This window comes from Erigeron canadensis, chromosome 8 (genome assembly GCF_010389155.1).
Source record: "Erigeron canadensis isolate Cc75 chromosome 8, C_canadensis_v1, whole genome shotgun sequence".
NCBI classification, from domain to species: domain Eukaryota; kingdom Viridiplantae; phylum Streptophyta; class Magnoliopsida; order Asterales; family Asteraceae; genus Erigeron; species Erigeron canadensis.
The window spans coordinates 34786540-34858628 of NC_057768.1; the positions used below are offsets into that span (position 1 = coordinate 34786540).

At 32.6% G+C, this 72089-nt stretch overlaps 7 protein-coding genes and 1 pseudogene across 8 annotated transcripts in view; 2 read left to right on the forward strand and 6 right to left on the reverse strand.

Moving 5' to 3' along the window:
* Nucleotides 1-3075: 3075 nt before the first annotated feature.
* On the forward strand, nucleotides 3076-4407 carry LOC122610698 (peroxidase 7-like). Its single transcript, XM_043783665.1, has 3 exons — nucleotides 3076-3372; nucleotides 3490-3832; nucleotides 4004-4407. The coding sequence occupies exons 1-3, from the start codon at nucleotides 3076-3078 to the stop codon at nucleotides 4405-4407; spliced, it is 1044 nt and encodes a 347-aa protein (XP_043639600.1).
* A 2035-nt stretch (nucleotides 4408-6442) lies between these two features.
* LOC122578995 lies at nucleotides 6443-14378 on the forward strand (the record flags this gene model as incomplete). Its single annotated transcript, XM_043751072.1, has 12 exons — nucleotides 6443-7464; nucleotides 7797-7931; nucleotides 8030-8174; nucleotides 8763-9065; nucleotides 9434-9695; nucleotides 10240-10406; nucleotides 10514-10624; nucleotides 11245-11296; nucleotides 11463-11569; nucleotides 11658-11786; nucleotides 13114-13203; nucleotides 13628-14378. Coding segments are annotated over 12 exons (3027 nt in total), but the record flags the coding sequence as incomplete, so codon positions are not given.
* A 1724-nt stretch (nucleotides 14379-16102) lies between these two features.
* Nucleotides 16103-22626, reverse strand: LOC122578507 (U2 small nuclear ribonucleoprotein A'). The gene is made up of 8 exons (XM_043750481.1): nucleotides 22479-22626; nucleotides 22303-22343; nucleotides 22063-22192; nucleotides 21456-21661; nucleotides 19158-19325; nucleotides 17489-17539; nucleotides 17224-17316; nucleotides 16103-16410 (listed from the first exon to the last, which is right to left on the reverse strand). The coding sequence occupies exons 1-8, from the start codon at nucleotides 22558-22560 to the stop codon at nucleotides 16405-16407; spliced, it is 777 nt and encodes a 258-aa protein (XP_043606416.1). The 5' UTR covers nucleotides 22561-22626; the 3' UTR covers nucleotides 16103-16404.
* Nucleotides 22627-28154: 5528 nt separating this feature from the next.
* Nucleotides 28155-34660, reverse strand: LOC122609846. The gene is made up of 4 exons (XM_043782793.1): nucleotides 34280-34660; nucleotides 32097-34106; nucleotides 30583-30740; nucleotides 28155-29014 (listed from the first exon to the last, which is right to left on the reverse strand). The coding sequence occupies exons 1-4, from the start codon at nucleotides 34569-34571 to the stop codon at nucleotides 28355-28357; spliced, it is 3120 nt and encodes a 1039-aa protein (XP_043638728.1). The 5' UTR covers nucleotides 34572-34660; the 3' UTR covers nucleotides 28155-28354.
* Nucleotides 34661-37082: 2422 nt separating this feature from the next.
* Nucleotides 37083-39752, reverse strand: LOC122579906 (cytochrome c oxidase assembly factor 5). The gene is made up of 3 exons (XM_043752166.1): nucleotides 39598-39752; nucleotides 37969-38073; nucleotides 37083-37531 (listed from the first exon to the last, which is right to left on the reverse strand). Exons 1-3 carry the CDS (start codon nucleotides 39664-39666, stop codon nucleotides 37490-37492), a joined length of 216 nt encoding a protein of 71 aa, XP_043608101.1. The 5' UTR covers nucleotides 39667-39752; the 3' UTR covers nucleotides 37083-37489.
* Nucleotides 39753-48444: 8692 nt separating this feature from the next.
* Nucleotides 48445-56384, reverse strand: LOC122579184. 2 transcript variants are annotated; one of them, XM_043751298.1, is made up of 6 exons: nucleotides 55965-56384; nucleotides 54232-55839; nucleotides 53239-53396; nucleotides 51601-52492; nucleotides 50076-50233; nucleotides 48445-49319 (listed from the first exon to the last, which is right to left on the reverse strand). In XM_043751298.1, exons 1-6 carry the CDS (start codon nucleotides 56194-56196, stop codon nucleotides 48612-48614), a joined length of 3756 nt encoding a protein of 1251 aa, XP_043607233.1. In that variant the 5' UTR covers nucleotides 56197-56384; the 3' UTR covers nucleotides 48445-48611. The 2 variants fall into 2 exon arrangements, with proteins under 2 accessions (XP_043607233.1, XP_043607234.1); XM_043751299.1 differs by lacking the exon at nucleotides 48445-49319 and adding an exon at nucleotides 49356-49415.
* A 9998-nt stretch (nucleotides 56385-66382) lies between these two features.
* Nucleotides 66383-67992, reverse strand: LOC122610699 (annotated as a pseudogene).
* Nucleotides 67900-72089, reverse strand: part of LOC122578927 — a 7729-nt gene continuing 3539 nt past the window's right edge. Inside the window, exons 4-7 of the mRNA XM_043750979.1 lie at nucleotides 71193-71943; nucleotides 69624-69781; nucleotides 68310-68971; nucleotides 67900-68194 (exon numbers count right to left, since the gene is read on the reverse strand). Of these exons, the coding sequence (XP_043606914.1) occupies nucleotides 67996-68194; nucleotides 68310-68971; nucleotides 69624-69781; nucleotides 71193-71943 (1770 nt within the window). The 3' untranslated portion in view covers nucleotides 67900-67995. The remainder of the gene's footprint in view (nucleotides 68195-68309; nucleotides 68972-69623; nucleotides 69782-71192; nucleotides 71944-72089) is intronic.

Here is a 72089-nt window from a genome sequence, read left to right on the forward strand (position 1 = left end):
ACTTTTAGTATCGAATCAATAAAATATTTAATAAGAAACGTTTAGATAAAAAAAAATTATATAAAATAATTAAAAATATTTAAAAATCAAATATTCAAAATTTTCTTAATAGTCAAATCCACTGCATATATGAGTGGACAAACAAAATATTAGAATACATTTAAACAATTAGCAACAACAATTTTGTGTATTGATATAGACGCTTTTATATGTTAGTAATTAACAAACTTATATATTGAAAAAAAGGTGCTAGCAATTATTTATTTGGAAACAAATTAAAAATTGATTATTTTATTCATAATATGTTGTGATTTTATTTTATTGATATTGTAACAAAAAAGGAATGTAGTACATATTAAATGGGAAAAATGTATAAAGATGACACATAGGAAATATCTTATGTGGCAAAATCTAAAGATAACTTTAAGTTAAGTTGGATGACTTTAAAAAGTTAGGATAACTATTGTTTTATTAGATATATAGATAGATATAGATATAGATATAGATATATTAGTATTTATGAATGTTATACATTTTAATTTATATTAAAAGAATTATATATTATAAAACTTAAATAAATATTTTATTTTATAGTTATTATAAATAAAAACGAGTAGGATACATATTTGCTTAAAAATGTAAACTATGTTATATTTATTATTATATTTGTTTTGAATGTGGTAAGCATTTATCGTCTTAGTATCATGCTATATATTATATGATTGGCTTAGTTTTTTAGGGGTTCATACTTTATTTTTGTGTTGGGCCTTGAAATTTTTTTAAGTTTTTAGAGACGACGGTGTATAATATGCCTCTATGTCACTATGAGCATGCGACTCTCCGTCTCATTACTCCAATTCCCCCCTTTCACTAGCAATTAAATACGTGTACTTCACTATTTAATCGTCAATGGAGGTGGACAGTTTGTGTTTGGTATTGTTGTTAGATACTGATTCCCCCTACTTTTAAATATTTGGGCTTGTTTATTTCAAACTTTATTGGGCTTTTTTTTCCAAGGGGGTTCACACAAAACTTGAAAGGAGGTTCCATCAGATTCTTTATAAAGGCTCGGTGAAAATGAAAATTTGGTAGGGAGGGTCCGTTGAACCCCTAGTATCGATGTGCACCCGCCAGTGGGTGGGAGCGACTGTTGTGGTAGAAACAACGTCGTGTTGATAACTAATATAAAAGTAATTGATAGTGTAATTTAATCAATTACTTTTACATCAATTATAATTACTTTTACATTAATTATCTACACCACTCGACGCCGCCTCTACCACCAATAGTCGTTCCTTACCACCACTCCGTCGCCTACACGAATACTGTCGCATTGCGTGGATACCGTGCTAATAGCAATAAAGAATTCCTTTTGCATGTCGACATAAATTTTCATTAAGACTTTGCCCCATTGCCCTGCCACAAGAAGTATATTTTTCATGAAACTAAAGTTATGTCTGCACGATGCGGCATTGCAATGGCCATGGTGACTGGAGGTAGCGGCGGAGGTGGTGGCCCGACCGAGTCAATAAAGTTAGCATTTTATGACCTAGGTTAGATCAAAATTCTTTAGTTGTGTTATAAATGACGTATGAACTATTACTTGTAACAAGAGGTTAGACGAGTTTGCACACTTAACCAGTGTACAAATCAACATTTAGGGGACTTATATATGAATTGGGTATGTAATTCAGATTATGAGATGATGGGGCTGGTTATTTGGGTTTAGTTCAACTTCATTGAGATTTAGGTAAATCTTTGTATGTCGGGTGCATAAAATACAGATGGATTGAAGGCAAAAATAAAATAAAATGGAGAGAACATGAATTATTTTACTTGCACCATCATTAACCATTCGCTACTTTCACGTACACTTTTTCGCAACATCACGTTCTGATCACCATCATTTTTCTCCTTTTTACCATGTAGTAGAATAATTAGGGACGTCAAATTGTGTAAATAATCAACATGTCATGTCAGTTTATATAGGCCAGTCTATTAACATATATATATATATATATAATAATTTGAGACAAACTAAAAAAAGTCCAAAAAAGGACCATTGATTTTCGTAACTTACACACCACCATCATCATCTACTACGATATACAAGACTTTTTTGTAAAAACACTAAGACTTTCCAGCGACGGGCCCACAGAAAAATCATGTGTAAATTAACTTACACATGTGTAAGTTACACATGTGTAAGTTAATTTACACATGATTTTTCTGTGGGTCCGTCGCTGGAAAGTCTTAGTGTTTTTACAAAAAAGTCTTGTATATCGTAGTAAATGATGATGGTGTACAAAAATCAATGGTCCTAAAATAAGAGATGGTCTCAAAATATCTCACCCCTATATATATATATATATATATATATTTGTCTTTCTTTCCTTTTTGAAGTTTTATAAATTACTAGCTAGTCTATATTTATAATCCTTTATAAAACAAACCTGCTATCTTTAAATTAATAACTTAGAAAGACTATATTACCTTTTTTTCTTTTACATCATCTATATATCACATACATAATTAGACTAAAATATCTTTGAAAAATTTCAACCCCTAAAACTATGATGACACACACAACGAAACTCTATTATAAATAGCCTTTGAATTGAACGCTAAGCGTATAACATGTTGTAATTTGTTGGTACCGCCGTAACACACCTACACCCATCTAGTAATATATAAGCGAGATTGATTGATAAAACAGAATTCTCATAGCATATACGAGTATTATTTTATCTTTGTTAAGCTTTTACATATAACTAACCCAAGAAATATATATAATATACTCCTAATATAATACACTAACTTTGAAAGACGCTTGATTCCAACTTTGAGACAAAGGCTATATACCCATTTCTTTCTTTATTAGGTAGGATTTTTCATGCTGGCACGTTGGAGAGAAGAGTAGAAATGGTGCTCTTCACGAATTAGAACCAAATACTTTCAACATATATTCACATATTTGTAAATGTATATGTATATATATAACAGTATAATCAACACAATACTACATATTGCAACTCATAATCTAGCTACTGCATTTTGATTAGAGAGTAAGTAACAATGAAGATGGGTGGTAGCATTCTGATCTTGGTTGTCCTCTCACTATTGTCCATTTTAAATCTTATGTCGGTTTCAGCCTCATCACTAGGCGGCAATCCTTCATTGTTACATTCTCTAAAAGTACCAAGCTTGTCGGACGCTGAGCGCCTTGAGGACGAACTTTCATACTCTTTGTATCATAAAAGTTGTGGTCAAGCCGAAGGTATCATTTACAAGAAAGTACAGGAATGGGTTAAAAAGGACCCGACTCTTGCTCCTAGTCTCATAAGGCTACATTTCCATGATTGTTCCGTTAGGGTAATTATCTAATTAATCTCATTACTACTTAACTTGAATTAATTTCCTCAGTAATAAATTAGATGTATATATAGAGAGAGAGTATTTTGTTGAAATATTAAAAAAATATATTTGCAGGGATGTGATGCGTCCATACTTTTAGACCACAGTGGAAGTGAAAGGAGTGCCAATGTAAGCAAGTCATTAAGAGGGTTTGAATTGATCAATGCAATCAAGGCAGAGCTTGAGAAGAAATGCCCTAAAACCGTCTCTTGTGCTGATATTTTAGCAACTGTGGCTAGAGATGCCACTGTATTAGCCGGAGGACCTTTTTGGATGATCCCTTTTGGAAGAAAAGACGGCCGCGTTTCTCTAGCAAAGGAAGCTTCAAGCGTCCCCATGGGCCGTGAAAGCATTACCCATCTTATTGAGTTCTTCCAGTCTAAGGGATTGAATGTTCTCGACTTGGTAGTCCTTTCAGGTACAAGTTTTTTTTTTTTTTTGAATGACAGAAATTATCATTAATTAAAAGACCACCAGCAAGATGCTAAAGGCTAAAAGTTTTTACAAATAGTATCTTATATATATGTTTAGTATATAACTTCTACGAATAACATCTTTTTTCCTTCTAAAATGCGTTGTTAATCTGTAGGCGCGCATACGATAGGAAGGAGTACATGTGAGTCGGTACAGCATAGGCTATACGATTACAAAGGAACAAAGAAACCTGACCCATCTATCGATCCACAATACTTGAACTACTTAAGAAGAAAATGTCGATGGGCTACTGAAAATGTCTATCTTGATGCTACCACCCCAAATACGTTCGACGTGCAATACTATCATAATCTCAAAAAGAAGATGGGACTCTTGTCGACGGACCAATTGCTCTACTCGGATTCAAGAACCAAACCAATCACGGAGGCTTTAACTTTCCAATCTTCTCTCTTTTCCAACCAATTCTCTGTCTCAATGGTGAAGCTTGCAAATATCCTTGATGCTAAATCACAAGATAATGGTGAAATCCGCACACATTGCAATCGTGTCAATTATTAATATGCATGGAAGAATATTTTGATATGACTCGCTATATATGTGTGGAAAAAAAAAATGAGAGGATGTGTTTTTTTTAATCATTTTTGTGTATTTTTCTCTATGGTACGTGCCATGCTTCAAAGGCGTCGATAAATGTTAACTTCTAATGTACGAGTAATATGCAATATTTTGCTCTATGCTTAAATTTATGTTCTTTTGTTTTTTCCTAATGGAAAATTAATTCATGTAAACTTTGATATCACATCATAAGCATTACAATTACTGGACTGTGGAAGACCGCATAATGACCTAGCCAACAAGACTAAGTGCATACACATCACAAACCATGAGTACGTACGATCTCCGTTTAATTTATCCAATACAATAATTTAAACCAAGATTTGAAACACTGCAATCTCGTAAGTAAAAGCAATTGGTTGGTTTGTCCAATTTATATATTTCAAGTACGGTTACAATCATAAATAAAGCGAAACCACATTTAAAGGTAGATGCGTTTAGTGTTACAATCACAATAACAACACCCAATCCGGCCTATCGCAAACAAAGCATTGAATGAAAAAGTAAAATGTAGACATTATCTCCCCAACCAAGACTTGAAACATCCTTGCCTCTGGAGACAGAAGTCATGGGTTCTATCCTCATCCCTTGCAAGGCCGGAGGTCTTTTTCTATATTTAGATAGAACCTGGAAGCAGTCTATCTACACCGTCGTGGTAGGGGTAAGGTTATATACATCTTAACCTCTCCCATACACCGTCGAGGTATTGGGACCCAAAACCCGTGGAAGACGGCATTAGGCGTTACTTACTTACTTATTATGTACTTTGAAAATTGTGACTAAAAAATTGTCAAAATCATGAATATATTTTTCTCCAAATATATCAAAAAGATAAGAGCGCCGAACCCAAACGTATACTACACAATGTTGTAAAAATCGGCCGTATCGGCTCGTATATCGGCCCTCTGGCGAGTCAAGTTTGTGAGACTCGGTCTGAAAATCGGCCCAGGTGTAAGACTCGGGTCAATTTGGTTAAGACTCGAATGGATCGGTCAAGACTTAGAATAAAGATGAAATAGAGGATGAAAAACTTGAATATGAATCGATAAAGTTCAAATCGTTGAACAATATGGGCCATATGATGATGAAGAATGATTTTATATTTGTATTAACTAATATTAGACTATTAGTTTTAATATTTAAGCTTTGAGGATCTATGTTATGTTGTTATTATTTCTAAACAATCATGTTTAAATTTTAACCTATAGAATTATCTTATATTTAAGTTAAAATATTATGTCATGTTCTTATATATAATATGAGAAATGATATTTGTACAACACATTTTTATCATCTACAACAATAACTGCATCATACACTTGTATTTTGTGAATAAAAATCTATACAACATGACAAAATTCTGTTGTAGAAATACCACTTTCAATATAATATATATAATTTTTTATTATATATAATTTAAAAAACTATTAATTTATATGTAAAATTCCAATCCAATTTTTGGGCCGATCCAATCCGATTTTTCAAAAATCCCTACTCCCCCATCGTCGATCTGCTCCGGATTCTCGAATTCTGCCACCTTGATACTACCTAATGCAAAGCCCATTAATTTCATTTTTATTAATTTAAAAATATCACAAATTCGATAAAATCTTCATAAAAACCCTTTAATTGGAGGGAAACAAAACCATCATTCATAATTTTTTGGCGGTTTTCATTGAAACACTCCAATTACCCCCCAGTTTTTTCTTTGGGCGGTTTTCATTGCAGAACTCCAATTTCCCCCAGTTTTAATCAATCTTAATTTTTAATTTTTTTTTCTTTATTAAAAGATAATAATTTCTACACATAATCCTCTTATTTTACTTTAATTCTTTTTATAAAATTAGTGTTTATAATTCATTTATTTTTTCGATTTAGTATGAAAAACAACTTCAAAAGATTAAAATCAGATCAAAATTTGTCAAATTTCCCAAACAAAAAACCTAAAAAAAATATCTCAATTACATCATCTATACATATAAAAACTTATAATGATACAAAATTAATTTCCAAAACCCTAGGTTTTCCGGCCAGTTCGATCAATCTCCGGCCGCGTGATCCCTGCCTGATAGGCAGGGATCGTGGCCGGTGCGATTACGTAATCGATCACCGGCAAGTTAGTAAGCTACACTGTGAACTTTACTTTGATGAAAATGTTAAGAAAGTGTATGTTAGTGATAATTTATCGTTAAACGGCTTGTTTGTTGATGGTTTTAGGGTTAGAAATGATGAAAGGGAAGAACTGTGTGCAGGTAGTGAGGTTTTGTTTGTTTGTGAAAATGAATCGGGGTGTCGGGTTGGGTTTGTAGTTGAGAGGATTGTGTTTGTTGAGGAAGTTGTTGATAAAACGATAGATTGTTTGGTTTCGGAAAATGTTAGTAATGCCGGTTTGCTTTTGAGTAAGTGCAGACGAATATTGTGTAGTGAAGATCCAGTTTTGTGTATTAGAGAATGTGTTGGGTTTCCTGATAGTTTTAAGTTGAGGGCTAATTGTGCTAGTAGAAATAGAGTTAGACACAATTCTTGTTTTAGTTCGGATGAGTTTTTGTTACATCCTGAGTGTAGCACTCGTGACGTTCATTCTCGTGAGGGCTTAGCCGTTGAGAATGGCGAGCATAACAATAAGAGTACTTGGTTGTCTAATGTGGAACACGTGAATGTAGATACGTCTTTTGGACTTAATTGTATAGCTTTAGAGTCCAATTGTAATAATAATATCGGGCATTTACCAAGTGCTAGAGTCCCTTTAGGGGAGTGTTTTACTAAAGATAAAGTTATTGATACGTATACTTGTGAAGAGAAATTTTTTGAGTCGAATCAGGTTCCGAAGAAGAGGGGTGTCAGTGTTCCCCCTCCTGGAAATGGATTTTATCTGAACCGTCTTCATTTTATGGATGATGGTCAATCGGATGAGGTTAATGTCACACTGCCAGAGCTTCTTTATCCAGTTGAAACCCTTGAATGGGTTTTCATTGCAACGTTCACGAGTGATTTATCATGGTAAGTCCTACAAGTGTATGTAATTTTTATTATAATTATGTTATGGTGGTGTTTCTTATGTCTTGATGTATGTAAGTATAGGCCTACAAACATTTTGTTGATTTAATGGTTTGAAGTGTATCTGCTTGCCTTTGTATAAACACATGTCTTGTATGCATCCCTTGGTATACTTGCTCTGAGTACTTTGTTAGGGTCACTCTATTCACGAAAGGCTTGTAGTTTGATAATTTATGTTGGCCTTATAAATCAGTGTTTTCTTTTTTGATTAGCAGAACTTATCAATCAGTTTTGCATTATGAACGTTTCATTTTAGATAGCTTTTATCTTTGTAGGTTTCTATCTTACTGTGAGATTCCTGCCCATTTAGCAATATCAATTGCTTGCCATAATACCGATAGATGTTGGAGTTCTAGCCCTGAGAAAAGAACTCTAAGGCCTTACTCAGATTTTCCGAACTTAGTTGTTATGTAAGTTGAATGAATTTGGTGGCTATGCCCTGCTGTTAAATGTTTGTTTGCCAACTGTTCTGTAACATTATTGATTATTCCTTTTCTCATTATATCAGATACCCTCAATTTCCTGAGGTTATATCTTTTGGTAAGGAGCGGAAGAAATTTGGCATTGCTTGTCATCATCCTAAATTGTTTGTCCTGCAAAGAAATGATTATATCCGTGTAATCATTACTTCTGCCAATCTTGTGGCCAAACAGGTGACTTTAATCTACCTGATTATCCTTATAAAATGCCTAGAATGTTACTTATTGGTGCGTTTCAAAATCAGTAAAAGTAATTAATATTGGGTGCCCACCTGCAAACAGTCTTCTGTTTTAATACTAAGGTGAGATCAAGAGTCAAAATATAAGAAACATGAAGTGTATAACCAGAAAAGTTGGATTTAAAGGTTCAAACAAAGCCATACCTATGATGTTCAAATTATGGGTAGCTGTGTCTAAGTTTTTCGGGAAGGAAAAGTGTTTATTGTTATTATTTTGTTTTTTAATTTTTAACATTGGAAAGGAAGAGTGTTAACATTGGAAATAAGGTGAAACTTTTGTTGGCGGTCTAAATGATTTCTGTATTATTCTCAAAATTTCTAGCACCAAGACAACATGCATGCACCTTAGATACATGAGAAAGGCAACACAATTATATGGCTTACAAGCCACACAAATTTTAATTATTTCTTTAAAAATGATCAGTTGCACCTAAAGGCATAGACACAAAATATCGTCTACCAGTTATTTGATATAAATTTGATGCCAATGTGTTGCTTAACACCTATCTTCCTAACAACACAGTGGCTACGCGTGACGAATACTGTTTGGTGGCAAGATTTTCCTCGTGGGAGCGAGCCTGATTACATGTCTCTTTTTGCCCAATTTTCTGCGGAAGAAGTAAATCTAGATTCAAAATCTGATTTTGCTTCTCAACTTGCGGGTTTCATGGCCACTTTATTAGTTGGTGCTCCTGATCAGGCTCAATGGATACTCGAGTTGGCAAATTTTGACTTTAGCAACGCTACTGGACATCTGGTTGCTTCTGTACCTGGGATTTATTCTCCCAAGCATCCATACATACCAGAATCCCTTCATTATTTAATTGTAAGTACCTTTATTGTTTCTGTGTCTTATCCTATACATGCGAAGCATTGCATTATCACCTGACTGACTTTTGTCATATTTTAGTGATATTGATTTAATATAAATATTAGATTATTATTCGATATATATAGATTGATATTCATTTGATATAATTTTAGTGACTAGTAATCATATTTGACACTAATTATTATAAATTTAGAAGCATCTTGGATCAACTTGGCCCAGAGCCTTTGATCTGATCCTTGTTCCTGTGACATGAGCTGACCATGCCATATCTACACTTTATCCTTATGTAACAAGGTGTTTTTTTTAGTGCAGTACTCTTTAAGATGTATCATTTTAGGTAAAGCAGTTTATACTTGTTTCAGGGTGATGATTGTATGCTGCGACCTCTAAGATGTACATTAGTTGGCTCTGCTGAAGCTTCTGTTGTCGGAATTAGTCACCTTTATCGAACCTCGGCAGATTTAAATGGATCATTGTTAAAAAAGTTGGCCTATGTTATTGGAAAGTGTCAGGTGAATGCATACGGGTTGGCGGAGGTCATATTAAGGAGACATGTGAATATAGCAGCTGATGCAAATGCTGTAAGTGTAGCTATATCCAAGTCAGGAGAACGCTGCAAGGGAGGTAAGTCGTGTTATGAATTTATGATGTGAGACTGATTCATGTTGTAAGTCTGTTTTTAGTGTATATTGAGCCTGATAGTTGGAACTTCATAAGGTACAGGTTGGTAAATGGATATGTTGGTCCATGTTCATCTGGGTTGACCCTGAACACTTTTTGTCTAATTTTTTCATTTCATCTGTAAATAGTTACTGGTTTCAAATATCATTACAAAAAAAAAGCATGTACATATGATGATAGTTATAATTTTGTGAATAAAATGATTTAGGAGGTTTTATGCATTGGAAATACACTTTGGGTGACCTTTGACCTGCTTTTTTTAGCTGTATATTATTTGTTTGACGTGTCAAAGATAAAACATGATGGAATGACGCTATGAGTGATATGTTGAAATTGACAGTTTGACACCTCTTGTGAAGATAATATATGTAGAGATAATATATTTATCTGTTCAAGATAAAACAAGTATGACGTATGATACTATGATGTTTACCTATACATGTATTTTATTGTTGTGTTGTGGATCTTATTTCATCTATTGCTTCAGGTTGCGTCCAACTTGGCTTTCTACCTAGAGATGTTGCAAAATGGGTTGCTCCATTATCAGATGGGGGTTGGTTTGCCTTTTCTGCATATATATATCCAAAAGAAGTGCTTGCTTGTGCTATGGAAGGAAGCAACAACAAAGTACACTTAATTTTGTATGTGTATCAGGCATGTTTGTATTAGTGCTTACCATACTCTCTTCTGCAACGTTCTTCAAGCTTATCAATTGGATATTACGTATTGTCATGTGTTATAGCTTTCATATCGGTGTGCAGGGACCTAATTTTGTGAACATATCAAAACTTGGCTCACCATCTGTTGTCTCTGCCGTGTGCTCGCTGGTTGCATCAGTTCAGAGGTATTCTGGCCTGTGGCGACTTCATGAGGTAATAGTCCTTAGTTTTGTATATTTGGCTATTCATTTTGAAATAGCATTACAAATGAGGCGAGCTTGAGCTGTGTTTGAGCTTCTTAGGCTAAGCCTGGAATGGACTCGGTCGATTGGCAAGACTTTACGATGCAGGCTCTAGCATACTTGACGAAGATTTAACCTTTAAGCTCGATTTAAGTACACGAATAGGTGAAATTTACATTAGAAATTATGCTTAGTGGAGCAAGCTTTATAGTTGATATAATGTGACTTAGACAAGCAGCAATAACTAGATAAAAGCTTAATTTATATATTATTGCTTAAAGATTACGTAGGGATCGGAAAGCTTGATAGATTTTGAGCGGAGTTCTTATAACTTAAACTTGAGTTTGACTTCTTATATGTTTCAAGCTCGTTTTTTATATTCAATTTCGATTAGTTTTACTTGAGTAAGCTCGAGTCGATGTCAAGCTTGCCTCAAATAACTTGATAAAAGCTCGACTCATTTGCAGCACCTAGGTTTAAACTAAAAGATAGCTAGAACGGCAAAAAGTACTTCTTACAAATATTGAATCATCTCATCTTATCATCTATAGCATCATAGGCTCATGCTTTTAACTGTTTGTTGTGTTCTAGATTTTGGGTCACTACAAATGGCCTGAGCACTGGGAAACCGACTTTACTTTTGGTGAGTATATCAGATCTGAAAGTCCTTTATTGTAAAATTTATACCTTTGGCTTTGTTTTTTCCATTCTTGTCTTTAGTGGGATTCTTTAGACCTAATTTACCTATGTTTGATGGGCTTACTAATGTGAAATTCATACCTGGGTTTTAATGATGTCCCCGTACAAAGGTTCTTCCTCTGTAGGGGCTGTCAATGCACCATTTTTAGCTGCATTTTCGGCTGCAACTGGAAAGCGGTCCTTGCAGTTCTCTGAATCAGAAGAGTCTGATCCAGATGTAAGTCTTAATGATCCATGTGCTGTTTAGATTGTATGTTAGAATTGTTTTCTTATTGGCTTATCTATCAATTTTCTTGCTGTGTCAGTGGGGCTGCTGGAGTGCTAGTCAAGAGTTGAGAAATCCATCTATTAGAATCATCTTTCCCACTATCGAGAGAGTCAAAACTGCAAGTTGTGGAATCTTGGCTTCAAAATACATCCTCTGTTTTTCTCAGGTACAATGATAATTAGGGATGAGCAAAATTACCGAAATACCGAAACTGAACCGGTACCGAAAGTCGGTACGGATGGGTATTCGGTATCGGTATCGGTTCGTAGTTTGGGTCATTTTCGGTTTCGGTATCAATTGGTTCGGTACCGGTAAAACCGAAATAGAACCGACTTTTAGCTTTAAAAATGGAAAAGTTGCTTGCTATAATATAATACATGTGATCAGCAACACTGGTACTCCTTAAATATGATATATACTCAAACTTAATAATCTGTGATTTTATAAAGGATATTACATCAGATATTTAATTATTACTATTGTTTTAGAGTAATGAGTAAATGTTTACGGGTCGGCCACTGTCATATCAAATTAGGATTTACGATTTGAACAAGTGTTGCAGTGAAGTATAAAATCTTAAAATATTCATATTAATCGTGCATATGTAGTTAGCAGCTTGCATCCTCCCTTCCAAATTGCTTTAAGCCTTTAATCCATATTTTTTTGCTAGTTTGTTTAAATTTCGATATTATTCGGTTTTGGTACCGAAAAACCGGTACCGCACCGATATCGAACCGGTGCCGGTACCATAATTTCGGTACGGTATTTGGTTCCTATATTTGATGGTTTTCGGTACCAATCGGTTCAGTACGGTATGGTACCGAAAACCATCCCTAGTAAAATGGATTATCAATGATAATCCATTTTACTCACGAAGGTATTGAGATGGACATGAGATCATATGTGAACAATACTAAAGGTAGACATGTCTAGATGGGCTGGTTAGGTGATTGGTCAAACTGACCTGCTAACACTTGTTTTACATTTTTGTTATTGTTTATATTCTAAAGAATGTAATCTCATTACAAAAACAATTCTATAATGATAATAATACATTATGCTAAAAGTAGAACTTGGGTCAGTATCAACACGTTTGACACATTTGACTTGTGTATAGGTAAATTATATGATTTGACCCAAATGGAATCACAGCCAAAATCTACCAATCATAAATCTTGTGTCGGTGATCATTAAATAATGGCATGATTTACTTCATTCTATATTTCTGAAGCTCAACTGCATCTGTATTGCACCTATGAATTTTAAAAAAATCAAGCTTGCCAGAGTTTAAGAAGTTGCCCTCTTTTTAATAAGTTACAGCATAAATGGGCTGGTTTTACTTCTCAGAGCATTGCATTAGGCACCATGAGACTATTGATTTGATCATTTTATGATGTATTTATTATAGTGAACCAGTCCCGCTTCTTCATTATCGCTGACTAGTTGCTTTCATTAAGAAAATATGACTAGTTACAGTATTTTTTGTACAACAGAAAACTTGGCTGAGGTTGAAACATTTGCGCATACTTTATGATGCGGTTCCTCGTTCTGCCGATAGAGTCGGGCATCCTATGCATGTTAAGGTAATTAAAAAGCATTGTCAAGCATTTTTTTTTTTTAATTATGTTTATTGGTAGCTTAATCCAATGTCCATCATGTTAAACTTGTCTTTGACCATCTATATTTTTGAGTTTCTCAATGAAAAATTATATAATTTCCATTTCTAGGTTTCTCCCAGAAATCGGAACATTTCTGTTGTTGGGAAGTTTTTTAAGTTATATATGTCGTATCTTCTTTTTGTCATCATTTACAAACTTACAAAGTGATTGATACAATTGATTCGGGCTGTTTCCTGTTTAGATACTTTTTGTTTACATTGCCTATTTCACTGGCTAGAGGTAAAAATGGCCCAAGTTAACGCATTCATTAGTAAATGGGTCTAAATTGCCACATCCACCTCTATTCAGATGTGAATATTATAATTTTATACATGTATTTGTTAACCAGGTAGCAAGAAGACGGTTCCAATCCAGGACAGATACGTCATCATTTGGATGGGTTTATTGTGGCTCACACAATTTCAGTGCGGCTGCTTGGGGCCGTCCAATTCACACTTCGCTTGCTTCCAAGTCAACCGGAGAGTCGAGAAGTAAATCTGTATTAGGGTCGAGACTCCACATCTGTAATTATGAATTTGGTATTGTCTTCATTGTCCCCCCATCAGATAGAAATAATTGCACCAACAAAAAACATTCAAATTTGGACGATATTACTTTGCCATTCGTTGTGCCTGCCCCTAGATACAGATCCATGGACACACCTGCAACAAAGTTTGGTATGAGCAAGGCGTTTATGGAACTTACCGAGCAAGAAAGAGCGAAAAATGTAGAGCCAATGGATGCTGAAGAAGAGATACCGGATGAGGAGGAAGAAGTATTAGAAGTGCCAGATGTCATCATTGAGAAGGAAGATGAGAAGGCATATGCTGATAAACTTTGGGGTTCAAGCTAAGTATGTTAAAGAGCGTTTGAGTAAGGGGTGGTCATTATTCGGGTCTATCAATATTATGATAGCTAAAACCGTTTCTCATTTGAGTTTTCAGATAATGACAAGGTCTTAAACATGTGATCATGCATGGAAAAGAGAGCTTTTAGTTACCGATTTTTCTGTTCCCGCCTTGATTCAAGGGTGTGATTCTTGAACAGCGATCTAAGGGAGAAAATACTCAGGCTCCTAAAGTCCTTGCTATCCTCCCCCCCCCCCCCAAGAAATGGACACAAAGTGCGAGTGGCAGGCTTAAACATGTGATTTAGCGGGACAAGGGTTCCTCAAGTGGTTGATAGCTGAACCTGCATTTGGTGTTGGAGCCATGGCTTCGCTTGAGTTATGAATTTGTTCAATTTAAAGTAAAATATTTTATCTGGACGAACTATTCTTTCTTTAGTTAGGGTGATTTTAAGATGGGAATGAGTTAAAGCTGTATAGCTTGTTTGAAAGAAGTGTATGTATAGATATTGATAGCTATATTATTTGATCTTTTAAAAAAAATATATTTTATTTTAAGAAAAATTAATTTGTTGGAATATGCTTATATATATCATTCTAAAAGCCCTTCTAATAACATCATCATGATAGAGAAATCAAGAGTGGAGATGCGTGAAGTGATTACCTGGAATTCATGTCAAACTTATTGTTTTAATAGGATTTTGAAAAGATTTGTTAAGAAACTCATTCAGTATCTATCAGTAAAACATTTGAACTATATATATTGAGGAAACATTGTAAACTTTAAGTTTTTATTTTGCTTTTGGGTAATTTACATGAAAGGTTTAAATAATTGCATATAACAACTTACTAAAAGTAAAGCTATTCTGGAAAGAATAAAATGGAACGTAAGTTCAGATATGAACTAAGTTGCAAACTTTTTCAAATTTGGATAATGTATTTGGTCCTCTCAAATTTGGATAATGTATTTGGTCTAATTAGAATCAAATTTCTAGTTTTTTTTTTACTTCAAATGTTCTCCTAATAATGCAATTATTCTACCTTAATTTTCCGTTGTAACTTGTTCTTACTTTTATATCGTTATTGTCGTTCAATAACAAATCTTAGTTACTCGTATTAATATAGCGCTTAATATATACAGTACAATGTGAAAAATGAAAACGTCGGCATTCCATTATATTTAGCTGAATTAGGTGGTTTTTATAAATACGACACAAAAAAGAAAAAATCGGTAAGGTTACAACAAAATTTGATTCTTTAGGTATATCTAACTAAGTTATTTTTACCTGCCAGGCTGCAATTGGAGAGCAATAAAACGTCTGAATATTTTCAGAAGCATCAAAAAATTATTTGGACTGCTACATAGTGCAAAATAGTATAAAAACGTTGTTGGTACAACAACGTCCTCATCCGTTTTTGTCTTGCTTGAAATTGTATTTTTACTACAGTAATAATAAAATTTTATACAAATACATAAATCTATTGGTCATATAGAAGAAGGTTCTTGTCCAATAAATTCGGTCAAAATTCCAATAAGGGAAGTGATATTAGTAGTTTAGTACTGATTAATTTACCACTGTACAACTTTTTTAGCATATTGTACAATCAACACTGCACATATATGTTAAATACATCAATTGTTTTGGTATGAATATCACTTCCCTTCCAATAAATATAGTCAAGATCATCAAGTTTAGATGGTAAATAAATTGACTGGGCACTCCTATCTGCAACTCAAGGTCTGGCAGGAAGGTAAACAAGGATGATTATTAGGGCAAGTTCTGAGTTATCCAAAAATCCACACAAAATAAAATCCGTGCACCCCGATCGGAATGATCAAAACTCATTCATATTGGCTAATAATTCACATTGTGGATGCATTATGCATGGACGACCCGTCTATTCATCCACAACCCCCATCCTTTGGGAGAAAAGGGATTTAACAACAAAAGAATAAGCTTCAAAAACAAATATGGATGCAGCATGCAAAATCCTCCTTTTATCCTGAAATACTTCATTTGCGGGACAATTCTACATTTCCGGCTTACAAATATAAAATTAGATTACTAGTTTTAACTAAGCATATAAAATATATCATAAATGAAAAATCGACCTCTTCCAGTCAAGATTAATTGTACAACATTCACTTCACTCTATCACCAAACAACTCTGGAACAATTTAGAAGAGGAGAAACCATTGTGGCAAAAAAACAAGATGGATCTGTTTCCCAGCTTTTAACTATTGCACCACCTACAACCTCATTGATCTCAGCAATCACTCATTCCTGAAGCATTTAATAAACATTAGTAAAAATAAACACGTACAAGTGGCAATATGAAAAAGTTATTAAGCGGGTTGGATAAAACAGTACAAACTTATGGTAAACCAAATCAGGCTGGGTTAACCTATGAAACTCTTTTTGTCCAATTATTTTAGATTAAACAATTAGTTAAATGTATTATACATTACAAGACAAAGTACCCGTGCATTGCGGCGGTTAGATGGTGGGGGTGATAGGTCTTAGAGTATGATAGATAATAGGAGGTGATAGGTCATAGAGTTATGATAGCCAAATGCCTTAGCCGTCCAGGCTTCGCCCTCGGATTTAAAAATTCGTCGAAAGTATATCGAATGACATCTCTAATGAAATAGCATAAAATTTTAAGAACACCCATATAATTATTATAATTTATCAATATACGGTTTTTGAAATAAAAGATTTTGAATGAATTAGAGGAATAAAATGATTTATGGAGGAGAGAGGAAAATGAGTGGTTGAGATTTGAGTAGAGAAAAAAAACTAGTGGTTGAGATTAGTATTAATGTTGAATGTTGAAAAGTTGAAAGTTCAAAAAGTGGATTTACTTTATGTATTATACATTATATAACAATATCAAAATAGCTATTAAGATGATCCAATTGGTTGGAGTAAATCAATTTAGGACGTAGAAAATATTTTAGTATACTCTTGGAGAATTTAAATCCATTTGACCCGTTTCACTTTCCTTGCCATGTCATCAATATAGACTGGGAGTCCACAAATCTGTAAAGTACATAATCAAAATTAAACCGACATCTTATAAAAACAATTTAGTACCTGCTCCATGTCTGTGGGACCATCGTTTTGCCTTGTTTCTGCATTGGCATTCCCAATATTAAGATCATCTGGAACTGAACCTGAGTTCAAAGCCTGCTCCACCAATCAATGATAATATACTAAACCATCAGTGGCGGAAATTAAAACATTTATTAATATATTCATTCCATAGCCAAAAAAAATTTTTTAAAAAAATATCACAGAAATTAGCAGATGAAATCCCTTGGAATTTCCAGTTTTCCACTAAAGATTGTAGCAACATCACCTTTTCAAGTCTTGCTACCTCTTCATAAGTTTGGGCATTGACAATGGCGGCCTACAGATTACACATAGTATCATATTATTAGTAAGTTTCACAATATCATATATGTCCAATTAAATTTCCAAATATCAAAAATGCCATTGTTAAACTTATAATATGTCAAAAATATCCAAATGATTATATTTATCCCAAATAAAACATTATTATCCATTAAAACTCTAAAGGATATTTGCAATTTACGATTATACCCTTTCTTCAGTCCGTAAATAGATAACATTTTCAGGGTAGGCGTTTTGGTTGTGTCTAATTCTCTTTTATCCTTAGATAATGAAAATGTCGATGCAAGGATGAGGTTAAGGAAAAATTTATTGTTCTTTTATTTCAGTTTTGTACACTATCAAAAGACTAAAACTGTTGGAGGCAAGACTAATGTCACCCATTGAAGACTCAGAGGTTGACTTTAGGCTTTTATTTCAAAAAGACTAAAAGGTATTGATACTTACAAACTGGAATTGAGCTAGAGTATCAATAAGGTTTTAATATTTACTTCTTTAGCTATATATTTGAATTGAGGAGAGGTCCATCGTCTTTTCACACACATTTTCACGTTGTGAAATTAGCAATTAGATTGGGGGAAGGAAAAGGCCGAAGTTTATGAGGCAGCAGAAATTATAGATATGCATATAATTTATGTAATTAGGGATTAGAAGAAAATGGGTTTAATTGTAAATTAAATACGTTGTTTATATTTTTTAGGATTTAATTGTATTATTTTGATTAAATTTAATCATTTGGGTGTTATTGATATATTTCTAGTTTAATAGTGGCATTTTTTATATTTAGATCTTTAGTTGGACATATATGATATTTTGAAGTTCACTAATGGCATATATGAAATTCACCCTCTATTATTATACTAAATATAAAGTATAGTTTGGAAAAATAAAGCACAGAAGTACACAGATGTCTACAATCATAGTAGTTGTATAAATATACTGGCAATCTAGAAGACATGCTAATGCGTTTAAATGATGTGCAACTTCAGACCCAACCACACAGAGTAGATGTGGCACAATTAGCTGGTCAGCCGGTTAACTGGCCAAATCAAGTTCAGGTCAATATGGACCGGGGAATCGGGGTTGTTTATAGCCCAAAACATCTCTATTCCAAAAACCTTTATTTATTTTAATTTAACTATTATTAGTGTGTCAAATACCATTACTAAGTAATACGATACCAAGACATGCTAATGCGTTTAAATGATGTGCAACTTCAGACCCAACCACACAGAGTAGATGTGGCACAATTAGCTGGTCAGCCGGTTAGCTGGCCAAATCAAGTTCAGGTCAATATGGACCGGGGAATCGGGGTTGTTTATAGCCCAAAACATCTCTATTCCAAAAACCTTTATTTATTTTAATTTAACTATTATTAGTGTGTCAAATACCATTACTAAGTAATACGATACCATTTCAAAAACAATCTATATCTTGAATAGTATGATTTTGGAGGTTTTGATGCCTATTGGCAACTTTCGGCACATTTGACTCAGTTCCTTATAAGCTAATTTTCCTTTACCAAAATCAACTCATTTTGCTAGAATCTATTGACTACCCTAGTTTTAGTGAATCATATTTATGGTGAAGGATATTAATTACTAAGGTCTTATTACCTTTATGGCTGTAATTTGCTCCTGTGTAGGGCCCACAGGTTTAGATGGCTCCTTTTCCTCAGGCTCCTCGTTTACAACCTCACCAGGTACAAATGTCTTGACAGATTCTTTTTTAGCTTCCTCTTCGGCCTCTTCTGATTTAAATAACTTAGCTGCTTCAGCTCGCTCCTATCACCAATAAATAGAATATTACCAATACTCCAATAACCCTCTCGCAATATAAAAGGAGAGGTAAAAGACAGAAAAACATGACTAGTAACATCTGAGATAAATAGTAATACTGCACTAATGATTAAGCAGTAATCATAATGTATGAGCATTGGCAACAACATTAAGTAAATGCAAAGAATAAGTTGCAGACATTTTGCACTGTGTCATGAGTTCTGCTGTATCATGTAAGACCCTAATAGCAAACTTTTATAACATAAAGCTCCCAAAATGGCTGAAAAGGAACCTAAAAATCCCAAATCTACAATCCCACATAAACAACGATACCCTATCCTAACGGGCCGGCGGGGTATGGGGAGCCGGGGAGGTGAGATGTAGAAAGTCACTATACCCCTGGGTACAGACTGCTTCCAGAAAGAGTGTGTGGATGTATATGTGTGTGGGTGTGTATAAACATCTGGAAAGGGGGCTTATGTGTTATGTACAACTAAGACCTGGTAAGTGTGCAAGTGTGTAACTAAGACCTGGTACACATCTACATTCTTACAGTCAAGGTACAAAATAATATGCATTTCCTAGTGGTGGAGCTAGTGTGCCATAACATAATTATATATCCATGATGATTGAAATCATAATTGAAGATACCCAGCCCAATACAAAATGAGAGATTGAAGGCATTCTATAGCGCATTAACGACTAAGCAGAGATCAAAAAGTATGCCTTGTATGAACATTGACAGCAACGGAAAGTAGATGTAAAAGCAAAGTTGCAGACATCTTGCATAGATATTTAAGTTATAATAAGTCATGTACGATGCTTATTTACTTTTACGACAACAAGCCACCAAAATGGCTGGAAAAGGAACTTTAAAATTCTGAATTTTCAATTGTGCAGGAAAATAGCTTGGGTAACAAAATTGTCTGAACATGGGCTTGAACCCTCAACTCTTGCTTTAAAAAGCAATAGGCAAAACAAAAATAGGGTCCATTTCCGAAACACTAAGCACAAAAGTGGCGAGCTTTTCGTACGCGAGGCGCACCCTTATGAAAACAAAAGTATCAATTGTTTATATAGTATTTATTTATCACACAGAAAATACCAAAACACCATCAGCAAGAGCCTCCTTTAAGTCCAGCTTTGATCAAATTTGGTATTTACAAAGAAACCCCCAAAAGATTGTTGGTCTCGTTAAGGAAGGAGAAGAAGAGGTCAATCTTGTTGAGGAGAAAAAAAAAACAGTTGTGTACAAAAAACTCACGCTTTTTAGCAACTGGGCTCACAAAAAATCCCCAAAAGCGAGCCTTTTTGTACACCCTGCGCCTTGGGTACCAAAAATCTCTAAGGCATGCGCCTAGCGCTTAGGCGTGCTTTTTAAAACCTAGCGCCTCAACCGTCTTAGATAAGGATCACCTTTAATACACCCAGATATAAATGAATATATTTGGTGCTAGGTCCTTTGAATATTAATACATACTTTGAACTTCGAAGGGTTCATTTACTGTTTTTCTTACATAAAGAATAACCAACGGCAGTCACCCACATGTGAGAGTTTCCGTAGAAGGATTTGAAAACACACAGGTAAGTTGTGGAAACCAAATACTAGACCTAAAATTTGTCAAAAATACTATCTGTGTCTTAAAAACGTTCATCATCAAATCTCTCGGGAACATATCAAAGGTTTTCAGATGGAAAACAAGATTCTCCAGTCGCATGCATATGGTCTGCTTGCCATGATCACGTAAGTTTAAGAAACCATTACATTACAAAATATGCATCACCAAGTTAGACAAAAAACTCATAAAAGTTGATCTCTTTACTAAATTTGCTATATAATCAACTAATAATGTAAACTACCAGACACGAAAACAGAAATCAGCTTTCAAGTAAGATATATCAATCGTTTAAGAAAAATAAATCACTTCGAGGCACATCCAAAGAAAAAGTAATGGATGTAATAGTATGGACACATATGACAATGATGATAACTATGCTAGCACCTATATGTACATCCATCAGAACAGAGACACAGCAAGCAACCGATATAAATAAATTACTGTCCACCATAGATTACGAATATTCCAACAATATATACTAGTTTGTAATTTAATTTAAGGATAACAAATTACTAACCTTTTGTTTAATTTTCTTAAAATCAAGCAAACGCAAAGCCTTCAACTTGTGAATGACATACAATCGATAGTTGGGTTTCTTTGTAATGTTATTGTCCAACAAGCTCAAGTACTGCAGCTTCGGTAGTGATGCAAGTGGATCAATCTCAACCAAATTAACAAGCCGATTGTTAGTAAGAACCAAAGAGTGCAGTTTCGGCAAGAACTCTGTAAAAGTATAAACACCACCATAACTTGTTATATCAAAATTAACAAACAACTAATAACGAGACATTAAACCCAAGGATGAAACATGTAAAAATCAAAATAGAAAACAAAGAAAAAGAAACTTGGTGTTTTTTTTATTTGTTTTGACATGTGTCATTATCTCATTGATGATGATATATGCCAAACTGAAAGGCATTTTTGCTCTCCTCATTTGATTTTGACACATGTCATTATCTCGTTTGACGAAGATGACAAACGTCACAATGAAAAAGAAAACACTAATACTTAAGATGTTTTCCATCTCCTAATCGTCTATTTCTTATAATTCCAACATGTGTCATCATCTCAACTAGGTCAATGCACCATAGGAAAATTAAAACAAGACAATGTAGTAGCAGTACCTCCAATGTTAGGGTTAATACGAGTAATCCGATTGTTATTCAGCAACAACGTTCCAAGCCGATTTAAATTCGGAAAGTTTTCGAGCTTCACAATCTCATTATCAGACAAATCAATGGTATCAAATTGATCCTATTCAATATCATATATAAACCGTAAACAAATTATCAACAAAATATTCAAAAAAATATGAATAAAATAAACTTAATAGCCCTAAAAATCATAAAATAGAAATTACTAACCTCAGTAGCACCTATATTCTCAATCACTGGAATTTTATTACCTACAAATTGAAACAAATTAAATAGAATTTAATTATAAATATATACATGTATACGTACAGAGAGTTAAAATTAGGTTAAAAGAAACAGAAAACAGTGAGCAGTGTGTGTGTGTATATATATATATGTATGTATACCTCGAAGATCTAATTCACGTTCGCGAAGAGCGTTGAAGAAGTGAGGGCTTTTCCATACCAAATCGGCATTTAATCGAACCATTTTTTACTGTGTATTTTTGTGTGTGTTGAAGACGGTGGTCGTGATGGTGGCTGTTGCTAAAACCCCAAAAAATAAAACCCAGAGTTGGGAGAGATTATTACTATTATGCCCTCAATGTGTTTTCTTAGTTAAGGGTTAATATCACAAATGGCCCCTTTGGTTGTTGAAATTAGCATTTTGCACCCTGTGGTCGATTAATGCTTCTAGATACCCTGTAATTGCATTTTGTATCACCATAAGCCCCTGACTCAGACACTAATCGAACATTTTGAGTCATTATCAAAATCTATATATATATATATATTATTTCTTTTTTCTTTATACACGTATGTAAACAATAATTGTTTTTAGTTTTTACTTTAAAATTTCCATTGCATAATTGTACATGTATCCATTTTCATATTAAATTAATCAATATTCATGGCATCAAACCCACCACCACACGTAATTTGATTTTCTATGACTCAACAATATTTTTTTATTTATTTAAAATTTTCCTTTATTTATTTTCAAGTTTTATCTTTAATGGATCTAAATCATATTAGTTTTTATGCATCCAAGTCATCTTTAAGCCTGTGTTCTCGAGTTTATATGTAAAGAAAGGGGAAAGAAGAGAAGAGGGATGAATGGGAGAGAAGGGGTGGAGTTTCCTTCCTTCCAAATCATCCCAAAAGTGGGAGGAAAATATCTTTAGCAAATTCTATAGAATTCTCCTTCCAAATCTTTTCCCTTCTTTTCTCTTCTTCCCTTGAATAAAACTCAAGAACCCAAATATTTTTAAAATCCTTTACAATCTTTTTCTTTCCTTTTAAAACAAAACTCAAGAACATACCCTAAGCATTGAAGTTATTTTTATGCATCCAAATTAAATTAATTTTTTTGCATGCAAGTAATATCAATTTTTATGCATCCAAGTAAATTTCATTTTTATGCATCCAAGTCATTTTTCAAAGTTAAATTAATATTTATGCATCCAAATTATATTACATAAATTTTAAGCATCCAAGACATTTTTTAAGTTAAATTAACTTTTATATATGCATCCTAATAATGTTAATTTTTATGTATCAAGTCATTTTTTACGCATCCAAGTCATGTTTATTTTTAATGCATCCAAGTAATTATTATGTATCCAAATCTTCCACTCCTTTACTTATTGTTTGCTTCCCAATTATATATATAGAGAATCATACGTCAATAATATTTAAGATTAGTTAATTTACAAATATAAAATTAACTTACCTCATTGTAATTGGAGAAATCTTCAAAATGCTTGGTACGTAGTTTTGACTTTTGAAAAAACTACTTAGTAACCCCACTTCGATCTATCGAAGCCCCCCGACGAATCTCTAACAATAGTTTTAACGTCGACGACCCCGTCGATGGGCTGTCAGCGGATCTATTGTATGAATAAAACTTTTAGGGGATTAAATGGTATAGAGGTAAAAGTTTATGGGTAAAAATGTAAAAGATTAAAACTTTAGGGGTTAAAAGATAAATAAGTGAACATGCAAAAAGTTGTACAAGATTAAAAGTTTAGGGGATTAAAAGATAAAGAGATAAAAGTTACATGTATATATAGTTGTATGTTATGTATAAAAAGTTGTAAAAAACAACTTGGTTTTTATGAAGGAGAAAAAAAAAATGATTGGTTGAGATTTGATAAAAAAAAAGAGTATTATAGTTATTTTAGGTAAATATAAAATAAATATAAGGGGTATTTTGAAAAAGTACTTAAAATCAATATTGAAAATTTAAATTTAATGTTAAAAATTTAAAGAAAATCTGCTTTATAATATATTATAGAAGTATAGATATAATATATTGAAAAAAAAGGCAAAAAGACAAAAACCCAAAGTGATTTTTTTCTTCAGTGAACACGAGTCACGGCTGAGCAAACCAACCCATACACACAGTGACACAAGTAAAGCCCTTTTTTTATTATTTATTTTTTTTATTTTTATCTATATCTATACTATATTATAAAACAAATTCCATATATAAATTTTAATTTTCAATATTTAATTTTTCAAAATACCCCTTATCAATTTTACATTTACTTAAAATAACCATATTATCCTTTTTTTCTCAATCATTTTTTTTTCTCTCATTCATAATTCATTTATTCCTTTAATTCATTCAAAATCTTTTATCTTAAAAACCGTACACCGTTAAATTATAAAAAAATATATGGGTGTTCTTAAAATTTCATGTTCTTTCATTAGAGTGGTCATTCGATATACTTTTGACGAATTTTTAAATCTGACGGCGGACGGCTAAGGTATTTGACTATCACACTCTATAATCTATCACCTCTTATAACCAATCACACTGTATGACCTATCACCCACCATCCCACCGCCACTAACTCGACGGCCGCCGCATCGTGCGAGTACCATTCTCGTTACAAGTAAATTAAAAAAAAAAAGATTAAACCAACTCAATACACCAACGTAAAAAGAGATTTGTGTGCCATATCTTCAAAAATACTACTAAACTATAGAAATAAGATAAAATCCTCTACTATATACGAGTACTTTTTTGTATCTAGGGGTGGGTCATGGCAGAAAAGCCGGATATTGTCACCATCTCTTTGCTAAAGATTCAAATACTAAGGTGCGTTTAGTTCAAGAAAACTTCATTGTTTTCTATTTTCATTTTCCAAAAAAATATGGAAAACTGGAAACGTGTTCAAATTGTAATTTTTTAAAAAAGTTTTCCTAGAAAATGAAAATTCTTTTTTCCAACTTTTACACTAAAATTAGGAAAACTGTTTTTTTCAGTTTTTGTTTTCACTTTTCTATTTTCTTGTAACACCCGAAAGTTTTTAAGATAAAGATATTAATCCCCTTTTATAGTTTTAACATTTAAAATAGTTTCCTAGTATTTTATTTTTGGTTTAGGGATTAATTTAGTTGGAACTTTAGTGGAAAACGGATAAAATACCCATGAAAATTGAAAGGGGGCGTGACATCATGGGAAGGATGCCAGCCATTCTCTTAAGTTATGAATCACCTCCCAGTTACTTTCTCTTCTTCAACTTTCTTTCAATTCTAATTAATTGATTTCATTCTTTCTTTCAATCAAGATATCCAAGAATCATCCAACAAGAACAATGATAATAATCTTCAATCACCTAAGAAATTAAAAATTGGAGTTTTGAGTGTGGTGGTGGTGGTGGCCGAAAATCATGAAGGAAATAGAGAAGAAATTATGACTTGAATCCTTGATTTATTCCTTCATCCATTAAGGTAAACACTTTCTAACCTAATTTTGACTTCCTCAAGAATTAGGGTTCTTGCTATTAAATTTAATTAAGAAATTTGGGGGTTTTCTTAAAACTGAGTTAATTGCTATAATACAAGTTAGGGTTATTGTAATTTAATCAAATTTAGGGTTTTTAGTTGGGTTGCATGAAGGTTTTGATGAATACTAGTAAGAACAAAGTTGGACAGATTCTGTCCCTGAGTTTGAAACGAGATAAACACCCCCATGACAGAATTTTCACTTGTCAAGTCCTAAAAAGAAAATGTAGGTTATTGTGTTAAGTAAATTTTGCCACTAAAATGGGTTAAAAAGACGAAGTAGAACTCTAGATATGAATTTTTGAATTCAGAGGCGCAATGCTGATTTTTCAGCAAAACTGATTCCATGTCTGTCATTAAAACGGGTAAAACACATTCTTGCAAGTTAATTCATATCTTGCTCACTGAATATAAAATGTACATAAATGTGTTAAGAAGAAGTGGCCACTGGAATGAGGTCAATATATGGTGTAGAACTCAAGTTATGGTCATTTGAAGTCAGTAGGGTCAAAGCTGTTTAACAGCAGCAGTTTTGATTTTTAAAACGACCAGAAGTCACCTTTGAAGGACAATTCACATATTGGTCACTAAAGATAAAAGGTAGGTGTATGTGTCATGAAAATTTGTCCACTGGAATCATGTTAAAAGAGTAAGTAGAACTTGAGTTATGCTTGTTTGAAGTCTGCTAGGTCAACTATGATAATGACGATTTTGATACGAAAGTAACTCTTGGCCAATTGAAAATGATATAAGAGATACATGTTATGTGAACCAACCGGAGATTAATATAAGATTTGTAAATGATGGGTTGGGTGTTGAAATGCTAGTGATTATGGTTAGATGGCCTAGTATGTGATTGATGATCCTTTATGCGTTATGATTTGTTGCTAGGTTGAAGCATACATGTTTTGTGTTCATGCGGTCTTCTTGATTTATGATTTTGGTTGTCGTGGAGGAGGTGAGTATTCTTGCATACCTTTATGTTTATGTTGGATCAATTGACCACATCATGTTGAAGCCTTTTGTCCATGTGTGGTGTTGACCACATCATGTTGAAGTTTATTTATATATGTGTGGTAATTGATGCGGTATTATCCCATGTGGGGCATGGTGTTTTGAGGCCTAAGAACCTCCGGGGCCTAAGAACCCCGATAGCTAATCTATTGACGCCTAAGAACTTCCGGTGGCCTAAGAACCCCGATAGATGATCATGATTATGTTGTTTAGCTTATATGGATCCATATATTGTGATTAGTGTGCAAGGTGAGCATGTAAATGTGGCATGACGATGTCATAGGTTACATGTAATAGTCCTTGTACGTGCCCTCCTTCGTATGTATAAACGTATGGAAGATTATTCACTAAGTTTTGCTTACTTTTTAGTTGTTTACCTTTTTTATAGGTTGTCCCGGATGCAGAAGAAAGTTAAATAATCTACAGATTGAAGTTAAAGTTCCTTTATGGATATGCTTGCTTTAGCTAAATGCGGATAATGGTATTGGTAATAGGACCCTTAATGACCCCCTCTGAACTATCGGCTCATTGTACCCTTGTTATGTCTTTTTGGAAAATTATTATGATGTCTAGTGTTAGATCCGAGTTTTTGGGGTACTTCCAATTGGTCGTTTTGTAATAGTGATGTATTGATCATGATTAAATGTGTTTTGGTAAACTAATAATCCGTAACAGGTTTAGATGATGATTTTACGAATGGGTCATGCCGAAATTTCTAACTTTTGGTGCATTGTCTTTAATAACTAGTTTTACTTTTATTAAGTTTATTTCTATGTCTAAAACTTGTTTGAACTCAGGAAATGCCTTTTCTCCCACTGCGGCGCAGTGGGAGTGTGTCCAACCCACTGCGGCGCAGTGGGGTTTTTCTCGCGCAGGTTCGAGACTTTCCATTGCGGCGCAGTGGAGAGTGCTCAACCCCACTGCGGCGCAGTGGGGGTATAAAAGAAAAGTTTATTTTTCTATTAATCGAGTTGTGTCGTTTCATTTCTAAACCTTTTATAAACTTAAAATTAGAAAACAAGTGAATTTAAACATGTTTTCTAGTTTTCTAAAATGGAAAAATGAAAATCCATCTTTTATTTTGAACGCATTTTTTAAATTTTCAAGGGATTTTTAGAAATGAAAAACTTTTTCATTTTCTAGAAAACTAGAAATGGAAAACTTAAAAACATTTCTCCAACTAAACACGCCCTCTCGGCAACTTGAAAACTATTCACGTAAACACGCATTGTATGGATACCAATACTAGTAATATTTGGGTTATGACTAAGGAGCTTTTCAAAAACAAGAACTGAGCATCTACTCATCTAGTAACATTTTTTGATTTTTTATAAGCCAAGTATGGAAACTACCAAAAGAAACAAGTTAGAAATGCCCTACGAACATTAACTAACTATACTATGATATGCATCAGCAACTAGCTTTTACCAAAAATAAGATATGTTTAGTACAGGTAAGAAGAGGTTGTGATACTGCTACCCCCTACCACGGTGAGATCCCCTTTCAACAACCGTATCAGCGAACTTGTAAAGATCAGAAGATGGGACCCGCCTTTCAAACAAGCCATTTGGCGGGATATAGTTCGGCAATCTTGGGAATGAACTAGAATATGGTTGACCCACATAAGGCCAAGGGTTATTCGTGTGAGGCATTGGTTCAGCAACAGGTCCACCATAAACACAGGGGGCATAGAAACCAGCAGGCACTGAGCTAGTTATGTGTGGGGGCAGTACAGGTGCACTAAATGCAGATGAAGCGGAATAGGTTGTAACATAAGAATTATAAAGGTCTTGGTCAAAGTAGCCGTGAATTAGTGTTGATAGATTATATGGGTGTGTGTCATAGTGGTCATGGGGATTCTGCTCATGTGGCAAACTTTCATGACTACAACAACTACGTTTGGCTTGCTGTTGATTGTTCGGATCATTTGAAAACTCGGTTTCTTTTTCTTTCCTCTTTAGTGTTGACTTTTCTTCAGTCGTCTTCAAATCTAGCTCATTTATTACTTTCTCCAGTTGTTCGATTTTTTCATTAATGTTGAAGCCAGGAAGGAACTTTGAGGGATCACTCTTGTGAGTTTTCAAACATCTCCGTACGGATTTCAAATCAGATAACTGCTGCAGCGTTGCTGTATACTGAAAACAAACCAACCACAAACACCTATGTTAGCCATTTTCAACCCAGTAGTAAAACTTATTTACCAAACTAGTATAGTTTCAATAACATTTACCATTTTAGTATAAAACATAATTAAACATTATATTTATATCTATTAAATATAATAAATAAAGATATGTTAGTATAAAGACAAAAATATCGGCATTTACGATGACACGTGAATACAAATCGATCAAGTATGTCTCAAACACTAAAAATTTATGCTCTATAATATCGATCTAATTTGATATTATTATACGCCAATTAGTTTAATAATCTGAGATAAATAGGATAATAGCTAAAGCTAAAAGCAATTACTTGGTAGTTAATCAGAGATGTTATTCTCAATGGGATGACATCCTCTCTAGAAATGTCTCTTCCATTGATTCGACGATACGCATTTGATTTATCATTTATTCTATTGTTTCAATAGAAATACCATTATATTTTACTATTTCTTTGTTGTGATTTTTTGTATATTTATTGACATTTTTTTTATAAAGTTAGTTTCGATTCAGGCGTGCTGAAGACAATTTTAACCAACAAATTGTTGGAACTCCAACCTCCTCATGAAAAATACCTTGAGATGTGAAACCCAAAATTCGAACCCGAGACATTGGGGAAAACTCACCTTCGAGACCCACATAATAGATTTAAAAAATACCCCTAAACAACCCACCTAATTTAATGTTTAATTAAGTTGTATACTAACGTATCTTTATTTATTATGTTTAATAAATATAAATATAATGTTTAATTATGTTTTATACTAAAATGGTAAATATTATTGAAACTATACTAGTTTGGTAAATAAATTTTCCCACCACACTAGTTTGGAAAAAAACTCACCCATATACTCTATGAATGTCTTGATTTAAGTTTAATTTAATCTACAACAGAGGCAACGACAAAAAATAAAAGAATATGTAGCTTTAACAGAAACGGGTCAAAAATTGTGCAAATTTATTTTTAGTGTAAAATCATTGTATAAAAGTTATTTTTGTGATCACATCTGACACGCTAATTATTATTAATCAGTTGTACTAGTTTTTTGGGGAAAAAAACTTTGGGTCAACAAACCCAGTTTGTACAAAAATTACTTTATTTTAACCCGATACCGTAGAATACCCGTTACAAGAAATGTTAGCCAAAAATTTCAATTAGTCTTTAATAACATGGGAGAATCAAGTACATAAAAGTCATTCATCTCAATTTTATTTAATTATAACACCGAACAAGCAAACTTAAGTATTTAACTTTACCAAATAAAAAAATAAGACAACTTCCTTGAGAAAAAGAAATTGCAGAAGGAACTAAAAAATAAAAAGAAATTTTCATGGTTTGGATGAGGTCAAATACTAAAGTCACTAGACAATAGAACTTCTATATAAGAGGTAGGATACAGGTAACCACTTGCATACTATAGTGATGACTGATGACAATGAGCAAGCAAGTAAGTTCAAATCAGAATACTTGAGAAAAAAACTTTCCAACTGACCAGATAGTATAGCACTAAAACTAAAGATAATGGTCCATTCGAGATTACCACTTGTAAAGAAGATCCATTTTGAGTGTGTGTAATTTTCTTGTGCAGGAATGTCATCAACATGGCCTCAGGGTGGCACTTATCCTCCAACCCGAAAGTATAGACAACGTCAGCAGCTTCAATTTCAAGATTACTCTTCACCATCCAATCAATTACTTCTGAAATAGATAATTTACACGACCAGATTTCAGCCAACAAAAAGAATCTCTTTCTAATAATAATTCTATGATGACCAAGTACAAGCAATTACAAATGTTTCGGGTTCGAAAAAAATGGTAGCTCAGCAGATCTCTTATTCATAATTTGGGGTCACACCTCTTCAACGTTTTCCTATTTTTTACTTCGCGGCTTATTCTAGACTCCACTTCACTTTTGGCTTAGCCTTTACAGAACAGTAGTAATAGAAAACATTTCCCAAATTGTGTGATGGTCACTTCTATATATCATATATTGTTTAGTTTGAGTGTGATAGTCACCAGAAAAATTCACAACGCCTTTTGTTTATTTAATCACACATTCAATGTTTCCTTCACTACTAACTACAGAAAACCTTACGTATTGATGCTTTGGTCAGTTGGTATGATTTTAGCAAAACACAGGAACTATGTACTATAAGAGCATATAGAAAACATAATTAAAGATGATGCAAGTCATAAAAGTAAAGATGAAAAAAACTCTAAACGGTGAAACATCATCTGCTATACGCCTATAGCAACCTGGATGTCACCAAAATGGATGGTTGTATAGCAACATCTACATGGAAGACGTCCACATAAGACGCCATTATTAGTTTATTTTAGTTGTTACCATAGGTATTAACGGTACACAATAGCATGTGACTGCAATTACTTGTAAAAATGTAATATGAACATTTAGATCTGTCTTTCAAGAGATTCTAGGGAGACACACCAATCACGAAAGGTATACACTAGATAGTAAATACTTGAAAAAAGACAACCGTTATATGCTTAGTGTATGCTCAAAACTTAACTACAGATGCAAAAAGGTGTTACAGATGCATGTGCACCTGTAAATAATGTGTTTGTAACTTAAGTGCAGAATCTGGTTTGCAGTTTAAACACCTAGATACACAGCTACTTAAGCAAAAAAAGAAAAAAATCAACTCCTCCAAGCTCCAAATTGTACACCTAACATGCTACGTTTCTATAACTCAAATTATGCATGCTCCCCAAAGAGAAGATAAACCTTTTTCCTTATACAGGTTGTTGGAGGTGAGTTTCCAGAAGTGGCATTCAAGAATTGGTATAGAATGACAAATAAAAAAGTACAAATCCGAATTGGCCATATAATATGCGAGTCTCCAAAATTGGCATTCAAATATCTGAAATAACATGAAAAATCAAAAAGTACAAATCCTAATTGGCCTAATACTACCAAGTTTATTCAAATAACAAAACATCACCTACGTAATAATATTATGAGTACTTCTAAGCAGGAAACACCACATAAAAAAGCAATTAACATATGTAAAGTTGTGAAATTTGTGAACAAACCTGGAAGCTTTTGGATAAGAATAGCCGAACGACGAAGTGCATTGGATATTTCATTCACATTACTAGCCCTAATCAAATCCCTTAAATCCTCATTGGAGAAAACACCATCTGGAATCCCAAACCCACTAATAAACAGAAGCAATCCCCTGGCATCAACCACCTCCGTGTTTATCCAACCACCTTCCTTGAGCATCCGTTTTCTCCAATCAATAGTAGCATTCGCTGCATATTCTTTATCTTCTTCTGTGATCTCAATGCCATCACTACTTATCATCGCAAAACATTCCAAAATCAAAACTGAAGCCTGCCTTACTGCAATCTGCTGGTGCCTAGATTCTCCATAGTGGTATGCACTACTGGCCTGTAAGAAAAACCTGCCAATGCTGTCCAATACAAGTTTCGCAGGATTTCTAGCTAGCTTCAATGCCTTTGCGATTTCTTGATGGAGTGAATTCATTATTGAAATATTATCCACTACATGCTTCTTCATTTCCTTGGCAAACATTTTTTCACACAAGAATTCTAAAACGGAAATTGCAGGCTTCCTTGATGCATCAATTTCATCAGCTTTATTCGGCACATCAAGTTCTTCAGGTTTATTCGGTACATCAATTTCTTCAGGCTTATTTGATAAGTCAATTTCATCAGGCTTCTTCGATACATTAATTTCTTCTGGTTTATTCAATACATCGCCTTCTTCAGGCTGATGTAATATATCAATTTCTACGGGTTTCTTTATTGCATCTGTTTCTTCTAGAGGTTTCTTCGATACATCACATTCTTCAGGCTCATTCAATATATCGATTTCTACAGGGTAGTTTGATGCATCAGTTTCTTCTTGAGGTTCCTTTGGTACATTTATTTCTTCAAGCTTATTCAATATATCATTTTCTACAAGTTTCTTTGAAGCATCAGTTTCTTCTTGAGGTTTCTTTGATCCATCATTTTCTGCAGGCCTGTTGAAAGTATCATCCTCTCCATCCTCCTTCGGCGTTTCCCTTTCTTTGGGCTTCTTTAATATATCGATTTCTGCTTCAGGTTTCCACAAGGTATCACTTATTTCAGGCTTCTTCAATACAATAATTTCTGCAGGCCTTTTAAAAGCATCAGTTTGATCATGATTCTTCTTCTTTTCGATCTGTTCATCCTTCTTCTTCAAGTTACCAACTTCTTCATGCTTTTTCTTTAATATATAATCTTCTTCATGCTTCTTCCTGCTCTTCGATTTATCAATCTCTTCATGCTTCTTCCTCCCTTTATCAATTTCTATATGCCTCTCACTTTGTTCATGTTTCCTCTTTGAAATACAGGATCTTTCATGCTTCTTGTTTGAGATGCGGTTTTCATCAGCCTCTCTATATTTATGCTTCTTCTCCCACATATCAATTTTGTTTTCATCAGCCTCTCTATATTTATGCTTCTTCAACATATGAATTTCATTTCGATTTCTCTTTGATACATTGATTTCATCACACTCCTTAGACATATCGATTTCCCCATCCTCCAGCTCAATTTCTCCGTCCTCCTTTGATATGTCAATTTCTTTATGCTTCTCCTTTGATACATCAACTTCCCTATCCTTTTCCTTCAACTTATCAATTTTTCCATTCTCCAACGTATCGATCTCTCCGTCCTCCAATGTCTCAATTTCCCCATCCTCCTTCGATGTATCGATTTCTCCTGCCTCCTCAAAACTAACACTCTTTTCGGGATCCTTCTTCAACAAAATGTTTATCTTGTCAATAATATCCCCTTCCTTGCGCTTATTCTTCATTTTCTTCTTGAATAGAGCATTATAATAACAATCAACATCCTCAATCATATCCCATATACCAATATCTTCTTCATTCACCTTGTTCTTCTCCTCCAATACATCAATTCCGTCTAACTTATCATTCGATTCTTCTAGAACCTTCCTCAAATCATCGTCTACATCATTATTATTCTCAAGTGTCTCGTCACCGTTACTTTTTTCCGTTCCGTTAGGGTTCCGTTCCGCACATATCGCTTCTGTTACATCATTACTATTAACTTTCACTAAATTTAATAATAATTATAAAAATAAAAATACTATTAATAACAAAATACAAACTAACTTAATATAATAATAATAATAATATAAAACTATTAGGTAAGTTTAAATGACCTAAAAATTGTAAAAAAAAAACCTAATAATTACATACCAGTAGAAGTAGTAGTATTGAGGAGGAGGAGATGAGGCGGCAGTTGAGCGTCAATAGCGGAAGTAACGGAAGTAATATGATTATGCAAGTCATGAAAGTCGTGTAAAAATGCTGATAATGCAGCTGATAACTCACTGAGTTCGTTAATTGAGTTTAGAAAATCGGGTGGGTTTTGTGGTGGTTTAAGAAGGGGGAGGTTTGATTTTGATGGAGAAGGAAAACAAGAAGAAAGCGAGAGTGAATCAAGAAGAAGAAGATTTGGGGAAACTGCTGTTGTTGTAGTTGTATCCATAGATGATGAGGGTTTATTAGTCGAATCAGAAGGGGGGTTTTGTGAACGGAGAAGAAATAAGAATAGTGAGAGAGTGAGAGTAGTAGTATTTGTTGACAGAGGAGTTTCAAGGCTGATGAACTGACAGATAATAATGACACGCGTGGGCCATACGTTGGAAATCCTAAGCCGGTGATAGGTATTCCCAAAAACATTTTATTTTAATAAACTGGACCTTTTTTTTTTTCTTTTTTTCTCAACCGCCATTCGCAATACAACAACAACGGTACCCAATCCCTGAGCCGGGTATGAGTATGTGAGATGTAAACAGTGTTACTTTTACCCAAATGTAGAGAAACTGCTTTCATAAGAACCTCCGGCCAAGAAGATGTAAAAGCTATAAAAGGGTAAAATGTTTATACCTATCTGTCGAGAACATGATAAGACGATATACTTGTCAGCAGGGTCCGCCGGGTATGCCACTTTAAGAGTAGGGAAGGGTAGCAAACGCGACAAAACCTTAGCACAATACCTAAACTCTAGCAAGCATGGTACGCAAATAACAGCATAAAATGTAGGAGCATAATAAACAAAGCCTTCAACAAGGATAACCGTACCTATACATATGAATTGACTAAAAACTAAGGAATTAAGCCTTCAGCACAGGTTTAACAAAACACATATAATAACAACCAAATAAAACGTAGACAAATTTAAAAGTGTTTCAGAATAAAGCCCAAACCTACCTACATATAAGGAATTAACTAAGAAATCCTAGTGCCCGATGGATCAAAGGAAAAATAACGGGTGGTGCGCAACCTATGAAACACACTAATTTAACCGCCTAGCTATACTAAACCTAGTCCTCTCCCAAGCTCCCAAAACCCCTAAACTAGTCCTAGTCCTCTAATAAACACTCATCGGTCATGTCCTCCAACAGGCAGAGCATTTTGGGGCAGCCAAGAGTAACCTCCCCCCTTGATTTTGGCCTCCTCTACTCAGGCCAAAACCACTACGGGGGTTATTGAGAACCAAAGTCTACGAAAAAAAAGTCTACAAAAACCTATTCCCATATGCCTTACACTCACTGACCACCTCCTTCATCAGGAAACTCCATTGTAACCTTCGGTATTCTGTCCTTCCACGTCCATCGACCTAACTCCATTTATAGATTTCAGGCTTGAATTCTCATCTATCGATTTTGTGATATAGGTAGTCCTTTTATAAGGTTTTAATTTGGGTATCACAAGTTTAAGTCTAAGGGAGTAGGGTTTTCCTCACGTTGGGTATTTGAAATAGACATTTCTACTTCGATGAAGCTCTCTAACACGGACCCAGTTAAAAGTTTAAAACAACATATGCTAGACCCCCCGCTGTCGAATCGCAACATAAAGTTTCAAACGAAATTCACATCAAAATAAAAAGTATTGGATGAGGAGTTTCCTAACATAAACCCAATTAAAACAATATAGGTTAAACTCTCATTGTAATATTCAATCCGAACCTAAAAAAAAAACCAATACAACTAGTTATAAACTTATAATTATACGAAGCTCCAAATTATACAAACAACATACAAAAAAATACTAACAAAAACTCATAAATATTAAAACAACTCCAATCGGTCCTATCAAAGTAAACAATGATGCTCTCAATTTTACAATAAGAAAACTTAAATTTTGGACTTCACTAACAATATCGCTCAGCACTACTAAGTTAACTTATTTCGAGCATTTCATAAGCACAATGTTGTGGTAATAACAATACCATGTAGAAGTTACTTCCATTTTTTTAACCTCTAACAAACTTGTATATCTCCAAAAAAAAAAAAGTTGTTAAAAAAAGGGGGAAAAAAAAGAAAAAACGTACACCCGATAAATAAATGGTCGACTGTCTCTTACGACTGCCTTAAAAAATCAAAAAAGCAGTAGAATAATCGAAATATTACGAAAGAACAAATTAGGAAGGTTCAACATATGTCCTAAACCCACCCTCCGGGCAAGCAGTAGAGCTTTGGCTCGCAGCATTTGTTGAACCGCCAAAGGGGTGAAGGCAGTGCCTCAAAATGGTAACAGAAACCTCATCGATGCATCTACCGGTGAGTTATATAGTTTAAGTGCTGACAACATAGCATTTTATATGTTTTTAGGGCATATATAAGTGTATTATTAACTTAAAAAATAGAAAGAAAAAAAAAGGACGAATTTCTTGAAGAATGCATTTTTTTTTTAATCTTTGATAAAAATGTTATTACCTTTTCGAGTTGTATTAAATATACTTTTAAATATTAATAATTCAATGTATGTGTCCAAAAGTCAAAAGGTCAATTTATGAATAACCAACCTAAGTAGAATTAAAGTTTTAGCAATAATTATATGGATTGAGAACCTACAAAATTAAAAGCAATTTTATAAATAAAATTGGAGGATTTTGATATTCAAAAATAGTATTTGAAATAACTTTACAACTTCAGAGTATCTGTATATTCAATGTATTAGTCAAAAGAAACTCTATACAATCAAAACGTTTAAGTACAAAATTTCGGTTCAATATTATTTATCTGATGTAACTCTCAATATATTTTGCTTCCTGCAGTTGGTAAATCGTATATATGGCCAGGCTACATGTGATTTTAACCTAGACATGGTACGTATTTATCATTTCTGGAGTGGTTTCAATCAAATGAACACCATCCACACATAAAACCTGTCGCTATGAAATTTATGTACATTCATAGTATATGGTCGGCCATATTTATTTAACAAAAGAATCAACCACATTACAAGAACATAAACTAGACGAGATAATATTCCTGAATCGCGCTACAAACGATGATATCTGTGCTGCAATCCCTAATCCTATGATTCATTTTGCCAAATAAAGTGCTATCGATAACCAAAGTGATCTGAACTCTGAAGTCATACTACAAAACCATTGAATTAGTAACCTTTATTCCCGCGAATCCTTGCTCTCATGTCAACCTGCCACACAAATCCCCAACTTTCTAAGAAATTTACTGAATAAAAACAGAGCTAACTAGCTAAGATGAAAATAGCTAGTACCATGGTGGGATATGGTAACCTGAAGGAACCACCAAGGCGGACATGACCATAATCTTTACATTCTAAAATGACAATCTTGACCCACTATAAGGTAGATACTAAATATGCCGCTTTTTTGAGGTGTCTCAAATTTACAAACTAAACTAATCAAATGGATCAAAAATGCCTTAATGTCTGCTCCAATGCACATGATGGCATTCTATTAATTCAACTTTTGTACAATCAGTTAAAAAACATGTAAACGCCATCCATGTCACATTTACCGCAAAGATGTTTCCAGGAAAGTATATTTATGCTAGATGATAATAATTCAAAAGAAGAAACCATAGATTGTTTAAGATGAAGATAAATTATACCTGGCCTCTCTTGCAGTTAAAATATGTTTCTCTGAGTCCAACACATTCACTAGAAATAACGGGGCTCTTTTCTTTAGCACACTCTCTGAAAGACCGATTCTCAACCTGCAAAACAAGTTCCCAAGACTTAACTTCTAAGAAACGACAATACAGCTTATCTCAAATTAGTTGTATCATGCAAATTATAAGACCAATAGAAACTAAAAGGTGCGCCCCGAAAATCAAGCATTCAGAGATGAACAATCTTATTTGGAGTGGAAATTTTGAAGGATGTATTTTATCTAGTACGCTAAATATAGAGTGAACAGAAAAGTATGGTTTTGGTTAATCTCCAAGTGATAGCTAAAAGCACCTTATCTTTTAATCACTTTATAAACCCCCTTTTTAAATAAACATTGTTGCAGACTTGCAGTAGTTATTTCACCCGTTTTCCCTTTCACGGGTGGCAAACATATGAAATATGGTAAGACGAATACTGATAGGACCCTAAGAGCGGGTTAGACTTTAAAAGAAATAACAGAGAGAGAGAGGAATGACTTTGCTGCCAATTTTCTTCTTCTTTTATTTAACATCTAAAGTTACATTAAAATACTAGAAACATAAAGCCTACTGTCCTAATTACAAGGAGCACTATAGAAACATGGGAACATAAAAGCACTACATGAAACAACTGACTACATAGTGCATGTAACCAAACTAACTACAACTTGAACTTCAAAAAGAGATAGTGACTTAGTCTTTCTAAAGACTTGGTCTTGATTTCGTTAGTCTTTAACACGTGGGTCCTTGGTTTCGATTCGTATCAAATACTTACAACTATGTCCCAGATTACGTACCACTTGGCAAATTCATTCTTTCCATATGTCATTCTCTTAAAACATATTACATCAACTTAAACTAGAGGCCCCAAGTCTTATTTCCACTAAATGCTCATCATGTGCCTCGCCACATTTTAGTAATAAAAGTGTGTGCTCCTTGCAAGATGAAGCCACAAATTTATGCTCACAAAAGACAAACCTTGTGATGCTCATCAATCTTGCAACTCATTATTTCTAAGATTGTCACTTCTTGAAAAGTTTTGGCATCCAGGACACGAGTTTCCGATTAGATACAAAACAAACAGCAATACTGAAATATGTAGATAAACGGAAGGATTTTGAGATATCTCAAGTCACTAGTTCAATTTACATGAACCATATGCGGTTTCTTTCACAAATTTTTCTTACGGGTATCATGGATTCATGGGTTAAAAGCTATGCTTTTCAAACATCTATATGCTTATATTGTTTGATAGTGGATCATGTTAACACCGACAACAACAATAACAACAATGATAAATTGATAACTAACATTAAAGCCATTCTAGACCCCCTTTCATCCTCTGACAATGATTAGCCCTAAAACTCTAATGAAATTAAGAACAAGATTAAAAAAAAAAAACTTTAAGTTTTATTTGTTTATAAAGTATTGTGACCTAATTCTACAACATCATTTATACCTATAATAAAATACAGCAAGTAAATAAATATGAATCTAAAGCCTCAAACCAGCAACAATGTCAGGTTATGATTATTAATAAAAAAATGAAGTTAAAATGAAGAAATAATGAGATATGGGGGTTTTTATTACCTTAACACAATCAGATTCACTCAGACATTTCACCAGCTCCATAGCCAACCCCTTGCAAGATTTCGCCATTTTTTTCGAAAAAAGATTTATTTTATTCTAACTTTCTTAAGATACCCGGCAGGAAGCTACTTGCGTTTCAGGTTGTCTCGGTTTTATTTGACCGGGCCTATGCTTCTGGATTGAACCGGCCCATTTATCCAATAACCAAATTTGAGTATATCACAAAACCTATATAATAATTTTTTTTTTAATAAAACGTTTTTGTTTGATAGAGTTGGGAAAAGTTTGTTAGGCTCAAAATATGGGTTTATTGAACGAAATATTGTCTTAAAAAATAACCTTATTTAATTTCCTTTTTTTTCTATTGAACATATTGTGTTTAAACTTAAAAATGAGAAATGATAAATTCACATTTTATTTCAACTGTGTTTAAACTTAAAAATGAGAAACGATAAATTCTCATCTTAGATTTCAACTCTTTATTGAATTACCTCAAAATCGGGAAAGCAAAAACGACCCCTCACAAAATAGATTCTCATTTTAAAATGGAAAATGATAAATTTTTTAAAAGATTAACATAAATATTATAATATTGAGAGTGAATAGAGAGAAGAGAATGGAGAGAAATTCTTCTAATGAGAGAGTAAATAATGTCACAACAATGCCTAGTATTTATAGGCTACAATAGAGAATATTCTAGAATATGAATATCCATATATTAATAAAATATTCATAATACTCCCTTTGGATATTCATTTATTATTATACGCGTATATGATGCTTGTTGCCTCATTAAAAACCTTAACAAGAAAAACCCAATAGGATAAAAACTCGGTGAAGGGAAAAAGAGTGCAGCGCGTATAATACTCCCCCCCAATTCAACATATATCCTTTAATCGTCGTATTCCAATCTTGTATGCAAGTTGCTCAAAAACTTTTGGTGCTAAAGATTTTGTGAACAAGTCGGCCAAGTTCTCGCTTGATCTAATTTGACAAATATTAACCACGCCATCCTTTTGAAGATCATGTGTTGAGAAAAACTTCGGTGAAATGTGTTTTGTTCTATCTCCTTTAATATATCCTTCTTTGATTTGAGCAATACATGCAGCATTATCTTCATACAAAACGGTTGGAATATCCTTGATTGACTGGAGTCCGCATTCTTCTTGAATATTTTGAATCATTGACCTTAACCATACACATTCTCAACCGGCTTCATAAAGTGCAATAAGTTCAGCATGGTTTGATGATGTAGCTGTAAGTGTTTGCTTGGTCGATCTCCAAGAAATTGCCTTGTCACCATACGTGAAAACATAACCTGTTTGTGACTTTGCTTTGTGTGGATCCGACAAATATCCAGCATCAGCATATCCGACCAACTTTGACTTTGATTTTTTCTGATAGAATAATCCCATATCACGTGTGCCACAGAGATAACGAAATATATGCTTGATTCCATTCCAATGTCTTCGTGGCATCGAACTATGTCTTGCTAATACATTTACAGAAAATGCAATATCCGGACATGTATTATTAGCAAGATACATCAAAGCTCCAATTGCACTTAGATATGGTATTTCTGAACCAAGAACTTCTTCATCACTTTCTTTGGGACGAAATGGATCATCTTCTCGATTAAGTGATCTAACGACCATTGGCGATGTTAATGGATGAGCTTTGTCCATATTAAATTTTGTCAATATTTTCTCTACATAGTTTGATTGATGGACAAAAATTCCATTCTGAAAATGCTCAATTTGCAATCCAAGACAAAATTTGGTTATGCCAAGGTCTTTCATTTCAAATTCATTTTTCAACAATTTTGCAGTATTTTCAATCTCTTCTTGAGTTCCAATAATGTTTAGATCATCAACATATACTGCAACAATTGCAAAACCCCCTTCCGATCTTTTAATAAAAACACAAGGACTATTAGGATTAGTCTTGTATCCTTCTTTAAGAAGATATTCACTCAGGCGATTATACCACATTCGCCCTGATTGCTTTAATCCATATAAAGATCGTTGTAATTTTATAGAAAACATCTCACGGGGTTTTTGATTGACATGCTTCAGGCATCTTAAGTCCTTCAGGGACTTTCATGTAAATATCACTGTCAAGTGATCCATATAAGTATGCCGTAACAACATCCATGAGGCGCATTTAGAGTTTCTCCATAATTGCAAGACTAATTAAGAATCTTAGAGTAGAAGCATCCACAACGAGTGAATATGTTTCTTCATAATCAACACCCGGCATTTGAGAAAATCCATGTGCCACAAGTCTTGCTTTATATCTGACAATTTCATTTTTCTCATTTCTTTTTATCACAAATACCCACTTATAGCCAACCAGATTAACATTATGTGGAGTTAAAACCATTTGACCAAACACTTGACGTTTTTCAAGTGAATCTAGCTCTGCTTGAATAGCTTCTTTCCATTTTTCCCAATCTTTACTTTGTCGACATTCTTTGATAGATTTGGGAACAATGATTTCATCATTTATCACATCACTTGCTATAACATATGCAAAAATTTCATCAACACATGTTTCATTTCTATCCCATGATATACCATTTTGTACATAATTAATTGAGATCTCATCATTAGGTACATGGGATTCTGAAAATCCATCCACATCAATAGTGGAATCATCATTTTCTTTTGGCACAAGATTTACTTTTTTCACGATTTTGCCAATCATATTATTTTGTTCTTTCTTTTTCCGTGGATTTGTATCCTTTGATCCAATTGGTCGTCCACATTTTCTACGTATAATGAACTCATCCGAGATTTTTGGAATTTCAATTCGGGCAGGAGCATTTACCGCCGGTATATGTGATTTAGTAACTCGCTTTGCATCAGTGAATGCATCCGGCAATTCATTTGCTATTCTTTGTAATTGAATAATCTTTTGAACTTCAAGTTCACTTTGCCCATTTCGAGGGTCAAGATATGATATGGATGTGGCATTCCATGTTAAACCTTATTTTCAGGTTTTTCTTTTGCTCCCCCTAACTTTGGGAATGTTGTTTCATCAAAATGACAATCAGCAAAACGTGCTGTAAAAACATCTCCAGTTAATAGTTCCATATACTTGATAATTGATGGAGATTGAAAACCAATATATATTCCCAAAGATCTTTGTGGTCCCATCTTTGTGCGTTGTGGAGGAGATATTGGCACATAAACAGCACAACCAAAGACTTTTAGATGAGACAAACTTGGTTCTCTTCCAGAGACCAACTGTAGTGGAGAATACTTGCGATATGCAGTTGGTCTTAATCTAACCAACGCTGTAGCATGTAAAATAGCATGTCTCCATGCAAATGATGGGAGATTAGATTTCATAATCAGTGGTCTTGCAATTAGTTGCAATCTTTTAATGAATGATTCAGCAAGACCATTTTGCGTGTGCACATGTGCAGCCGAATGCTCCACATTTATCCCAATTGACATACAATAATCATTAAAAGATTGGGATGTAAATTCCGCTGCATTATCAAGCCTTATATTCTTGATGTGATGATCAGGAAAATGTGCCCTCAATTTAATTATTTGCGCCAATAACTTAGCGAATGCAACATTTCTTGTCGATAACAAGCAAACATGTGACCATCGAGTTGATGCATCAATTAGAACCATAAAATACCGAAATGGTCCATATGGAGGGGTAATTGGCCCACAAATATCTCCTTGAATACGTTCCAAAAATTGAGGAGATTCATTCTCAACTTTGCATGTAGAGGGCCTAATTATCAATTTTCCAAGTGAGCAAGCCTTACATGATAAATCTTTTGCTAGTAGGATCTTAATATCCTTTAGTGGATGGCCATTAGAATTTTGAATAATTCTTGACATCATTGTATTGCCAGGATGCCCCAATCTATCATGCCATAAGGCAAATAATTTTGGATTTGCTAGCCTTTTGCTAGAGACCATATTAACTTCTAGTTCGCTTATACATGTAGAATATAAGCCAGAAGATAAGCCTTTCAATTTTTCCACTATTGATTTATGGCCATTTTCAATGGATGTTATCGAAAGATATTCAATGTCATTTTCAGCCATAGTTTCAAGGTGATAATCATTACACCTTATATCTTTGAAACTCAATAAATTTCTTCTAGATTTATTAGAATATAAGGCATTATTGAGTAGTAACTGTGTTCCATTTTGGCAACATAATACAAGCTTTGCCAAAGCCTTCAATCATGTTACTAGTACCAGAAATTGTGCTAACATTAGCTTTTGCAAGATGCAACTCATAAAAATATTTTTTATTTTTCAAGATGGTATTAATTGTTGCGCTGTCAACAAGACATTCATCTTCACCATTTGCCATAGCGATATCCATATCCTTAAAGATAATAAAAATAAATAAGTGATAAAACAAATCTTATTGTTAAATCAAGACTATAACTACAATCTTAATTTCAAGCCGTGACTAACATGTGGAAAAATTTCGAAAACAGACAAAATTTGTTAGTCAAAGTTAATAGGCATTCTCATGTATTTTACCAATATGATACTATATTAATATCAAATGCTAGCCGATTGAAAACATGATATGTAAATTAGTAAAGACGTGGCTAAGAACAAAATTTTATTTAGAAGATAAAAGCATATGATGTATTAAAAACCTTCCATTCATTCGACGACCGAATGCAACTTTTTTTTTTCTTTATATAGAAACTACTAGATATATATGCTTTATATCTTAAAATTTATTAGACACAGTTGTATCTATCATAATGCATCAAATATAAATAAAACAAATGATCATAACTTTGAACTAAAAAAACATGATTTATTGATCACAGTGATAAACGCAACAATTCCAAAAACCAACTAAAAACATCAAACAAACACCATTTATTATGAGAAAAACAAGACGAATAGTACGACTAATCAAAACTAATTCTTAGAGTTTGCATCTTTAGCATAAACCAATTCTTCCTCTTCAATGTCATTGAAGAAATCAAAAACATCAAAATTAACTCCCATATTTGGGTTATGCTCAATAGAGTTGAGATCAAGATTCCCCTTTGGAATTGAATCATCATTGAGAAAATCCTTGACTTTAGAGCTTTCATCATCACGTCGCGAATTATTAGTATGACCACCTTTACGGCCATTATCATCATTATCATTAGATCTAGTAGGATGCGACTGATGGATTTTCAACCCATTATTTTGTTCAGCAAGAAGAAGAGCATATTTAAGCTCATAATATGTATTAAAACTACATTCTCGATATTGCTGCTAAAGAAGCAGATTTGAAACATGAAAAGTCGAGAGTGTTTTTTTTAGCATATCAGCATCTATGACGTTTTCTCCATACAATTTCAATTCAGATGTGATGCTATACATAGCTTAATCATACTCGCTTACACTTTTGAAATCTTGCAACCTAAGGTGCAACCATTTGTAGCGAGCATATGCGAGCGCCATTATAACTATGAATAAAGACAATATCTAGTCAATTGTAGTTTTTGCATAATAAACCATCGTTTATTAGCTAATAATGAATTCAAGCTACAATTATTTATGCTTTGAATTTATATTCAAAGAGTAGCAAAATAATAATGGCAAAATTCATGCTCTTCAAACATAACTTTAGTTATGTTGTTATTGATTCAATCCAAAAAAAAAAGAAAATCTTTTCTTATTGCATAACCGTAGTTATAATTCACTTTAGTGAATAACTGAAAAAAAAATCAATGAGTGATGAAACCTTGAAGTTTCTTTTGCATAACCATAGTTATGATTCACCTTAATGAATAACGAAAAAATAATTAGTTTTTTTTATTGCATAACTAATGTTATGAAAACAAAAATTGCTTCAAGCAATCTTAAAAGAAATTTGAATAATTCATAATCAACTTTGATAATAAATAGATCTCGATTAATTTTTGTACTTCAAATGATAGTGATCCAAATCGAACCACTTGTCGAACTAAAGATGATCGTAATCAAGTTTAGTAATTGTTAGTGGTCAATTCAGATATATCATTCAAACATACATATGTATAACACAAGTTATAGAAGCATGAACAAAAACATATATTTTTCTTTTTAGTAATGGTAGTCACCCTAATCCAACTACTTGTCGAGATAAACAAGGGCGTAACCAAGTTCAAACACTGTTAGTAACGAATCCGGACTATCATAATTCAAAAGAAAAAAACTTGTTTCATTCGATGATTCAATAATTATTATAAACATAATAAAAAATACAAATAATGATATAATAACATACATCCAATTATATATATATATATATATAACGTAAAAGAATGTTAACATACTATTCTCATGGTTGAATCTGAGGTTTGATAAAAATCATCATTATAATATAAAAGAAAACCTTTGTTTAATAGTTATAAAGAATCTGATAGATGTAGAAAAAAAAATCTTTGTTTATGAAATTCAAGAAAGCATGAGAAGAGTTCATTACCATCCATGTTTCGAAAAGAGAAAAAAAAATTATACCTCAAAAGTATTGATCGGACCGAATGATTTTTATTATTAGGGTTTTAGATGCTATCGTGCTGATAACGTATTATAATATTGAGAGTAAATAGAAAGAAGAGAATGGAGAGAAATTCTATTAATGAGAGAGTAAATAATGTCACAACAATGCCTAGTATTTATAGGCTACAATAGAGAATTATCTAGAATATGAATATCCATATATTAATAAAATATTCATAATAATAAAAATGTTCCTGTAATTATATAAATTTCAACTCTTTATATGTAAATGTAATTATATAAATTTCAACCCTTTATACCCAGCTTCTATAGGATTGAGTATCCTTTTTGTTATTGTAACGTGGCGGCTTGAGAATTCAGGTGTTCGGTTCGAGCTGTGAAAAAAATGCCCCCTACTTTTTAAAATCCAATTATATAAAAAACCTTTTTTATATATACGAGAGCAAGTACTCGCTCGTTGCGGCGGTAAAATGATGAGGGTGATAGGTCATAAAGTGTGATAGGTCATAGGAGATTATATGTCATAGAGTGTCATAGCCAGATGTCTTAGTCGTACGGGCTCCACTCTCCGATTTAAAAATCCGTCGAAAGTATATCAAATGACATCTCTAATGAAAGAGCATGAAATTTTAAGAGCACTCATATAATTTTTATATTTTATCGATGTACGGTTTTTGAGATAAAAGATGTTGAAAGAGTTAAGAAATAAAATGATTTATGGAGAAGTGAGAAAATTGTATGCATTGATATATGGTACATCATGCATTAATATATTGTTGAAAGTTGAAAAGTGAATTTGTTTTATAATATAAAATAGATAACTGAAACGTTATAACAATTTTCAAATCTATATAAAGTTAATCAAGTTGAAATAGTCAATAATACTTCAAATCAATTTTTGAATTATTTGACAATTTTTGTTATGTGTCAAATAACTTTAGATCCATAAAAAGTTCATCGGCATCAATTTTCAATCTTTTTTACTTCCTCCGTCCCAATTTAAATGTCCAAGTTTGACTGTTCAAGTCTTTTTTTCGCAACTTTGACCATTAATATTGTTCTTTGTGTCTTATAATAGTTGACGAAAGCTATATCATTATAAAATACATTGAAAACTTAATCAATTTATATATATTACATCAAGTATTACATAACACAAATAGAATTATAAACGGTCAAAGTTAACCATAAAAGACTAAAAATGTCAAATTATGACATTTAAATTGGAACTGATGGAGTATTTATTTATTGTTCTAATCTAATTAAACCTTCTATCAGATTAGAGATAAACAAATAAAAAATAGTTTTAATCAAATAAAATTTTTAATAATATTAAACGTAATTCTAAATAAAATCACCAAGAAATAAAAAATAATCAAAATTTAATCAAAAAAAGATCATTAAGATAATCATATCTCAAAGTTTTGTGCCCCACTAACGTCAAAAAGCAATAGATGAGAATTTGATGTAATTAGTTGGTGGTCATCATTTTAGTTTGTTTCCTTTTGGGAGCAAATAGTTTTTTTTCCCGGGCGTTGCCCCGGGAGACATTACGTAACATGTAAATATATGGAAAACTATATAAAATAAAAATTTTGTGGCAAAAGTTAAAAAGTGAAAAGTTATTTGATAGAAAGTAAAGAAAATGAAACGTTGGTGGCTGAAGTTGAAAAAATAAAAGCATAAGAAGTAAATAAAACAAAACTTTTGTATGAAAAGTAGAAGAAATAAAAGTGATATGGCAAAAAGTAAAAGGACAAAAACTTCATAAATTTATGCGATAAAAAGTAAAGAAAATGAAATTTTCGTGACAAAAGTTAAAAAAACAAAAGTTTAAAAAGTAAATAACACAAAATTTTCGTGCAAGAAATAAAAGTTATGTGACAAAAAATAAAAGTTTAAAAGTTTCTGTGATAAAAAGTAAAAAGAATAAATTTTCGTGACAGAAATTAGAAGAACAAAAGTTTAAAAACTAAATAGAACAAAGCTTTCGTGTCAAAAGTAAAAGAAATTAAATTTATGTGACAAAAAGTTAAAAGTTTCTATCATAAAAAGTAAAAAAAATGAAACTTTCGTGACAAAAGTTAGAAAAAAATATGTTTAAAAACTGAATAAAACCAAACTTTCATGCTAAAAGTAAAAGAAATTAAAGTTATGTGGCAAAAGTTAAAAGGTTAAAGTTATGTGACAAAGATTAAGAAATCTAAAGTTAAAAGGTTAAAGTTAGCTGATAGGAACCATTGTTGTAACAAATTTAACGACAGGGACTATAATTGCAGGAAAAACTTAACAGCCGTTAGCTGATAAGGACTATTGCTGCAACAAATTAAATGACAGAGACTAAAAGTGTTGAAAATGTGTGGCGCACGCAAAAAGATGCATGGTTTTTAGTATAGTATACAATGTACAAAATGAAGCAAGTTACCAATGCCCTGCCAACATTAATTAACCCTACTATCATATACATCAGCAACTAACTTAAACAAAAAATAAATATGTTTAGAACATGCAAGACTAGCGTCTGGTAGTACTCCCCGCTGGATGAGGTCCTCGGGGAGATCCCCTTTTAACAGCCGTATCAGCAGACCTGTAGAGATCAGAAGATGGGGCCCGCCATCCAAAAAAGCCACCTGGCAGGGAATGATCTGGCAATCCCGGAAAAGATGGGTATGGATAATATGCCTGACTTTGTCCAGGATATGCTTGACCCCTGTAAGGCCAAGGGTTATTCATGTTAGGCATTAATTCAGCAACAGGTCCACCATAAACACATGGGCCATAGGAACCAGCTAAACCTGAGCTAATTAAATTTTGGGGCGGTACAGGTGCACTAAATACAGATGAAGCGGAATAGTTTGTGACATGATTATTATTAGGAAGGTTTCGGTCAAAGTAGCTGCTGCGACTTGGTTGTGTTGATAGGTTATATGGGTGTATGCCATAGTGGTCATGGGGATTCAAATTTCCTTGACTAGAACAAATACGTTTTGCTTGCTGTTGATGGTTCAGATCCTTTGAAAACTGGGTTTCTTTTTCTTTCCTCTTTAGTGTTGACTTTTCCCCATTTAACTTTAAATCTAGCTCATTTATTACTTTCCCCAGTTGTTCGATTTTTTCATTGATGTTGACGCCAGGAAGGAACTTTGAGGGATCAATCTTGTGTGTTTCCAAACATATTCGTATGGATTTTAGATCAGATAACTGCTGCGTCGTTGCTGCATTCTGAATTCAAACCAACCAACCACAAACACCAATTTTAGCCATTTTCAACTCATAGACTTATTGAATGTGTTGTGTTAAAAGAAACTTAATCTCCAACTACAAAAAAAGAAAAGAAATGTAGCTTTAACCTAAACGGGTAGAAAAGTGTACAAATTGTATTTTTAGAGCATAGAATAACCCAAATCATTACATTCAGAAGACTAGACTAAAAAATTTAATTTTGTGATCATATTTGACATGCTAATTATTATTGAAAAGACAGGCTTATTTTAGGGGAAAGAAATCTTTGGGTCAACGGATCCAGTTTGTACAAAAATTACTAGTTTTGACCATACAAGACTCATTAGAAAAAATGTTAGGCAAATGTTTCTACTAACATTAAAGAATCAAGTACATCTACGTCATTAATCTCATTTTTTGTAATTATGACAATGGACAAGCAAATTTAGGTATAAAAGTTATAAAAAAAAGGCAACTTCCATTAAAAAAAACGACTTTGCAGAAGGGAAAAACTGAAACTTTCACGGTTTGTAGGTATGAAGTGAAATACTAAAGAGACTAGACATTAGAACTTCTATATAAGACGCAGAATATAGTTTCCATTTCGATACTTCAGTGATGACAATGGGCAAGTAAGTAAACTCAGACCAGAAGGTTACTTGGATTTTTTATTTTTTTTTATTTTGCAACTGACAAGATAGTAAAGCACTAGAACTAAAGATAGTAGAGCATTCGGTATAAGAGATGATATATTACCACTTGTAAAGAAGATCCATTTTGAGTTTCTATATTTCTATTCTGAAGGAATGTCATCAATATGGTCTCAGGGTGGCACTTATCCTCCAACCCAAAAGTATAGGCAATATCAGCAGCTTCAATTTCAAGATTATTCTTCACCATCCAATCAATTACTTCTGAAACAGAGAATTTACGAGGCAAGACTTCAGGCAACAAAAAGAATCTCTTTCTCAAAATAATTTTCTGATGGCCAAGTACTAGCAGTTACATATTAAGGGTTCAAGAAACATATATGGTAACACAGCAGATATCTTTTTCATAATTTGAATTCATACCTGTTCTATTTTTTCAATAACTTTTCTAGGGTCCACTTTGCTTTTTGCTTAGCTTTTACAGAAGAGTAGTAATAGAAAACTTTCCCAAATTGTGTAATGGTTGCTTCTAAATCTCATATATTGTTAGATTGGGTGTGCATGGTCAACGAAAAAAATTCACAATGCCTTTTGTTTATTTAATCACACACTCAATTTATCATTCTCCAAGTACTAGCTTAAGATCTCTAATTTACTGATTCAGTTTGATCTAGATTTACCATTATCATCATAAATCTGACTTCTGATATCTCGAAAAAAAGTAGGTCATGCACCCTGTGCCATTGCTACTATTGAAAACCTTACAAATAACTATTGATGTTTTGGTGGTTTAGCAAAACATAGAAACTATGAACTAAAAGAGCACATTGACTAGAAAATGAGATAATAAAACCCTCTACAACATTAGATATCACCTGCTATACTGGATGTCACCAAAATGGATGTTCGTATAGCAACGTCTACATAGAAGAAGTCAATATCTAACACTATTCCATATTTATTTTAGTTGTTCCTGTAGGTATTAACGGTAATACGGTATACAATAGTATGTGATGCAACCATGTTCCTGTAGGTATTAACGCTAGATAGTAATACTTAGAAAAACGATTCCCATTGAATGCCAACTTACAATCAGTGTATGCTCAAAACTTAACTAACTACAGATGCAAAAGGATTTAGAAGATGCATGTACTGATGTACACCTGTAATCTATACGTTTGTAAGTAAATTGCAAAATGGTTTACAGTTTTAACTTTTAACACTGCTTTTCTAGCAAAAACAAAAAAGTCAACTCCACCGGGCTCCAAATCCTATACACCTAACATGCTAAGTTTCTATAACTCAAATTGTGTAAACTCCCCGAAAGAAGAATAGATGACAAACCTTTTTCCTTGTAGGTATTTCCAAAAGTGGCGATCAAGAATTGAGTAGAATGAAAAATCAAAAAGTACAAATCCGAATTGGCCTAATACTATGTGAGTTTCCAAAACTGGCATTCAAGAATCTGGGTTAGCATGAAAAATCAGAAAGTACAAATCCAAATTGGCCTAATACCATCACATTTATACGAATAAAATAACATAGCCTACATAATAATATTATGAGCATTTATTAAACATGAATTGTCGCACAAAAGAAATTAACATAAGCAGTCAAATTTGCAAACAAACCTGGAAGTTTTGAGATAAGAATAGTTGAATGACGAAGTGCATTGGAAATTTCCTTCACTTTACTAGCCCTAATCAAATCACTGAAATCCTCAATCGAGAAAACACCGTTTGGAATCCCGAATCCACTGATAAACAGAAGCAATCCCCTAGCATCAACAGCTTCCATGCATATCAATCCACCTTCTTTGAGCATCCGTTTTCTCCAATCAATAGCAACATTATTTGCATATTCTTCATCTTCTTTGGTGATCTTAATGCCATCACCGCTTATTATCACAAAACATTCCAAAATCAAAACTGAAGACTGCCTTATCGCAATCTGCTGGTGCCCATTTCTAGAGTAGTATGCTCCACTACTTTGTAAGAAATACCTGCCAATGCTGTGTAATACAAGTCTCGCAGGATTTCTAGCTAGCTTCAATGCCTTTGCGATTTCTTGATGGAGTGAGTTCATTTCAGAAATATGTGCCACTACATGCTTCTTTATTTTCTTGGCATCCATTCTTTTACACCAGAATTCTAACTCGGCAATTGCAGGCTTCTTTAATGGATCAATTTCTTCAGCTTTTTTTGATACATCAATTTCTTTAGGTTTATGCAATACATTATCTTTTTCAGGCTTATTTGACACATCCATTTCATCGGGCTGCTTTGATACATGAACTTTTTCAGGCTTATTCGATTTTGAAGACTCGGTTTCTTTTTTTTTCCTCTTTAGTGTTGACTTTTCTTCATTCGACTTTGAATCTAGCTCATTTAACACTTTCTCCAGTTGTTCAATTTTTTCATTTATTTTGACACCAGGAAGGAACTTTGAGGGATCAATCTTGTGAGTTTCCAAACAACTTCGTATAGACTTAAGATCAGATAACTGCTGCATCATTGTTGCATTCTGAAAACAAACCAGCCAACCACAAACACCAATTTTAGCCATTTTCAACGCATATACTTTGTGATGTGTTAAGTTATATCTAATCTCCAACGAGAAAAATCAAGATATGCAGCTTTAACATAAACGGGTCGAAATTAGTGCAAAGTGTATATTTAGTGCATAGAATATCCTAAATCATTATATTCAGAAGACTAGACTATAAGAGTTATTTCTGTGATCATATTTGACACCCTAATTATTGTTGAAATGATGTACTTATTTTAGGGGGAAAAAACTTCGGGTCAACAAACTAAGTTTGTACGAAAATTATTTGTTTTGACCATACAAGACTCATTACAAGAAATGTTAGCCACATGTTTCAACTAACATTTAAGAATCAAATACATACACGCTATTCATCTCAGTTTTTTCGTAATTATGTCAATTGACAAGCAAATTTAGGTATAAATTTACCAAAAGGGAAATAGGGCAATTTCAAAAAAAAAAAAAAAAAGGATTTTGCAATAGGAAACAGAAATTTTCATGGTTTGTTCGAAGTCAAATACTAAAAAGACTAGACAATAGAACTTATATATAAGAGGTAGGATATAGGTTACCACTTGATACTTCAGTGATGACAATGGTCAAGTAAGTAAACTCAGATCAGAAGGTTACTTAAAAAAAAAAAAACTTTGCAATTGACAACATAGTAAAGCACTAAAACTAATGATAGTCGAGCGTTCGTTTTATTAGAAAATATATATTACCACTTGTAAAGAAGATCCGTTTTGAGTGTGTTTAATTTTATTGTGCAAGAATGTCATCAATATGGTTTCAGGATGGCACTTATCCTCCAAGCCGAAAGTATAAGCAATATCAGCAGCTTCAATTTCAAGATTATTTTTCACCATCCAATCAATTACTTCTGAAAACAGATGATTCACAAGAAATGACTTCAGCCAACAAAAAGAACATCTCTTTCTCAAAATAAATTTATGATGGCCAAGTACAAGCAGTTGCAAATTTAGGGTTCAATAACATATACGGTAACTCAGCAGATCTCTTTTCATAATTAAAACTCATACCTCTTCAACTTTTTCAATAACTATTTTTACTTTGCAGCTATTCTAGGCTCCACTTTGCTTTATTCTTAGCTTTTACTAAAGAGTAGTAATAGACAACATTTCCGAAATTGTGTCATGGTCGCTACTAAATATCATATATTGTAAGTTTGGGTGTGGATGGTTGTACTCTTATTTAACCACACACTCAATTTATCATTCTCTAAGTACTAGCTTAAGATCTCTACTTCAATGATTCAGTTTGATCTAGATTTATAATCATAATTCTGATTTCTAAAATCTTGATAAAATGCAAGTCATGCATCCTATGCCAAAATCCGATACACATAACATAAGTTTTTATAACTCAGATTGTGTATACTCCCCAAGAACAAGAATAGATGATGTACCTTCCTCCTTGTAGGTGTTTCCAAAAGTGGCTTTGAAGATTTAAGACTACAATGAAAAATCAAAAAGTACAGATTCGAATTGACCTAATACTATGTGAGTTTCCAAAATTGGCATTCAAGAATCTAGATTAGCAAGAAAAATAAGATATTACAAATCCAAATTGGCTAATACCATCACATTTATTTAAATAAAATACCATAGCCTGTGTAATAATAATATGTGCATTTATTAAGAATAAGTCGTCGCAAAAAAAAAAGAAGCAATTAGCAGTCAAATTTGCAAAAAAACCTGGAAGTTTTGAGATAAGTATAGTAGAATGACAAAGTGCATTGGATATTTCCTTCACATTACTAGCCCTAATCAAATCACTAAAATCCTCATTCGAGAAAACACCATCTGGAATCCCGAATCCACTAATAAACAGAAGCAATCCCCTGGCATCAACCGCCTCCATGTATATCAATCCACCTTCATTGATAATCCGTTTTCTCCAATCAATAGCAGCATTTTCTGCATATTCTTTATCTTGTTTTCTGATCTCAATACCATCACCGCTTATCATCACAAAAGATTCCAAAAGTAAAACTGAAGCCTGCCTTACCACAATGTGCTTTCCTTTTCCTTTCGACAATTTTGCAGAACGCTCCTGGTGCATAAATTCCCCATGGTAGCATCCTCTACTGGTCGGTAAGAAAAACCTGCAAATGCAGTCTAATACAAGCATCGCAGGGTGTCTAGCTAGCTTCAATGCCATTGCAATTTCTTGATGGAGTGAGTTTAATTCAGAAAAATGCGCCACTACATGGTTTCTCACTTTGTTGCCATGCCGATATTTACATAAGAATTCTAACACGGCAATTGCCGGCTTCTTTGATGCATCAATTATATGAGCTTTATTCGACGCATCAGTTTCCTGAAGCTTATTGGACACATCAAATTCATCGGGCTTCTTTGATACATCAATTTCTTCAGGCTTATTCAATTTTGAAAACTCGTTTTCTTTTTCTATTCTCTTTAGTGTGGACTTTTGTTCAGCCAACTTTATATCTAGCTCCTTTATTACTTTCTCAAGTCGTTCAATTTTTTCATTCACTTTGATACCAGAAAGGAACTTTGAGGGATCAACCTTGTGAGTTTCCAAACATCTTCGTATAGATTTCAGATCAGATAACTCCTGCATCATTGCTGCATGATTCTTTATTGTACTTCTACAACAGAATTGTAACTCGGCAATTGAGGGTTTCTTTGATGAATCAATTTCATCAGCTTTTTTCATAACATCAATTTCTTTCTTTGATGCATCAGCTTCTTGAAGAGGTTTCTTTGATACACCAATATGTTTCGGCTTATTCAATATATCAACTTCTACGGGTTTCTTCAATACATCGGTTTCCTCTTGAGGTTCCTTTGGTACATCCATTTGTTCAGGCTTAATCAATACAAGTATATCATTTTCTACAAGTTTCTTTGATGCGTCAGGAGGTTTCTTCTTTGATATAGTGATTTCATGAGACTCCTTAGACATATCGATTTCCTCATCCGCCTTTGATACATGAGTTTCTTCATGCTTCCTCTTCTTCTTCTTTTTCTGCGCTACATCGGTTGCTGCATCCTCCTTCAACTTAACGATTTCTTCCGGCTTCCTAAAACTATCAATTTTCTGGGGATCCTTCTTCAATAGCACATTTCTTTTATTAATAATATCCGCTTCCTTGCACTTGTTCAACGGAGCATTATTATTATGACAATCAATATCCTCAATCATATTCCATATAGCATCAATATCTTGTTCACTCTCTTTCTCCTTCATCAAATCATCATCATCATTATTTGCAAGTATTAACACACCGTTACTTATTTCCGTTCCGTTAGAGTTCCGTTCCTCAAAAATCGCTTCTATTACACGATTATCAGTCAACATTCACATATTAAAATTGATTAGGTAGGTTTTAGTTAACTTAATATAATATTAATAATCATAACAAACCTAATAACAAATAAAAATAATAATAATTACTTACCAGTGAGAGTAGCAGTAGTAGTATTGAGGAGGAGGAGGAGATGAGGTGGCAGTTGAGCGTCAATGGCGGAGCTAATGGAAGCAATATGATTGCACAAGTCATGGAAGTCATGTAAGAATGCTGATAATGCAGTTGACACGTCACTGAGTTCGTTGATTGACTTTAAAAAATCCGGTTGTTGTGAATTAAGAAGAAAAAGATTGGGGGAAACTGTTGTTGTTCTTGTATCCATGGGGATGGATAATGGCTTCGGGTTCGGGTTGGCGGGATGGTTCAGTCAGATCGGTCAATCTGCTTTTTAAAAAACAAATCGGTTGATTGGTTGGTAGGTTTGTAATCGGAGAAGAAAGTGAAGGATTGAAGAACGAGAACACCGTTGTTGTTGACTTTTTAAGTTTCTGATGACAGATAATGACGCAAGTGAGGCGCATCGGTGATTGGTATTCCCGGTAAAAGGGTTTATAAGCATGTACCTCATCGGTTTTGAGACTTTTTTTTAACTAGAAAATAACGTATATATCTATTTTTAACAATGTAACAAATTTCTATACCCTATTTATACTATTATATAAAAGAAATAACACTCTCTCTCCTAAAGTGTTGAAAAGTTAACAATTTTAGGACATACAAAATTATCATTTTATCTTAAATTAATTAACTTACACAATCATTCAATCATGTTCTAATATATATCCACTATTTTTTTAAATCAAATATCTTTATATCATATACTTACATAACTTGACTCATTTGCCGCCGCTAAAGGTCGTCGCCGCCGTCACCATCCGTCAATGCTACCACATCACTGTCACTACCATCACCGTCACATTTACGCGGGTACCATGCTCGTTCTAACAACTGTAAATGGATGTATTTAAATCTAGTCTTGTGTGTAAATATAAACATAAACATATTTACGTAAAAAGTTTATTAATTTATTTCAAGCAATAGAAAAAATAAGTTTTTTTTTTCTACCTCAATACACAGTACAATATAACTTAAATTTAAACAAATACTAACAGAAATTTATATTGCTCTAGTAAAGTCTTGATATAAATTTGAAAAACAAAAGTTGAGTTGAAAATTTTCACGATAAACAATATGAAGTTGAATTGCCCTTTGAAATCCAGAGTAGTATGCAAATTGATATTAAGGGTCACAAACTCACAACTTACAACATGTGTAAGTATTAATTATTGATCTCAAGAGTTTGCATGCTTTCATCTACCAATAATTATAAAACAACCTTTAAAAATCATTTTTGAAAAAGCCTCAACATTTAGATGAAAAAGAATATCAAACTATGACCTTTAGATTAGATGATAACCTCATTTTCCTAATTTAGAATTAATATTACTAATTTATTAAATTACTTTATTTAGATTAGACTATCCGGAGTGGTATTACTGGGGGTTGGACTACTTTCACCACATCGTGCCATGTGACATCCTAGGTTGCTTGGGGTTGTCTGGGAAAAAAAAAGGGAGTGGAGTTGCCTGGAAAGTGGGGTAGGATAATGATTGATTTAATTTTTTTTGTATGTTTGACTTTATTTTTAAATAAAAAACATTATTATTTATCTAAAACTTAAAAATACATAAAAGTTCCGAAAAAAACACTAAAAATACCAAAAAAAAAACATTAAAAAAAACAAAATATAAAAAATAAACATTAAAAACATAAATAAAAAAACAAACATTATATAAAAAAACATTAAACACACATTTAAAAAACAAATAAAAAACTAGTCGTCTTCGCTAAAATAATCTTCCACAACATGTACGGACTGTTTCGGAGTGGAACAACCCAAAGAAAATCAAAACGTTCGAGATGGTCTTTGTTGATGAATTGATATGTATTTTTCATATTATATACTTTGTTGCAAATTTTTATTTAACTAAATTTGAAGGGAAAAAAAAAAGTAAACTGAAATCAATATTTATATGGAGTTAATTTTCATATGTTTCTTCTTTAAATTTCGTGTTGATTAAGTTGTGATTTTCGTCATATTTATGGTTTCTCAAATCATATTAGCTTTGATTAATATATTTTGAGATTACCCGTCCATTGGACAGGCCTGAGCACTACTAATATATATATATATATATATATATGTATATATATATATCCATCTAATAGAAAAAGAACAGTTTTTTACAGTGGTGAACCACAAAAATGCCACGTAGGATGGAATAGTGGATGACTATAGGTCACTTTTACAGTATATATACTTTTTCTTGGGTAGATATCCCTTCAAGTTACTCCAACTTGATAGGTAAGTTAGTAGAATCTTGACCCTTGATTTAAAATCAAAAGTTTTGATTCAAAAATGATTATTGAATCTTAACTCTTGATCTTAAATCAAGACTTAAAATCTTCTTAACTTTACCCAGAATACTAACTTGAGGGAATCGTTATTTTTTTTTTTTTTTTTATTTTTTTTTATGTACTCTCCAAGCATATACTAACCTTATTTTTCACTTTTTCATCATCTACATATATCTATCAATTAGCTTTTCACTTTTCCATCTCTTACACAAAAATATCACACATACAAACTATTGAGATATGGAAAGATGGAACGGCCGAATGTGTTATCTTCTTCTTTATCTCCTCTTGTGTGAGTTCCGGTGAGAAAAGCAGAAAAAAGAGAGCCATAATGTTTTTGTGTTTGTGATTGATTGTTCTTATGATACAAAAATAAAAAATGATGATGGAAGTGCTTTAAGTTGGTTGAGTGAAGTGTTCAAATAAGCAAAGAATGATGGGAAATGGTATGGAATGGTTTGTTATTCAGCAAATGATTTATGTTGTAAAAATTGAAGTTATATATACTTAAGTCCATATATAGTATCAATATGCTTCGTTCTTTTGATTTCTACGAGTATCAAAGTTTTGTTTACTCTCCATATATGGGTTTTCACCAACGGAATTATTCGTAGTTTAACGTTTTTTTTTTGTTAATTTGAGTATACGTGGTTTTCTTGTTATGATTTAGTTATTTATGTAGTGGTTCATGGTGGTGGATGTAGGTTGAAGCTGACTATGAAAAGGGTTGGATGAGCATTGATGTTGATAAAGATATGAAGATACAAGATGATGATAGAGGATATTCATTGATAATGAGTAATGTAATGGAGTTTACAGTTGGATTTATTTTTTACTTTCTAATCAGTGGTGTTATTTTTGTAGATAAAGTGTTGTTTTTGTATAAAACAATCCGACAAATTGTTCAATTTTTTACTATTTACTTTATTATAAAACTTCAAAAGCTTCTAATTCTGTTGTTGATAATAATTGTTCAATTTTTTACTATTTACTTTATTATAAAACTTCAAAAGCTTCTAATTCTGTTGTTGATAATCGGGAACGGAAGTAAAAAAAACAATAAATGTTTTTGGGAGTTAGTTTGCTTTCTCTATTTCAACAAAAAATATTTGTTAATCATATTGTTTAATTGTTTGCATTATATGCATTATCTTTTTATCTTTTCTTAATTATGTCAAATATTACTTAGTAAAGATTTTATTAACAAAATAAAATGGATAGGTTGAGAAGGTTATTATTGTATTTTGGTTTCTTGATAATTATAAGTGATATTATATAAAATAAGAAATAGTGATGATGGTTAGTTGTCAGATTGATTGATATGGTGGGTGGTAAGGTGGGTGTTCTATTGAAGAATGTAATAGTGTCGAATTAGATTTTTGACTCGTGTCCAATACTGGATATGAGACTTACGATATTATTAATATTAGATATTTATACATTTAAGTCATAAAAGTTTATAATTTTGAATATACACGGTTTCAATTGTAGTACAATAATCACAGGTTCGTCACTGCCACTATTAGACATATTGATGGAATTGTTAACCATATTTATTCCACAAGGCACATAGTACTATAATTCTTCTATTATAGAATTTTTTGAATTTTATATATAAGATAAATTATTAAATATATAAATTTAAATGTAAAAAATGTAACTAAAAACAAATTAAAAGAATATACTTTTAGAATATTGATCACATGTATTGTATTTTATCTTTTCAAATAATTCTTTGTAAATAATATTTCATATGTTGAAATTGTTTCAATTAATTAAATGATTAAAAAATTTTAAAAAATCTTCTCAGCTAAAAATAATAAATTAAGTATTCAGGGCTAAAAAGTGTAAATTTTTGATGAAAACAAAAAAATGTAAATTAATGATACTTTTTATACAAATACTAATATATATAATAATATATTTAGATAATGATTATTAGAATTTTTAATTATAATTAAATTAAATGATGACATAAGCGAAAGTCAATTTGATAAAATTGAGCGATTTGATTGGTTAATAAGTCATTAGTTTAACTGTCTTATAGTTTATACAAGATTTTAGGCCCGTGTCCAACACTGGACATGGGATTTACGATATTATCGATATTAGATTTTCATATATTTAAGTCATAAAAGCTTGTAATTTTAAAATTATACGGTTTCAAGTATTATACTTTGCATGTTACATGTTCGTCACTTTCATTATTAGCTGAGACATATTGATGGAATTGTCTGCAGTAGTCATTCCACAATGCATATGCTATAATAATTTCTCTATCATAGAATTTTTTTAAACCAGTTTTACTCATAATGTGATACTATTATGAAAGATAATTACAAATTAAAATATAAACATACTTGTGGTCCTGTATTTGACATTCAAGTATATGTATTTGATCATGATGCGAGTCTATAACATGAATAGGTTTATTTCCAATCATTTGTTCTATGATAATTAGATAACAATTATGATTGTTTTCATATTCTTTGATAATAATTAGGACTCTTGATTTGAGTGAGAATTGTAACTTTAAACATTAATACACAAAGCTAATATATAAAAAATGATAAAATTATGTAGTTTTTTTATTGAGAGATTATGTTGAAATTTTTTTAATTGATTAAATGATTATAAATTTTTAAAAATTCCTTTAAGTTGATGGCTAAAAATAAATATAAATTAAGTATTCAGGGCTAAAAAGTGTAAATTATTGATGGAAAACAAAAAAGTGTAAATTAATAAGACTTTTTCTACAAATTAATATAAATAATAATATAACAATATATTTGGATAATGATTGTTAGGATTTTTAATTTATAGTTTATTTACATTATTACATAAGCGAGAGTAAGTGTAATTATTGATGTAAAACAAAAAAAGTGTAAATTAATGAGACATTTTCTACAAATTAATATAAATAATAATATAACAATATATTTGGATAATGATTGTTAGGATTTTAATTTATAGTTTATATACATGATGACATAAGCGAGAGTTAATTTAATAAAATCGAATGATTTGATTGGTTAATAAGTTATTAGTTCAGCTGTTTTATAGTATAGATTAAGATTAAGATGATTATTTGTATTTTGTTATATCAATCTAATCTTGTGATGTTTCACTATTTTACATTTGCTAATTATTTCTTTATATAAAAAAATAAAAAATAAATAAAATAATATGTACTATCGTAAGGATAAAAATTATAATATCATTATTATCATTTTATAAAAGTTTCTTACTTTGAAATAATGATGTACGTTAAATAAAAAGCATACGAAGGATATAAGTTTTTCTATTTTGGTGATGTGCCTAAGATGCCAACGTTTTATCAAGATAGATATTTATTATTATTTATATATGAATCAAATCTTTGAAAGTCAGTTGTAGATATGTCCTACGATATCTTGATTAGTTAGGAAAATACGAAATCATCGAGGACTCTAGAATAAAAAAATAAAAAAAACTAACATGCATTGCCAACCGATAGATATATCTCACTTATATTTGTGAGGTGAAAATATGAAATACTAGATGGGAGTTAAGTATCCAGCATATAAGTGGCATAGTTGAATTTTTATTATTTTTAAATAAATAGTAAAATCATTTATTTATTATGAGTTTTTGCTATATAAGAGAACTAAAAACTTAATATTAAGGGGGTGTCAGCCGAGAAATCGCTACTCTCTATATATATATATATATGAAAGTATCAAATCAACAATGTGATATGAGAAAAAGTATTTGCGCGTTGTGGCAGTGAAATGGTGGGGTTGATGGGTCATAGAGTGTGATATCCAAATGCCTTAGTCGTACGGGCTCCGACCTCGGATATAAAAAACTCATCGAAAGTATATCAAATGACCTCTCTATGGTGTAGCAAAGTTTATTTTATACAAACTCTTTTAGAGAAGCAATGAATGCTAAATTATATCAAGGCTATATGGTGTAGCATGGTTTCTTTTATACAAACTCTTTCAGATAACCAATATCTTAACCTTGATTACACAATTAACTGAGTTCTCATTGATGATTTACAAAAATTAGTTTTATTTTCGCTAGTCATGTTTCTTAAGAACAATAAAAGTAAGAGTTCCTTCGTGGGTTTTCAAAGATTTTGTGTTATGATTTTTTTTTTATAGAGTTCGATTTATATAAGCGGAATCTATATCTTAAATACAGTTTGATTCTAATTCTTAATAACAATAATGATTATCTTAAATTAGGTTAAAATGCAAATTGATGATAGAAATCAAAAATGAAAATTAATTATTTTTAAATTGGATTAAAATATCAAGCATATCAACAACCTAACTTTTTAAACATAAACTAACTTTTTAAACATAACGAAAACCATAATAAGCAGAAAAAAGACCCATAACCTATTGAATCTCACCGCAATAGTCCTTTTGTCCAATTTGCAATAGCCCAATGAGTTGTAGAGATAATCTCGAACCAATGGAATAGATACAATTTTATTTATATCTATACTTTTATTAAATTATTGTCGATAAACTTTACAATAATAATAATATAAAATAAAATATTGATATTAATTGGTATTAATCAAAATGTTGTGAACTCCTCAATTTTAGCAATATTTTGTTATTATATAGACATAGACATTATGGAATAAAATATTAATATGGGGTTAAAGTGTAAATCGTTAATGAAAAATAAAAAATGTAAATTAATTTAAATATTTAGATAATACTCCGTATAACTTTGTAGATATATATATATATATACTAGGTTTTTATTCCATAATGAAGAAACTATATAATACACTTTATATATGAAGAAACGATAGCAAACATATTTCATTAGAATTACGTGATGTGAACTATATAAATAATTTAGTAACATATAAACATATGGTTGAACAAAAATAGATTCAACCAAAAGCTTGACAAAATATGAACTTAAAGAGATAGAAGGACTTAAGCTATTAAGCTATACTTTAAATTATCATTAAGAATTTTAGTAATATGTTTTTCTTATAGTAATTCTAGTAATTTGCCTTTTGTTGCCACTAAATGATATACATCTAGAACATGTATCATGTAGTCGTCTTGTTACAACAGAACTCAAAGACATACAATTTGATCCTTAATGTAGAGTGACAATTCCACTACATTTCTCTCTAAAAAAGTTAAATGTCACATGAAAAATTATAATTGGCTGGATATATAATTCAAAGAGGATAATTTGACTATGCCTTATGTGTTGAATATTCTTCTTAACATCCAAAAAGTAAAACAGTTATATTCATTTGAAGGTGTTGCTGCGATTTTTAGAAATGGATTATCAACACCATGGTGGTTTTAATTTTTGTTTAATCTAATTGACTAATCCAGAAGAGGTAGAATGTGCCGTTCCAAAAGAGAAAGAAAAAGAAAATTAGGATGTAGAATTTGGTTTAAGGGTGGGGTAGGTCTCGAACTCCGGGTGATTTACAATTACTTGAATTTATATGACTCAATTTTTTCCTAAGGGTTTTTGTTGAAGTGTATTAATTAGTTGTACGTTTACCATAAAACCCATTTTATTTATACTACCGGCTATTGGCAAAAAAGAAGGTATACACCAAGGTAGTTTTTATACTTAAAAGAGGATATTGTTTATTAAACCAAAAAGTTTAAATTTGGAACATATATTCAAGGTGTAGTTAATATAATGTTAAGATTTATGAGTTTCGATGCTATCTTTTAACTAATTAAATCTATTTTTTACACTTAATTTGTTTTATTTATTTGTATTATTTTTATATAATCATATAGTTTTGAAAACTTCCATATAATCATCATAAGAAAAAAAGGAAAAAAACTTTATGTAATGTTGAATAAAAAAGATAATGAAATATCATTAGGTATAGACGTGATTTTTTAGTTAAAGAGAAGAAATCATTTTATCTAATGAGAAGATCTTAGATTTCTATAATGTATTTATTTATTTATTAATTAATTAATATATATATATATAAGTTCATTTTTTTTCTAAATATATAGTTTATTTTAAAAAAAAATATGGAGTTGACCCATAGGATAATAGTTTTAGATTGCAAGAGGGCTTTAAAAAACTTGGTTAACTACTTTTTTATAAGAGTTCTAGATATATATATATATATATATATATAGGTGCAAGTTATTTTATTACCACTTATTTTAGGACCAATTTTAGGACATCTGTTTCTTGTAACTTACACACAACCATGATCATCTCCGACCACCACCATGATTTTCCGGCCACCGCGTCGCCGGAAAATCTTAGTGTTTTACAAAAAAGTCTTGTATATCTTAGTAGATGATGATGGTGATTTGTAAGTTACAAAAAACACATATCCTAATTGGTCCTAAAATAAGAGGTGGTTGTAAAATAACCCACCCTTATATATATATATATATTCATATATATTGTAAAAAACAACCATAAAAGTGCCACATAAGATAAAAACCTATGTGACAAACTGACAATGTTTAAGATAACTTTAAATTGAAAAAAACTTTAAAATGCTAGAATAATTACTGTTTTAATATATATAATATATAAGGATGGTTATATTGATTAAACAAAAAGATTAAAAATCCATACTAGTTTTTTTAATCTATAAAATCCATGGAGGTTCAAACTTTTATCGATTAAACAAAAAGATTAAAAATTTAGTGTGTAGAGAGTTCTACATCTAAGCTTATCTGCCGGACAACTTTATATTCATCTTTTTCAAATGTATAATATTATTAATAAAGTACAATATACATACATTATCAGGTATAAAGGTTTTTTTCCTGATCTTTCAGTAAAGAGATTCATTCTTTTCATAAAAAAATAGGAAGTAGAAACGATAAAATCCATAGAGATGTTATTTTCCATTAATACATGGAGTTAAATCCCCGATTCAAGAATCATTTTGGTTCCAATCCATAGGAATCAATAGAAAAGGCGAATCTCTTATGATATCTTACTAGATGCAACTCGGTTATTGATAAAGTGAATAAACCTGCCATTTCTTGAAATCTTTATTTTGATTCAAAATCATGGTGTAACGTGTATCCTCCGCTATTTTGGTTATGGAATAGATGAATTAAATCAAAAATGGATTTTTGTTCAAGAATGAATTTTTGTTGGAACTATCCATATCCAGTTCATGATTTGGAACCATATCACATCCCGAATATGATGAAATAGGATGAATTGAGACGGTATTTTGTAAATGCATAATATATTTTATCATCCATCAAATCCTCAAAATAAATCAGTATATGTAGATATTTTATTTCATAAATATTATTATAACTTTTAATATGTTCCCCGCGTATTACGCATGTTCATAATCTAGTTAAACTATAAAACTTGTAACTTTGATATATTAATAATAGCAATTGTGGATAGAATGAATATATATTTTTTCTTTTAGTTTTAGAGAGTTTGAGTGATGGATGAAGGCCTTGTTTTTTTTCACTTAATAAACTTAATAGTTAAGAACTTATTCATTCAGTCAAACTTCATATTTATTTTTTTTGACTTAATAAACAAAAATAACTGTCAATTACTTATATTTTACTTTACACATACAAACATTCTTAATGCATTAAACCACTTAATACACTTAACACTTAATGACTAAAAAAAAAGAGCCGAAGTTTAACATAAATTATCTTTTAAATTGTAATGTAAGTTTTGAAATTTCATTATCATAAACAAAGGATCTAAAGCACTATATCAGATATGTTAAATATATAACATGTTTTTTAAGTCCCCCACGAAACACGGGTAGTATTACTAGTTGACTTTTTTAAAGATAACAAACCAACCTGGGTATTATCATAGTTTCAAAGCTTTAAACAAATTAATTGTATCATACAATGAAATGATTTATTTCTAGCAAAATTTTAAAATTACGCTCTTTTTTTTTCAACAAACTTTAAATCTTTACATATGATACATAACATAATTGTCTTCAATTTTTGACAAATTTCAAAAGACAGTAATACACTATTTTTTTAACCTTTATGTGAAAATGAATTTTGTATCACAATGACGAATATACATTATTATTAAAGCTTTTTTTGTAAAAAATGATTTCATATCATAAAGACAGATATTTGAAGGCAAATTCATATTGTATATTTTCACAATCATAATTTTACAGAAAATTATGTCAAGCGATCTATTTTTCATACTGCACCAATTGCTCACAAGTTTTCATACCACTGGTGCCACCAAGCACGAACACAGAATGTGTTCGGCCAATTCACACCCATCATAGCACATCTCGGAACCCCTGAGTAACAATTACATGCTTGAAAGGGCACCGAAGTAGGAACTCGATTCATCATAGCTCTCCACGTGAACACATTACCCTTCTTTTAGCCCATTTGAATACAAAACTATCATTGAAGTATTTATCTCTTAACATTGCCGTTTTGACCCCTTTAACCATGAACTTCGCTGCCATTATCATCCAACCAAACCCAACCATCTGTCTTTGGCTATAAGCTCACATTTTTCACTATTTCCAAGAGTACACCCAGCACGACCAGTTTCTCCCTTCCTTGAGGAAGCCTCGTCCGATCCCAAGAAATCTATTTCCCTATTCTTTCATGTTTCTAGCACTTTTTATCTTATCAAGCTTGAACAAATGTGGAAATTTATCCTTTAGTGGCTGGGTTGGGTTCAACCCAAAAACGAATACCCCAACCGTTACCAACCAGGCCTCTAAACAGTTGGTTCAGCAACGTCCCAGACACTTTAATCTTTTCAATTGTTTTGAGCATCGGGTTCCACACCCCAGGTACTGTATTTTTATAGGGGTAACATCCATTAAAAAAGATTTGAAAAACGAAACAAACATACCATAAATTACAGACTACAATATACGGAGTAATTCACTTAAATTGTAAGTAGATCGGACCCAAGTCAAATATAATCTTCATCGCTCACTTTCTTTAATCATAACACAAATTTCAGACTCCGATATAATTCACTTACAATTCTATCATCCCATTATCCCTCTGAACTTTGAGAATCACTGTATCATTTGAAGTACGTTGTTGTATTCTTATTTGACCGATCTGATAAGTCTGATCCAAAGCCTGTTGATTCAAAACCCCGATCTTAATTCCACTCCAGGACGCTGTTGTTGTTGCTGCTGATGCTGATGTAGTGAATGACTAATATCATGAGAATGATTAGGATTTCCTATCTGACCCATTTTAGTCCTAGGCAAATCAAACCCGGAAAATGCAATCTTTTGTTGCAAATAGTTTGAACTATCAATACTAACACCCAAGTTGTTAGCAGTTGTAGATGACTGAAAACCAAATCCAGTAGTAGAAATAGCAGGACCAGGACCACCCATATGGAGGGGGCTACTTGTGGCGGGTCTAAGCATAGGCCAACTGCTGGTCCCACCATTTCCGTTACAATTACCTAACTCATCTATTTTTTGTTGTAATCCTACAGAAATAGATGCCTCATGTGACACTGCAACAGCCCCTGCTGTAGCTAAAGCAGAAGCTGGGATTGTACCTGGCTCAGCTTGTTGCAACAGCCACTGAATAGTTTCACCATAAAATTTGTGAGCAAGTTCTCTAGTTAGGTGATCAATTCTTGCAGCACATAAATCAGGCGCATATATATTAAATCTGCCTTCTACTTTTGTGTGTCTGTCTTCGTTTGAAGTGCGCTTTGGTGTTAACTATTTTGATACTCCAACTGATAACGAGTCTTGATGTTCTGTAATCTGGAAATCATTGATTTCGGTGAGTTCAATGTTTTTGTTGGTATCGTCCATGTTGTTGTTGTTGTTGTGTTGTTGAGGATGATCATGATCTTCTTGTTGTTGTTGTTGGTTTGAAGTTGAGCCTTTGGGGTCCACGGGGTTTAGTACAAATGTCCTACAAACCAAAAATAAAATTTATAATTAGTCCAAGTAAGACGAGTGTGTGGTACTACTTACCCACTGCACGAGGACCACATTGAGATCCCATTTCAACAACCGTATCAGCAAACCTGTTAGAAGATGGGACCCCCCTTTTAAAAAAGCCACCTGGCAGGGAATGATCCGGCATTCCTGTAAATAATGATGGGTATGGATCACATGCTTGACTTTGTCGGGAATGTGGTTGACCCCTGAGCAAGAAGTAAGGCCCAGGGTTATTCGTGTGAGGCATGGCTTCAGCAACAAGTCCACCATAAACATAGGGGCCATAAGAACCAGCTAAACCACCATGCACTGAGCTAGTTATGTTTGGGGGCAGTACAGGTGCACTAAATACAGATGAAGCGGAATAGGCTATGACATAATAACTATTAGGAAGGTTTTGGTCAAAGTAGCTACTGCAACTTGGTTGTGTCGATCGTTTAAATGGATGTATGCCATAGTGGTCATGGGGGTTCTGCTCATGTGACAAGTTTTCATGACTAAAACAAATACGTTTTGCTTGCTGCTGATTGTTCGGATCTTTTGAAAGGTCTGTTTCTTTTTCTTTCCTTTTTAGTGTTGACTTTTCTCCAGTCGACTTTAAATCTTGCTCATTTATTACTTTCTCCAGTTGTTCTAATTTTTCATTAATTTTCATGGCAGGAAGGAACTTTGAGGGATCAATCTTGTGAGTTTCCAAACATCCTCGTATGGATTTCAGATCAGATAACTGCTGTATTGTTGATGCATACTGAAAAGAAACCAACCACAAACACCAATTTCAGCCCATATACTTAATGAATATGTTGATTCAAGTTACATTTAATCTCCAAACAAAGCGAACAGAAAAATCAAGATATGTAGCTTTAACAAAAACGGGTCGAAAATTGTGCAAAGTGTATTTTAGTACATAGGATATCCTGAATAAGACTAGAGTATAAAGTTATTTTTATAATCATATTTGACATGTTCATTATTATTGAAAGGATGCCCTTTATTTTTGTTTTTCTTTGGTGTCGGTGGGTCGGAGGGGGTGGGACTTTGGGTCAAAAGTTACTTATGTTGACCCGTAGAAGACTCGTTACCGTAGAGAAAACAAGTCAATTTCATGAGAAACAAATTCGAGAAGGAAAAAAAGAAATTCATGGTTTGTATGAGATTAAATATTAAAGTGACTACTGACTAGACAATAGAACTTCTATATAAGAGATTAAGAGGTAGAATATAGGTTATCAATTGGATACTGTAGTGATGACACTGGACAAGTAAGTAAGTTCACATCAGTAGGTAAGTTCATATCAGTAGGTTACTAGAAGAAAAAAAAACTTTGGAACTGACAAGATAGTAAAGCACTAAAACTAAAGATTATACAGCGTTCGGTATTACAGATAAGCATAAATTACCACTTGTAAAGAAGATCCGCTCTGAATATCTTGAATTTTATTGTGTAGGAAAGTCAGCAATATGGTCTCAGGGTGGCACTTATCCTCCAACCCAAAAGTATAGGCAATATCAGCAGCTTCAATTTCAAGATTATTTTTCACCATCCAATCAATTACTTCTGAAACAGATAATTAACAAGACGAGTTCAGCCAACAGAAAAGGATATCTCTGTCTCAAAATAATTTTATGATGGCCAAGTACTAGTAGTTATAAATGTTTAGGGGTTGAAAAAGGTATCTGGTAACTCGGCAGATTCTCTTTTTCATAATTAGACCTCATACAGTCATACCTACTCAATTTTTTCAATAACTATTTTTAGTTTGCAGCTACTGTAGGCTTCACTTCGCTTTTTGCTTAGCTTTTACAAAAGAATAGTAAATATTTCCCAAATTGTGTGATGATCGCTTTTAAATATCAAATACTGTTAGTTTGTGTGTGCATGGTCAACAGAAAAATTTACAATGCCTTTTGTTTATTTAATCACACATTCAATTTTTCCTTCTCCAAGTACTAGCTTAAGATCTCTAATTTAATGATTCAGTTAGATCTAGATTTATTATCATATTTTTGACTTCTGATATCTTGAAAAGATGTATGTCATCTATAGTCTGCCATTACGACTACAGATAAACTAACAAAGAATTATTGATGCTTTGGTGTGATTTTAGCAGAATCTAGAAACTATGTACTAAAAGAGCATATCAACAAACAGGCTGGATGAAAGTTGTAAAGCTCTAAACGATTAAATATTATCTGCTACACCAAAACCAGGCTGGATATCACCAAAATGGATGGTCGTAAAGCAACGTATACACAGAAGTAGTCCATATAAAACGTTATTCCTGGTTTATTTAGTTGTTCCCATTGTTTTAATGGTACACAATAATATGTGAATGCAACCATGTTACTTTGTAAAAATGTGATACGAACTATTAGATTTGTGTTTCATGAGACTCTAGGGAGATGCACCAATCACGAAAGATATACGATAGATAGTAAATAAATACTGAGAAAAATATTCCTATTGAATGCTAACTTACTATTAGTATGATCAAAACTTAACTAACTACAGATGCAAAAGGATTTTACAGGTTCAAGTGCCTGTGATTTCTGTGTTTGTATCTGAAGTGCATAATCTAATTTAAAGTTTTTAAGCCTAGATACAAATTTTATACACCTTACACCTAACATGCTGCGTTTCTATAACTCAATTGTGTGTACTCCCCAAAATAAGGTCAACCTTTTTTTATATGGGTTGTTGGTTATGAGTTTCCAAAAGCGGCGTTCACGAATTGGTAGTAGCATGAAAAGTTAAATATAGAAATCCGAATTGTCCTGATACTATCTGAGTTTCCAGAAGCCGTCTTCAAGAATCTGGATTAGCTTGAAAAATAAAAAAGTACAAAAATCCGGATTGGCCTAAAACTATCATATTTATTCAAAGTAATAATAGTATGAGCATTTATTGAGCATGAAAGTCCCCATAAAAGAAATTAGCATATGTAAATAAGTCAACTTTGCTAACATACCTGGAAGTTTATGGATTAGAATAGTCGAATGACGAAGTGCATTGGATATTTCCTTCGCACTACTAGCCTTGATCAAATCTCTGAAATCCTCATTCGAGAAAACACCATCAGGAATCCCGAACCCACTGATAAACAGAAGCAATCCCTTGGCATCAATAGCTTCCATGCATATCAATCCACCTTCTTTGAGCATCCGTTTTCTCCAATCAATAGCAGCATTATTTGCATATTCTGCATCTTCTTTTGTGATCTTAATGCCATCACCGCTTATTATCACAAAACATTCCAAAATCAAAACTGAAGCCTGCCTTATCGCAATCTGCCGGTGCCCATCGCTAGAGTAGTATGCTCCACTACTTTGTAAGAAATACCTGCCAATGCTGTCTAATACAAGTTTCACAGGATTTCTAGCTAGCTTCAATGCCTTTGCGATTTCTTGATGCAGTGAGTTCATCTCAGAAATATGTGCCACTACATGCTTCTTCATTTTCTTGGCACTCATTTCCTTGCACAACAATTCTAACATGGCAATTGCGGGCTTCTTTGATACATCAATTTCATTTCCTTTTCTCTTTAGTGTTGACTTTTCTTCAGTCAACCTTAAATCTAGCTCATATATTACCTTCTCTAGTTGATCGATTTTTTCATTGATGTTGACGCTAGGAAGGAACTTTGAGGGATCAATCTTGTGAGTTTCCAAAACTCCTCGTATAGATTTCAGATCAGATAACTGTTGCATCGTTGCTGCATACTGAAAAGAAACCAACCACAAACACCAATTTTAGCCATATTCAACCCATATACATTGACCTGATACCACAGTAGACACGTTACAAGAAATGTTAGCCAAATGTTTCAGGTAACCTTTAATAACATGGGATAATTGAGTACATCCAC

Coding starts and splice junctions, on each gene's coding strand:
- LOC122610698 (XM_043783665.1), top strand. CDS start 3,076: ATGAAGATGGGTGGTAGCATTCTGATCTTGGTTGTCCTCTCACTATTG. Junction 3,373..3,489: donor TCCATGATTGTTCCGTTAGG/GTAATTATCTAA, acceptor ATATATTTGCAG/GGATGTGATGCGTCCATACT. Junction 3,833..4,003: donor CGACTTGGTAGTCCTTTCAG/GTACAAGTTTTT, acceptor GTTAATCTGTAG/GCGCGCATACGATAGGAAGG.
- LOC122578507 (XM_043750481.1), bottom strand. CDS start 22,560: ATGGTTCGATTAAATGCCGATTTGGTATGGAAAAGCCCTCACTTCTTC. Junction 22,344..22,478: donor ACGTGAATTAGATCTTCGAG/GTATACATACAT, acceptor TTCAATTTGTAG/GTAATAAAATTCCAGTGATT. Junction 22,193..22,302: donor AGAATATAGGTGCTACTGAG/GTTAGTAATTTC, acceptor GATATTGAATAG/GATCAATTTGATACCATTGA.
- LOC122609846 (XM_043782793.1), bottom strand. CDS start 34,571: ATGGATACAACTACAACAACAGCAGTTTCCCCAAATCTTCTTCTTCTT. Junction 30,741..32,096: donor TCTTATCCAAAAGCTTCCAG/GTTTGTTCACAA, acceptor TATCTATTTCAG/AAGTAATTGATTGGATGGTG. Junction 29,015..30,582: donor ATGGATCTTCTTTACAAGTG/GTAATCTCGAAT, acceptor GTTTGTTTTCAG/TATACAGCAACGCTGCAGCA.
- LOC122579906 (XM_043752166.1), bottom strand. CDS start 39,666: ATGGCGAAATCTTGCAAGGGGTTGGCTATGGAGCTGGTGAAATGTCTG. Junction 38,074..39,597: donor GTGAATCTGATTGTGTTAAG/GTAATAAAAACC, acceptor CTTGTTTTGCAG/GTTGAGAATCGGTCTTTCAG. Junction 37,532..37,968: donor TTAACTGCAAGAGAGGCCAG/GTATAATTTATC, acceptor TTTGTGTGGCAG/GTTGACATGAGAGCAAGGAT.
- LOC122579184 (XM_043751298.1), bottom strand. CDS start 56,196: ATGGATACAAGAACAACAACAGTTTCCCCCAATCTTTTTCTTCTTAAT. Junction 52,493..53,238: donor ACGGATCTTCTTTACAAGTG/GTAATATATATT, acceptor GTTTGTTTTCAG/AATGCAACAATGATGCAGCA. Junction 50,234..51,600: donor TCTTATCTCAAAACTTCCAG/GTTTGTTTGCAA, acceptor TCTCTGTTTCAG/AAGTAATTGATTGGATGGTG.